At 40.0% G+C, this 72089-nt stretch overlaps 1 protein-coding gene across 1 annotated transcript; it reads right to left on the bottom strand.

Moving 5' to 3' along the window:
• Positions 1–17036: 17036 nt before the first annotated feature.
• LOC144720768 (netrin receptor UNC5C-like) lies at positions 17037–65103 on the bottom strand. Its single transcript, XM_078597793.1, has 16 exons — positions 65091–65103; positions 64445–64672; positions 59307–59450; positions 58519–58622; positions 54738–54918; positions 45980–46147; positions 44498–44662; positions 38780–38974; positions 37524–38159; positions 37068–37155; positions 35360–35528; positions 34037–34273; positions 30756–30905; positions 29706–29870; positions 22582–22760; positions 17037–17833 (listed from the first exon to the last, which is right to left on the bottom strand). Exons 1-16 carry the CDS (start codon positions 65101–65103, stop codon positions 17674–17676), a joined length of 2982 nt encoding a protein of 993 aa, XP_078453919.1. The 3' UTR covers positions 17037–17673.
• Between the last annotated feature and the right edge of the window lie 6986 nt (positions 65104–72089).

Here is a 72089-nt window from a genome sequence, read left to right as displayed (position 1 = left end):
ACATGGAAGGTGACATTTTTCATGTTTAAATACATGTAAAAAAATTAAAAATATTCTGCATTAAACAATAACTTCGATTTAAATGGCAATAACTAGTCACAATACATCATAATGTTCTCCGTTTCGTTTGGATAAAAATAATTGTAGTATTGTTTCAATTTAAGAGGGGGGTGTGGGAGGGGGGTGACCTCAGCATCACCCCGATGACGCTAGTTGTAATTACTGGTGAAACGTCGTACTCAGATTGTAAATGTTGTGGCTTGGCTCTCCAACACATCGGTGTGCTGTACTAGTGACGAATTGGAGGTTCTGTTTACGTAACAACCCTTACTAGTTGGCCGTGTCGGTTGGTGGCGGGTTTTAACGACACATTTATATATTTACGTGATCCAACCCAAAAAACTCTTATGGATGACATTGGTTGCAAAAGCATACGTGTTAAACTGAAATTAAATGAGTAATGATAATTAGGACATGATTATATGTTGTTATTGTGGAGCGTGCATTGTATAATAGATTGTAGTATCTCCATGTCATGCCTAGCCTAACTTATAAACGTTAATTTATTCCAAAATACCTGTAACACCAGGTAAAGAGCCCACTTTACCCTACAGTCACATTTTTTCAAGGGAGACAATCACTGCCTACACTTAGAACATTTGTAACATCAATTATAATGCTAAAGTTCGTACTTTCTTGAATAATATGCCCCATTCTACACATTAACCAAATTAAAAACACATGTTCCATAAGGTCATGTGGAATGTTGATAGGAGGCACACATTATAAACATTTGACATTTCTAGTTATCGATCAATATCAGACTATACTAATTTTTTCCATACCCCTACCCATACCAAGATTAGACATTTTTGGCTTTGACATTTAGCACTCAGAACCAAAATGAGTAACGGCCACAGGTTGTGTCCTGTATTAAATGTCAGTTCGTCTGTCTGGTGAATCAAACAAACATTTAAATCTAGGTTTTTATTCACACACCTCAATCGAAAAAAAATGCATGCAGCATAAAATACTACATCGAATTTGGTAAATAGGAGGATTGTGATTGTTTTCCTCTGCATGCAAATGATCCAACTCTCACTGTGGCACATTGGACATGAGAGAACTGTGTGACTCATACTTGCTTTTAATAATTATTAATGGCTTGTGTAATTTGACACCTTTTTTACTCAAAGCTTAAACTTTCAAAGAGCTTACCCCTGATGTTATAGATTTCACAAAATCTCCAATTCCCCCTCTTCACAGCCATTTGTGGCCAACAAAAATCTATACTCAAGTCTACAAGTGCCCTGAAGCTCCAGAATTCAACAATTGGATAAATTGCCTACTTTGACACGAATAATTGGAGGCCCTCAGGAGTGAAATTAATGGCAACCGAATAAACCACAACCTCAAGCATGACCCCTTTTAAAAAGCCCTCCAAGACAAGGGCATTGGGGGTATCTCGACAGGATGGAGTCACCTGTGGCCTGTGCCTTTGAAAACTATGCAGTTTACTGTAAGCCTTACACGAGCTTCACAAACTTGTTTGTATATGTTGTGTCTCTGTGTGTCTGTGTTGTATCTCTCTGCTTGTGTGTCTGTCTGTGTGTCTCGTCTCTCTCTCAAATTTAGTTCTACCTGATGACGACTGCTTGTGTTGCAATCGAAACGTCTCATTCTATTACTTGATTAATTTTCTTTCTACGTGACTTTACCGAAAGAACCAAAGAGAGCTTCACGACTTTTAAAAATTATTGAATAACATGTTTTGTACAAATATTTTACATTTTCTAATAGTGAGAAAGATTGTATGTATTCATATTTTTCTCGGCACGTAATATAGATCTGCACTAAAATAATTTGTAGAAACATTGCTATTATTAAGCTCTAAAATATAATGTTATGATTTGGTAATTCTTTCTTGTAAAAGGGATGTTTAAAAAGTAGACATCCATGCTAATGTTAATTAAATTTGGTCATGACCAGTGTGTATTTACTTTAAAGACAATAATTTACGGGACACTTTAAATTTTGTTATATTTAATATGTATATATATTTTTTCAAACAGATAAAAAAATATCAAATTTTAAATGGCAGACCGTTCAAGCTATTATGTATTGCCCTTTACAGACAGTGAAAATCCCTGAAGAATGCAAAATTCAGACATCTAGCCCACATCAAAATGTATTTCACTGATAATGATCTATTGCTGTCAAGCAAAAAAAGGACAAAAAGATGCCCTTTATCAATTCCCCCATGGTTAAAAATCACTTTGAGAGATTGCCGTAAAAAGCAACAGTGGGAATACGGAGGCTACTTGAATTAATCATGTTTGGTCTTTTATTCCAGCCATAGTGCACTTGAGAATGTGGGTGATAATGGCCCACTGCACCGCAGGCAACTTGCCCGAGGAAATGTAGAGAGATACAAAGTTATCAAACCAATGTTTCGCCACATGGAGTGGTACTTTTGCATTACTTTTCTGTCCATAGGCAGGCAGTTTATTTGCATTGGTGAAGCACTTCCTACGAAACATGGTTAACCACAGAATTGGATAAAGCAAACTTCCTGGGAAGGCAATTTTTTTTTAAATGGCAATGTTAAATGGTTTATTTTAATATTAAAACACATCATTAATCCGTACCTATGCAATGATCTTTGTGACAATTACAACGCCAGAGAAAATCAATCCCAGTGCTACTTTACTGTGCAGTATGGCCGAGTCGAAAGCGGGATATTCTACTCATAACCTATTTGTTAACTAGCCTCGCGTTGGCTAGGCCTCACTAGTTTTCATTTCCCATGGTAATGCACAAACTTACAACCTTCGCGATGGATAGCTTGAAGCTGATGAGGATCCTCCCCCTCTCTTTAAACATTATCCAACATCTTGGCAAATCGATCTATTAGGATCAGAGACTACAGAGTAATGTGGCATACAGGGACTCAAAAATTCACCCAAAGGGTGTTTTAAACCAGGATATTGAATGTTAAATTGACTTAAAACTTTCGTGACTGCAGGAATTCATATTCTTTGGTTCTTTCGGTAAAATCACGTGGACAAAAATAAATAAATGTGACGACCGCTTTGTTGCGATCGAAACGTCGTGATATTTATTATTCACTTTTTTCTTTTTTATCTACGTGACTTTACCGAAAGAACCAAAGAATATTGAATGTTATTGTTTTCAAAACATAAGAAATAAAAAAAACAATCCCGCCTCACCGCTTTCTAAATATAAAAAACGAGTCTGATATTGTCTTCATTAGTTCTCATTATTAACAATCCAAAAACCTCTGCTCAACTATCCCTCCCTAGACCAACATACAATAATAGGATTTCATGGATATACCCCCTGCTCCTGAATCTGACGGAGGTCCTAACACAGCCACCGTTAGCTATATTAGTAAATGGCGGCCTGCCATCCTTGTCCACCTCCATGTGGCGATGCTCTTGCCGAGCTCTCTCCGAGCTTACATTTACAAGCAAATTTCTTACATTGACATGCTAATCTCTCACAATACAATGGCCACCCCACAGCTTAATTTGTCAAGATTTACCCGATCTTACATTTACATGAACATTTCATCTCTAGCCCCTTCCACTGTCCCTTGGACTACAGCCATTCTAAACCTTTTTAACGCCTTACCTTAGCAGCGCTCCCACCATATATTCTCAGCAGCTCTCCCGTTATATTTCTCACCTCATGACGAATGCTTGTGTTATGATCGAAACATCGTGATATTGTTTTTATTTTTATTATTTGGTATTATTTGATCTATCTACGTGACTTTAACGGAAGACCCAAATAATGTGTAGTCCTTTAGACCTTACCTGATTACAGGTGGAAATGCCATGTTTAAGATGGTTGATGGTAGTGTGGTGACATCGCGGATGTTACTGTAATGCCGGCTCTTGAGAGGCACGGCGTGTGATATATTGATATCACGTGCACCACATATATGTGGGTGCAGTACCGGCCCTAAAAGGGGCTCGTGAGCACTGATTCACAGTGCTGGAAGGCACCACGCTCTGCGTGCAGTGCCGACCCCTACAGGATAGGGTGTGAGAGTGCTAGCCATGGGAATGGGGTTGCGAAGGGCCATGGCACTCTGGTTGACCGAAAGACACGTGACTGGTAACGTCTACACCAGGGCCCCCAGGTTGGGACAAGGGGTGGTCACGTGTCAGGGTCGAGATCCTGCTCGAGGGTTCTCAAAGGTGGTCGTGGCTAAGGGCGGGGCTAGCGGCACACGGAAGATATAAGCCGGGTCCCCAAGAGGGACCGGCTGCTGTTATCCTGAAGATTCACGTTCTACGTTCTACGTCCAAGAAGAGTCACCAACACGTGGACCTGAACCCAGGCTGGGGTCCTGTCCGTTGTAGCTACTCCCAGTGTAATTAATGTAGTTAGCCTGGTGGTCCACCACCATAGGTTGTTATCTGGTGAAGGGGCAGTTACCCCATGTGTTGGTATCAATAAATGTGTTGCCTCCAAAGAGTACATCTGCAACTCAGTTAAATCTCTGCAGTAGACACAAGGGTATCAAAATTTACTGGGTAATTTGCCTTCCACGTTCCATCCTCAACATGCATCTCATGTAAGGTGATGACGATGTTATTTTCCCATTGGTTTCTGGCCAGGAAGTTATATAGGTCTTGAGAGACCCTTCACTGTTCACCTCGATGGTATAAGTTGTGTTAATGGCGACCTGAAAACCCCTAAAAATGTGGGTCAGAAGAAGACGACAGTCTCCCTCCCTGTACGAAATTACTTGATGGAATTCCCGTACCCACGATAGATTCGAAATGCTCTACAATGGTGAAAGAGAATAGACTCACATCTGATGAGAACAATATAATTAAAAAATTAGGTCACTTTATAATCTATAATTAATCAGTCAATCCAATTGACCGATGATCATTATCTGGCCCGATTAAAAAAATTGGATCAAATTAGATGTTAAGCTAAATATTAAACTTGGTGAAGATGCACGTGTGAATTGCATAATTATGATATGCTGTAAAAATTCTGCATTATTCAATAGATTAAGGACACTTTGTATTAATTACACTACATGCATACCCCGTTAAGTGCTACCCGGTTAAGCGTGGATTCATGAGAGCTGTTTGTTTTCGTGCAAACTTGTATTAAAAAGTATATATATACAATATGAAACATGAATACAGTACATACGTAACGTACAGTAAACAAAAACAATAAGGATGAAAAGCCATACTTGAGTTAGCACGCTGCAAGATCTCATCCAACTGCTGTTAGGTATTCATGCCCTTTTACGCTCTCCGTCCTCAGCCAATGAGCGAGTACTTTCATACTCGAGTTGGCGCAGCGTTCGTTCTCCGCCAATGAGCACTTTCCTCTTCTGTTCCGTAAGAGTGGCGTTCGCAAGGTGTTTTGTTTACCCCTCCCGTAGCCTCTCTTACTGCCACTTTCCTGTTTTGGTGAACAATTTTCACCCATAATTTAACCAGCGCTCTCGTTCCCAAGCACGCATCACCTGCGCTAAAATGGGGTATGTGTGTAGTTTCTAAGGTTAACGTATCCTGGCCAGGTAACTCGGCAGTAGAGCGAGCGGGTTGCAGTTGGTAGCTTGCGAGTTAAAAGCATGGTTGGGGTTGACTCAGCCCCTCGTCTCTCTGGGCTCGATGAAACGAGTTCAACAATGGTTGTCCCTTCCTATTAGTTGGAATTTCCACGATTGGCTCAGGGCTGTGAACAAGGAGAGGAGCACCTCCACATATGCTAATTCGGGTAGGAAATACACTTGATTTCGTTGCATACAACCCCTCAAAACACAACAACTTCACTCTTTCTCTTTTTTCTGCTCCCATCACTGGTAACAGGAATAGCAGTATAAATGTGTGTATGTGTATATATAACAAATATCTCTTGCATGAAAGAGACGTGCTTGCTAATGTGACCTCTCGCACAATCAGCTCTAAGACACGTGTAATAAAACTGCTTTTGACGAAATCTAATGACTTCTCAATGCCTCAGGATTAATCTTTTGAACTGTGGATCACGCGTCAGCTGACATCATTCCCACCCCAGCGTGTTAGCACTAGGTGTGCTGGGGTGGAAAATGAAATCATTACATTGAGGCAACAGAGCAGACGTTAGGTTTGCATCATCGGACAGTTGGATCAGAAGATCCAATTTTCCAGGTTGTGGGGGGAGGGGGAAACTCATAAATGCTGCGAGATTTCTTATGTGATTACAAAAATATAAAATATGCAATCTTCCAAATCTCATTAAATGAAAATAATACGTGAACTTGTTTACATATAATACTCGCATGCAATCAGGATTCAATAAGTAGAGCCCATTTGAAAAAAAAATACAATTGTAGATATGAGCTGCAGATTGTGTATGAATTTTATCATTGCTCCTGGAGACGAAGGTACACGTTCACCAAATAAAATAGAGCAATTATGTTCAGGGATACATAATTCACAACTGTCAGTCTATTCTGTATTCAATACACAATGTATACACAGCATGTTTTAATACATTGAAAATGAAAGTCAGTCTGACGCTGGAAACACAAATTTGCCGTTCTAGGGATTGTATAAATGTATTATGCTTAAAGCCTGACCGAGTCTCAGGACTCGTTTTCAGGAAACACCCGTCACGTTTTCACAGTGGAGGTTGATAATTTGTAATATATAGCCCAATTGAGTAATTGGAGGGTCATTTTTCAAATTTGAAAAATGTGGTCCATGACACCAGCACACAATGGCCTACTCTTGCAAATGATATAATCAGATCTTTAACATTACACTGTGAAGCAGAGCACATGTATTTTTACGACAAACACCAGCAGTAATAACCAGGGCAAGCCGCTGGATTTCGAACCGTTAACTTCTACAACAAGTGATGAACGTGCCACATCACCATCCCAAAGTGAGAAGATTTTTTATTTTATTTTACAGCCTGATGCAAGGCAAAACTAGTAAATCAATTAGTAAATTAGTAAATCAACATTTCAAGTATGCATTGCAGTGAAATCTGAACCATGCACCTTTCAGTTTGTGATTAAAAGTCCATAACATTTCCAAATCAAAAAAAGCAAACGTAATGATTGACATATATATATAAAGTTTAACTATGAGTGTATGATTTATTAGCCTGCCCTGGTATAATGGTTTGCACACAAGGCTTGCAATTCTTTGGTTTGGATCTCCCAGCGCGGTTTTTTAAACAACGGGACAAGTTTATTCAATGTCCCCCCCCCCCCAATCGGCCCAACTCAGTTGATCAGCAGACTGCATGTGGTAGGGTGAAGTGTGGGTTCTCCAACCTTTTCCAAGACGTCTGGCCATCGTGGAAGAGTAGGCCAAATAATTTCTATGGGGGGGGGCTCTGTAAGTATCCGTCTAGAACAGACCTTCCACCAGCAGTATACCGGATGGCATCGCTATCTTTACTTTCAGTGTTAAGAATTAATAAACCCATTTAAAATGGCTCTTTTCTGATAAGATGAGCAATTACACACAATGTATAAAATGCTCTAAAGTGTCCCTTGAATATATATTCGCCACCCCTTTCAATTATACATTTTATTTTTTTATTTTAATCCTATTCCCTTTGACCGAGAGTGTGGCCTTAATATCTGTACACTTAGTCATGCAGTGTCAGGGGATATGGATACGCTGGTTGGTCGGCTGCATTTCTGCATTTTATTTCAGCCTCGGAGTCCGGATTTTTTTTATTAGGTCAGCTCAGCCTGAAATGAATATCCGGCACTTACAATTCCATGAAAGAATCAAACAAAGGTAGCCAGGTGTGGTGTTGCTTACCACTGGGCAATCTCGTATGCCAGGGCCTAGAAGTACACAAACAAACAGGTCCATTCCTTGCAAAACACAATTGCATCAGCAGTTCTTCAGGATTAACAAACGCAAGGCTCCTTTTGCCCCCTTTTGTTGCAGTCACTGTTGCTGGGTTAAGCCCCATTGCACTCGCATCCATACCAGGCGTACAAATCAGATTATGGTACTTTGCTCACAATGCACGCGGAGGAACAGGCGCGAACAAACTGCTGGCTGCTGCTGCAAGCGCAGCAGCGACTTGCTGCCACATTTGTCAGAGCTTTGACGCAGTGCTGACGGGACCTCTCAAGGCTGGGCTCGCAGCACGCGGCCGATCAATAATAGAACGTGCTAGACGCCGGCCCCCCCTCTGCGAGAGACACCGGGCGAGGTGCTGGGGATGTGGCGAGCGCCCTGTGCAGCTGCTGATCAGGTTGCAGATTAACCCGGTTGCCATGGAACTATTTTGTCACAGCTCTGAATCGGTATGAACATCACAGCCGACTTCCACGGCGTACTGGTGTCTGCGAGAATGCTAAGAGGTGACATGCCGATGTTCGTGCACGGTAGGGTCAAATGGACTTCTGAAACATATGCCGGCAACGGACGCCGTTCGAGTCCATTTGGGGGTTATTTGGCCATACTTCACCAGGTTGGTCAACACGGGTTGCTGAAGTTGGGGAGCAGACGTGGGAGCGTAAAATTGCATTGCAAGTATGGATGTTTACTGCACTGCTGGCATCCGCTGCCCATAACGCCTGATTGTATATGGAAGTCACTCACCCAAGCTCGATACAGATTCTGGACTGCTTAGCTTCAGATGAAGTCACGAAATACCAAGTAAAGCATAACATTACATCAGGCTAACACGACTGATCTAACAAAGGCTCCGTTTTAATAGCTAATCCCAATTATTAGTAAGAGCTATAAAACGAGACGGGCATGTTTTTTAAAGATCCCGTTAACCAACTAAACAAATGACCCTGCAATCCTCTGATCATTTAAATTGTGTTACAATCACCTTCGGTGAATACATGCTCGTTAAACTATGAACTATTTAAAATAAAATTGTATTTTACCAGGTAAAGCCCACCAAGCTAGAAAGCTTTTTAAGAAGAGACCTGGCCATACATGAAAGCTAAACTTAGTGGCTTGTTTCGTGGGAATTTCTAGCAGCCAAATACTCTAAACGCATGTTTACAAGTGTAGAGGGAAAAACCGGAGGATCCTGAGAAAAATCCACGCGACCACGGGGAGAGACATGCAAACTCCAAATCTTCAGAGGTCGGGGTCAGGATTGAACCCACGACCTCCTGCATACCTGGCAAGGGATGTAACATCTCACAACCGCTCACAAAGCATGAAATGCTTGTATAGGTATATCCCCAAAAGTGCACTCGGTTCTGAAAGATGATTGTGGCAGAGACTGCCTAAAAATTACATATTTTAATGAAAACTCTGCGTCTGCCTTCGTCATCTATTGCTGCATAAAATATGCAACCGTTAATATGCACCAAGACAGCATCAATATTACAGTCACACCATATGTCAAATTAAGCAAATTATTCACTTTATAATCTTACTGCTCTGGACATGAATCTACTGCATTATGTACATTGCAGGGGGGAAATACGGAAATGTTAAGCATTCACATTTCCTGCAGCTCTAAAATGTAGGTCTTAATACGAAGTAAAACAGATGGTGTTGTGGAGGGCATCAAGGCCTTGCGTCTCAGGAACGGGTATACGTAAGAATATCCTGTTGCGAGAGCATTTGAACAAAAGCCTTCGCATAGGCTGCTGCATACCGTCCCCAGGCAAATCTGCACCATCCTGTAAAAGTTCATACAACCTGTACAGGGCATATGCTGCATATGCATAGTTCGCGTTCAATCTAAAATCTGCAAATAATTTATGTTGTCGTACAACAACAAAAATGATTAAACGCAGGTTAAGAAACTGAAATAACTTGACAAACAAAATGAGCAGAAATGATAATTGCTGGTTCTGGTTTATATTCCTGAGCTAAATGGTAAAAATGCATAAAATTGCAAGCATAGACGAATGGACAAATAAGCACTTATTGCTTGCCGTTCAGACTAGAATTAAAAGCCATGATGTTGAACCGATGAAAAACAAAACGTCTCACCGCTTTGCAGCAATCCCTTGTGTCCATAACGCTTGAGCTCTGCATTGCCCTCCACATTGCTCTAACTTCAAATGTCTTCTCACACTCGATGCTGCCGGCCAATCATAGGCCATCACTTACCAAGTCACGTTGCATTAATAGCGAAAGGTGCTCTGCCTGTGGCACACCCACAATCCAATTGGTGATGATTGTTTGCGACTCCTCACTCAACCTTGATTAAACAATCAGGTCAATTTCATTGTTCCCAGCAGACGAGCATTTAACCTTTACTTCCCCCAATTCAACAGACGCATGCAACCCTAACATATTAATTCACACAAATATTTATCTTCACAGCACAATACCGTAAAGCCACTATTTCGGCGTCTTCAAACTACAATGAATTAACCATAATAATTTACAGCCGATGTTAATCCACTCCTTCCTCATGCCAGGTCGGTCATGAGGGTGGTTGAACCGCACTTGATCACAATGATCTGTGCATGTCTGTGAAGGGGTTCACAGGACAAGTTCAGATATCACTTCACAACTGATATTAGCCGTGTCCAGACAATGAACGTGGGTCACAGGATTTATAACAGAGTGCAATAACCAATGCGTCATCACTCTTCGCTGGATTATAACACAATACTTGATTAAAATGCACCAATACTGAAACTAGTCTATATAAACATATACATGATTACATTGTTTCATATAAATACATCATATGAATGTTAACAAATATAAAAAGTTAGCTTTATTTAACACAGCAGCAGCAACAACAGCAATAACAACGTCAACGTAAATGCCTCCATCTTTTAATACATCGAAAACATTTACAAATATAATTTATTCTTTAGAAAATAACTATACATTGCAGATTAGTTCAAGAAAACAATGTGAATTCAATTGTCTTGAAGATCATTTTAAACTGCCAAAAAGTAGGACTATTTTGTACTACAGTATTTACAAAAGATCAATTTATTTAGAAAAATATCAAACCAAAACATCTAAACTTTAGGACATTGGTCCAAAAATGAATAAACAAGATCTACATCTTATTTTAAATATATATCATAACCTGCAATCTTTTTTTATGTAAAGGAATGCAATTGTCATCATTAGTTCATAATATATCGGTACTGAACAAGGGCAAGGCTGGACATAGACATAAAAAAAGAATTATCGCTCCCAGGTATTCAGTGTCAATATTGAACTCAATTTCACATGTAATTACGGAGTTAATTTATACATCTTCCCTGGAATGTGTGGCCTTCATTGTGTATATGCGTGTATGCTTTTCGATGAGCGCTTTTTGCACGCAGTATATTTTGTGTTCGAGTGAAATATATGCAAGGCATAAATTAGTTGCTTGTGCAAAGTGCATGTACGTTTAAAAGCTCTCTTCTGCCACAAATTAAATCCACTTCAGGTAAATGCATATTTTAGCAATATTGATCTTTGCACGGCCTTTAGTCAATATACAGTACATGAACAATATTAAATCCCCAGTATATGATGCAATGCCCTTTCTAACTTGGTGGCAATAAAATGTACATAGCGCTTTGTACCATTAAATAACTAACACCAATGTATGAGCACCAGTGTAAGTAATGATTACAGGCAAGAACCATCAGTCTAATGCCAAAAACAACATATGCAACTGCAGGACAAATCACAATCAAATACATACCTGTTAATAATGCTGCACAAATGACCCAATACACTGTTCTGCGCGTGGATTTTATCGTTGCACAGCACCAAATCGTACAAGCCAAAAATCGACTTGTTTCTGCAACATTGTTATCTTCAATTTAATTTTGATGTGATAATACAAATTACGTGCTGTACTTATTTGTCAAGGTGGGACGGAGGGCTTTTAGATTAGCAAAGCTTTCCATTGCTCTTTTGTTGTAGTCATGTAAACGTAATGTGACTCATGATACATTTCAAATACAATAATGTACGTCAAAAGTATTTGTAAAAATCCGTGGTAAAAAATTAAGAGATCAAACTGGTGAAAATTAATACGTTAAATGAAAACTCTATATTTTCTTACAATAAACACAAAACACGTTTTTTCATGCTCTACACCAAGGTGTCCCAAACTCCAGTCGGCGTGGCCCGCCACACTCTATCTTTCCGCGTTGATCAATTTTACTCCCCATTCAAATACCGTGCCGATTACGCCCATCCACGCTGCACGCGCCTGATAACTGTCAAACACGTGTCACGCGGCGCGCTAACCAATTAACGCTGCCTGAATCACGTGTGCACACACAATCACGAGATCTCAAGCGTCGCTTGAATCAGCTCTCGATTAACGCAGACGATGTTAATTGCTTAGTGTGACACATGGGACGCGTTTAACAATCATGGGGCGGCGATGCAGCTTTGAAGGACTTAATTAGTGCTGTGTATGAATGGGAGTAAATTGGTAAACACGGAGAGACGGAAAGTGGCGGTTTGCGTCGACTGGAGTTTTGAAAAGCCGCCTCAACACAATATTACTGTCATGTATGTGGAAGATAAGTTTATGCTGGCAGCATAATGCTTATTTTTTTACAGGGTTAAAGTGTACACAATACAGGTTTACGAATTACAACGCAGTACAGCTGTACAGGGTTTTTTCCCCCCTTAAGAATACACTGCATATGAAGAAAAAAAATACACTGAAGTAATTGACTGATATTGTTCCTTTAGTAATGGGTAGTGGTTCATATTTATTACAGACTATGTTTACATGTTTCATGCAGATGTGACAAATCATGATTACGTGGCTGAAGCAGCATTTGTTTGTTAAATGTTCTGACAATTCCATGATAAATCATATGAATCTACAAATGTACAACTTTGAAATCAAACCATTACCATAATACGTCAATATCTTAAATATAACTCAATTCAGTAACGTGGCATTATTACAATAAAACAATGAGACAATACTATGACAACTAATTTTAGAAAATATCCACCACATGACTGAATCATTCATGATACCACTTACATTCATCACATGTTCAGATGTTTGAATACATGCTGCATTACAGTTTGTAAAATGTTGACTCTGGAACAACAAACAATTCACTAAGTATCAATATAGAAAAATAGCAGTGTTGATAAGCAGTGCTTGACACAAAGTTCTCCGATAGACACGAATGTCTAGCAAGGTTTTATGGCGATAAATGGCAAAATTACATGTTTGAATGTGAATGATGCAAAAAGTAACAATGTGGAAAATTGGCTTTGTTATCACCATACAATAGGGTTGCTGTATATGAATATTATATTTGCTATGGAGTATGGACTGCTTGCTTGAATGTTTATCAAGTATCCACATTGCATTTAACAATATCTTGATTTTAGAAAGTCAACTCCTGTACTTATTCCATGAAACACACTCCACCTACTTTGTCGAGCCAACGTTTCTCTTGAAAGCAGTGGTGGTGATTCGCAACAATGTATCCAAATAATTGCTGGGAGAAGATTAATAGTGATTCATGTGCTCATGATAATTATTTGGACATGATGAGATGCAGAAAAAATATAACATTAGGGATAAAGCAGTGACAATTCTGGTGCACATGTTGATCTGTTTGAACAATATAATACAATAGAAAAAAACACTTTCAAAAGAGGTGTAATTTGTGGTTTGGAAGCTTGATGGCAAGCTTTTATTAGGCAAAAGTGTGAAGCTGTTCGCAGGAAAAGTTGTTTTTTAATTATTATTTTGAATGTTTTTTGTTAATGCTTTGTCATTGGTCTGAGTGATTTTGTTCTTTTCAGTTACACACTAAAATGTGTTTATCCCCAATTATCATTACAGTATATACTTAATAAAACACACTGACTTATCCGTTTCCTCACAAATCAGCCAGGTTAAATTAAATGCACAACTGTATAAGCAGCATTTAATGGTTCATAAATGTATGCAGGTGTCACAACTTCAATACAATTAGATCTTCCTTTTGAAATGCACAATTTGAATAAGAGTCATACTTTACTCGACACACATCGTTGTCTTTCGGGTCAGTTTAAAGAAAGCATTCTCCACGAATAACCATCAAATTCCCATGAAGCAATGCGAGTAGCTGAGACAAGGGGCTTTGCAATCAGAGCAAACACTTCATTGTTTTAACATTGATTGTGATTTATACTGTCCGTGTATGATGACTTTTTGAAAACATCAAAATTTATGTCAAATTGTTAAACTCGCCTGAAGAATATGTCACACTGATAGTTGTTGAGAGTGGCAGCAGAGTGTAATTCAAGACTGGTTATCATTGCGATCTTCAACAGTGAATGCTGATGGGACTCAAACTGAGCCCCTAAACCATCCCTGCCAGCAAACAAGGCACTGGCCTTTGGAACATTCACTCTCTCAAATCAGTCTCGCGTTTCATTATCCATTGATACTCTGCTCTCTCAATCGAAGGATAAAAGCCCCTTCAATCCAGCAACGTTTTTGCACATGCCACACATATACAGCTCCAGACACTGCTGTTTTTATTTTATTATGGAATATACCATTTGCATAGTTTATAATTGAAAAGAATGTGTCTTCTACGTAAAGCTACTCTTAAGTTTAATCAAAACATGTTTTCTTGATCATGTATTTTTTTTATTTAAAATGTTTAAATTAATTAAGTTTAACAAAACCACATATGCCTGACAAGTTTAATGTCGCCATTATTTATGCTGTCTAATCAATAACATTGTAAAACCTTTCATCAATTTAAGATGAATATTAAAAAATGCATCAAATGCATTAAAACTGTATTCAACAACAAACATTTACATTTTAACACGTAGGCTTTTGCGACCAGTATTATTAATAATCAAGATTTTTGGGTTAGATCGTGATCTAACCCAAAAACCTTTATTATGAATATTTACATTACAAGTCTGGCTTAAAAGGATTTGAGTATCATACGGAGTGGTTGATATTCATGTATCTGATAATATCAGCACAGATGGTAGGGACCTATTCCTTTATGTACACAGGGTAGAACAGCATTTTAAAAGCGCATCGTGTTTTACATATATATAAATGTACAGTATATACATAATTATAGTTTATATATATCACATAATGAAAGCCACTTTTAAATATTTTCCCAGTACAGCATTGCAGAGTGGTTGCACTGCACCACATGAAGGGGCGTAAAAAAGAATGTAGGATGGATGCCAATTCACTAAACTTTGCTCTCAAATGCCAGCAGATGTACAGAGCAGTCATGTGGATGAAGTTGCATGTCATGCTGAGCTAAGAGGCTAGAGGGCCTCCACTACATGGTACAATGGCCAGAGGATATAACTCTGCGCAATGTTTTGAAGTTACATGGCGCACACGTTGAACGCTATAAAATATCAGTGGTGAGAATGGCTAAAATAACCGTACCATTATGTGCTATGATTAATTCTTGATGAATTAGACAAGCCTTAGCTGTGCATCAAATAGTGTGTGGCACAAAGTGCAGCTGAATACTGCATTAACAAGCAATTCCACTGCACTTGTCACAACAGCAAGAAAGTGCTCTTATCTCTGAAATAGTTTAGCTTGGAACGGAATATACTGTCATCCTGTCCACTAACAAGTATACATTTAATGCTACCTCTGCTTTATTTTTGTTCTATAGTACTGACAACTGGTGTGTCACAAAGAAGAGTTTATAAAACGCTAATGTATGTTGCACATTATAAATGAAGACTTGTACAAAATTGTGGTACATTTGTATCGGTCTGAAAAATTCTGCTTGGGTTTTCATATATATAGAAATACTGCAGTGTATGCATACACAGAAATGGACTGGCTGGCCCACTGAGCAAGCAGACATTGGCTTGGTAAACTGGTCCTGGAGTGAAGCGCTTACATACTCGGCTAAACTAAAAATTCAGCTTCAATCAGCACAAAAAATGGGATGAGTGTATGGAGGCCTAACTTACAACCTTGCTCTAACAGGCAAGTTCCCAAGTTGTCTTGTGACCCTGTATATGCAAACAATATATAATACATGCTAAAAAGCCATTTTGATATTCTGTAATTTCCACACTGCTCAAGACACATAGCAGTATTTAAAAAAAATGTCATCATGACATAGAGTTGGTGGGGAAAGTAATAGTTTTTATCTTATGAGTGCAAACTTGTATAATTTTCATTTGGTAGATTTTATTACTGACACACTATTTTAAAGAAAACAAACAAACTGATGTTTGGTGCTCTTATTTATATATATACACAAACACCATATAGAGGCATATCATAATGCTACCTGTTAAAATTGTGTACGTGCATGTTAAAATTCGCAATGACAATAGGCATATAGGCATGTTCACCTACACCTGTGATTGAAAATTATATGGCTCTCAAAAGTTGTGAAATCAAGCACATGGTTTTCCACATGTTTCTCAAGGTGTACACCAATGTCACAGCAAGTCTCAGTGCCCATCGCATTTTTGCACAGAACTATTAAAAGGTGCAGGTCACAGTTTCAGGTTGGAGTTTCACTATGGGTAGATTGAATACAAATTAACGGATCGGTTCCTTTGATTACTCTTCTGCAATTGTAAAGAGAAGCTACGTAAAATGTATGTACATAGTGAGACTTGATATTACAAATATATTGGATGTTCATTGAGTATCGATGCATTAAAATGCTAGCTATATTTACGCAGAATGTTCACCTGGATGCAAAACATGGAAAACTGAATTAAATTACACTGAAAAATAAAAATAGTTCATGGCATACACATACAATAATAAACAACATCGAAACATACAGAAATAAATCACAATGCCATTTTGTGTAAGAACACAACTCATGTAGTATAGTCACACTAAATATTTACATCAACGACTGCTGATCTGAACAAGCTTCAAGAAATATATAATTAATGGGTTCTGGAACCTTCCAGTACCAAGTTGAGCACAAAAAATATTGAGTTTCCCATTTTCAAAAGTTTTGTTATGAAGCAAACAGTAGCACGATATTAAGGAGTGTTTATAACAATGACCAGAGACCACTTTTAACACCTGTGTTATAAAGTAAAGCACACAGGGGAAGAAAACATTGTCACGGTATGAACTTTAATCCATTTTTGAGACTGGTACATCACTGAAACATTTGGGTTATTTTTAAATTCCAAGTCAATATTTTTTTTTTAAATGTATAATACTATTCCTAACAAACAGAAAAGCAGTTCTGAGTGTAGATATATGGATAAATGGTTCCAGGTTTAAGGACATATGTGGCAGTTCTTTGCAGTATGAGATTTAAACTTCACAACCAAAAATATATCAAAACAGATGAGAGAGATTTTAGAGACGTCACTATTTTCAGTTTAGTTTTTTCAAGCTCTTAAGTGCAGAGTAGCCCATAGTGTGACTGCGTGCACCGATCTCAAACCATGGCCCACGTAATAACGCCACTGCCCGCTTAAATTATTTTCTGGCAACATTACAGATATTCACCATGAGGCTACTCCTGAAGCCATCCACTGGCTCACTCAACAACCGCGACATGACCTTATAAAGTTGCTGATCAACTCCCTGCCATATGAATGCAGAATAAAAACTGCATCCTTTCTGGACTTCATAGTTGCTGCTTTTATGCTCACCATCGATAATTTACAGTAGATGTCTAAATCGCTGTCGAGGCCTCTGTTTGAGGTGGTCTGCAGTTCATCTGCTTGACCATCACAGGGTTCAAGCATGGGCCAGGGCAGGGTGTGGGGCCTCCCGGCGGCCCATCTCCTCCAGTACGCTGGCCAGTGAGTCCAGATCCCCATCTTCCTCGTGCTGGGCCTCCCACAGGTCCAGCACCACCCCCGTGGGGCTCCCTCTCATCTCGAAATACTCCAGGCAGCTGCACCGCACACACAAACACACATGGGCAACAAACACACGTTCAGAACTGAATCTCTGTATTTATGTGCTAACTATATAGTGGAATAGAGGCACGGAAGTGCTGTCCTTAACCCTGACCCCATCGGCAGTGGGAAGCCCAGCGGTCAGTCACGCATTCCCTTTAAGCCACACGACTGGCCATGACTACTGCTCCCAGTAACCTCATGGGAGGGGTCCTCAGTTCTCGGTTGGTAGTCCAGAGTCAGCAGTGGGAATTACAATTCCACATGGCAGGTGACACTCTGATTGGGCCATCGGTGGCATTCATTCTAACGATCCTGGGAGGATGGTTATGGGGCCAAAGCCACCACCTACAAGCCGATCAGCCATAAAAAGTTCAGCATACGCCAGTTATCTTGGGTAATTAAACATTTTGTTAAGTATATCTATCGTGTTTAAAGTTAATAAATAAGTAATTATTCGTTTACAAGTTTGCCGTGGTGTCATCGCTTCGATCTCCTGGCACTGCGGTTGCCACAATGAGCAAGTTTAATACATCTCATCCACCTCTACACCCAGGAGTATAAATGGGTACAACCACAGCCGTTCGGCATGTCACGTGCGGTGGGGTAACGTGTGGGTCCTTCCATCTCTTGTAAAACGTCTAGTGGGATGTGTACAGTTGGCTAGGTATGGTGCAAAAGAGGGCCCACATACATACAAAGAGTAGGCAAAATACCCTCTAAAGGAGCTCTCAAAAACTTCCTCTATTGAAGGTCCTTCTGTCAGCACTGGCATGAGCAAGAATTTCAGTGCTGCACCTTTACCTTTTGTTTTCGTTAATTTTTATAGCTCTTTACTATTGTTGCTTCCCCTCGAGTAGAATGATGCAATCGGATGTTTCTCTTATAAAGGTACACCTTATACTGCATATGTGAATTAATTTTAGTTTCATAGTTCTCCACATTTCATTTCTCAGACTCCTCTGCCTCAGGAATGTAAGGCAGTTAAATGCATTTTATTCAAATTACAAATTGGGCCCAGAAATGCACCGCTAAGTAGATTACGCCTTATTCTCACAGGAGCAAACATTCCCACAATCCAGTGTCATTAACATCTTACAATTTGATTTTTAAATATAAACGAGTTTATTTAGTACAACTCTATTTTATTATATATGGACTTGTCTGTTACTCAATAATTATATATATTTAAAAAAAAACTCTTCATCAGAAAAATATTCTTAAAATGTAATTCTCATCAGGCCCCCATTGTGTAAAGTGCAGTCTTCAACCATTATTAACTATCTCTCTGGCCTGTTAATGCAAAGAACGATCTTCACCTGAAATGCTCTATATTGTATGGTATTCCTTCTAAGGCTGTGCTATTGACAAATGTTTATATTTGTTTTTGGAATTGTCAATGGAAGCTCCTAAAAATGAAGCTTGGAATGCCTGATTGAATTGTGGATGTACGAATAGAACGAACTGGTTACATGGCAACACTGCAATGCAGTTACTGGAGTCATTAGCCCAACAGTACCCATTAAATGTAGTACGTAAGAATATCAACATTCCATGGCAAATGTGAGAAAGCCTATTGACATTGATATTCTAATTATGGTTTTTCACATTTGTACAAAATAACTTCACTTAAATATACACAGCATGCTTTTAATTTATAGATATCAGCACACTTCTCATATTCTGATATCTTGTTCTTAGCTGTAACTACAAATGGGATAAGCATGTCTTTGTTCTATGAAATAAAACTTCATGTAATTGCTAAAACCTTGTTTTACACAAAGGTTTGTCTCGTGGCGCTTTATTTAATTATTTCATAAGGGAAACTAGGGCATTGGCTTGGTAATGACTTGCTACAGGATGTGACAATGCCCATAAAGGATGGTGTGCTCAGTCATGCTGTTTACATCATTGGTGATTGACTTAATGCTGCATATTTTACAATATTCTCTATCTTGGCCCATGAGTAATTGTTTATTGTAATAGAAATATTAAAATGTATAAATTAGGCTCGTAAAATGTATAGCATATATACCATATGTTGCACGACCTATGTAAACACATGATTACGAATTGGACGAAAGAAAATAACTAAGGATTTTTTATGCGTGCAGACATAAGCAATATTTAATTAATATGACGCCTCCTCAGAATGTATTGTTTTTATAAGGGACTATGATAATTGTTGTTCTTCATTTAGACAATTTTGTAATTATATGAGATTTTTTTTTACAACTCTCGGTGTATTTTTTTAGCTTACCATCGTATTAAGTATTTTTTCAATTCATTAGTAATTTTTCAAAGGCAATATTTTTGCAATGTATTCATTTTTACTTGATTATGCATTTTTGGTGCTTTGGAAACACATTCAATTAAATTGAGTAAAAAAAAATCCTCAATGTTCCTACAGCCATAAGATTTAATTAGTGAACATCATTGACAATGCTCATGCTAAAGCAATTACAATTACATTACTGTATTTTCCCATGTAAGATTTAAGTTGTATATTATCCAACACATTCAAATGCCTGGTTCACTGAATCTCCAATGCACTCTAAAATGCTATACAAAATACAATCTGTCTCAAATAACCTGGAAAAGAGGCAAGAAAATGTGTGGATAAAGCGAGCTTACTTGTTGACAAAGACAAAGATCCCCTTCATAGCATTAACAGACTGTTGGGGAAAGTGCTGTTAGCGAGCACCTATGAAGGCCGGCCCAGCACACGTGGGGGTGGGTGGCCAGCACCACGCCCGATCGCCTTTGTCTCCCCAGTGGCGATGTTTTACTCACATCACCATTTGAGACTGAGTCGACCTAGGGGAGGCCCAGGACCGTTTCGAATAATCGTCACCGGTTTTTAGCCATGAGCGGTAATTGAACTCGGGTTGCCAGATGAGTAGCACAGTGCCCTAACCACTTCGCCACCGCTCCCCACTGACTTGTTGGCACACACATTTACACATGCTCCTAATTCACAAATATGAACTCATGCACACACGCACGCACACGTGCGCATGGTCACACACCCATGCTTTCGATTTTATATGCGATTAAATATCGCCATCCCTACACAATCATGTGCGACGAAAATTCTATCTTACATTTCAGGCATCCACTTATAATTATATCTGAAAGCACAATCACAAGCGAAATGAAAATTAGGTTTAGAATTCAGAGAAATGTGGGAGAGAGGAAATTACACGTAGCATGACCTCCATCATTATCTTTATCAACCATGATATATCCACTGCTGGAGGAGCAAGTTTCTAAAAACCTCCCCGCCTCTGTCCACCCAGGCAGTAAACATGGGTATGCCACAGCTAATTGATTGACAAGTCGCATGCAGTGGGGTGAAGTTTGGGTACCTCCACTGCTTCCGAGATATCTGGCCACCTTGAAAGAGGACTCGAAAATACCCTTCAGAGGGGCTCTGCAGAGCTCCCTCTAGTGGATGCCCTTCTGCCAGTAGTGGCATGAGCAACCAATTGCAGGGCTGCACCTTTATAAGTAAAATTTAGTACAATGTAATTTTCACGTTATTTTTACCCTCATAACAGTGTGCTTGAGCAAAACACGTACATAAATACTCTAACATTACTCATATAAATCAAATATTGCAAAGCCACTTGTCTGCGCTCGATTGATATTTGACAGATGTGACTGGAATTGTGAATAGAGTTTTGCTTAACACATTGAGATTGCTTTTTCTATACAATTATTGGGCCTTCATAGTGGGACTAGACTGCTGCCAGATATGTGTATTGTATTGCTGATAAAACTAACCTGGCTTACTATATCAGCATCAACCCACATGGTGTTGGGAAGCCTTCGTCCGTTGAGGGATTGAGATTGGCTTGAATGTATTGTGTTTTAAATGTATTTTTCTTTTTAATAAAGAAGAAAATTTTAATTAATAAAAACATGCCATTCATTACAATAAGACATTTATAGAGTTAAAAGAGAAAAGGGTGAATAAAAATATCAAATTCAGAAAATATATGTAAAGATAGCATGGATAAGTATATTAATACACAGATTCAGTATAAACTAGTAAATAGTGGTCTGATTTGCATAGATTATACCATTGACTGCCTTATTCCATCGTGACATAATATTCCTTGATATTTTTTGATGGCTAAATTCACGTGATTCAGCCATGCAGAACAGTATTTTACAAAGTAATTCAGTGGTTTACTCTTAACAAGATGAACAGGAGGTGATGCAGATTGGTACTGACAATGTGTCTAGCCCTTAAAGGCATAGGTTATAAAGGCTGTGATGCAGGGTACAGAATTGCACCAAATTGACTCAGGGAATTAAAAATCAATGCCAGGGTAAAAGACATAACCCATTTAGGACTCTCTGTCTACCCACACCTGTTGATTTCCAGACTATTATATGACTAGTATTAACCCCATATAGGGCGCTGTGTCCATGGATACCTACTGATGTCCAGTCTATAACATTATTATCAATATTATTGCCAAATCGACCTCTCTCACTGTCCACCCATACCTGTTGATGACCAGTCAATTCTAATTAACCTCATACAAGAAACCGTCCACTCTTAGATGTCGATGCCCATTTTATTCATATTATGGGAGTCTATGGTCTATCCATTCGTACCTGCTGTGTTCAGTCTATTCTTAACATCCACATATAGGAGTCTCTGTCCACCCGTACCTGTTGATACCCAGTCTATTCTTAATATCCCCATATAGGATTCTCTGTCCACCCGTACCTGTTGACACCCAGCCTGTGCGCCAGGAGCCTCCAGTCGTTGCCGCGGGGGTTGGGGGAGTCCAGGCTGCTGCACAGCTTCTGGCGGATGGAGTAGGGCAGCTTGAAAGCCTGGGGACCCACGAGGGCCGAGCCAGCAGAGGCAGCCTCCGTGGGGGAATCATCAGTGGCACTTGGAGCCTGCAAGACACAACAGCAACAACATCAGCAACCACTTCTTTTTCACAGGGCTGATGTTGATGTAGAGCAACAACTATGATTTTACATTGCAATGGTTGAGCAAACGTATTACATCACGAGTAGCAGAATGGTGCATCGCTGTGATCCTACCTTCGTATTTGCAAATCTGGCACCGAGTCATTCTATGTCCCATGGTCTATTCTGAGTGACCACAGTCGGGCACCGGATAGTTTTACAATTCCCATTTGTGCATCAAGTATCCAATTTGGCCACTGACTAAATATAAAATTATCACCATAATGTAATTACCCGAGTAGTAGCTGTTTGGAAGCTATATCATTGAGAGTGCTAACGTATTATATGCATCACAATTGGCAGCAGATTTTTCTCTCTAGAAGAAGTCACAATTGCTGGATTCACAATTGGCTCTCTCTTTCATCTTTGGGAGTAGCCAGACTGAAATGTATACATTCAAAATAATGATGTGAATTACTGAAAATTATATAATGTTAAGAAATGTAACTTAGATTATAATATGAATTAAGCATATGATATTTAGAAAGGTGGCATGATGCATAGGTACTGAAATAAATGTACACAGGAAGTGTATTTGTACCATACAAAGGTCTAGAATTTAGAATATTTATATCGGTCATTTATTTAAGGTGAACTTTCCTGAGCGAGATAGTAACTATACACGTTAAATTCCTTCTAACGACCTATTTCCTTTGTTGTTTTAAGAATGTTGCTAAGAAGTATTTTATGAAGCATAGCACTGGGCTACATCACATTTCAATTACCTATATAGCAAAATGTTGAGTAACTCTATTTTTCTACATGAAGCCATCACTCTGTTAGAGTGGTGTATCCTTTCATGTTCGTTTCTCCATCTAAGCTTCGTGTCCTACTCTTGACTCATTAAAACAATTAAATTTAAACTCTGCAAAGTAGAAGAGAGGGAATCTTTTTGGAGGTTGCCAAGGTGAACTTTCCTGAGCAAGATAGTAACTATACACGTAAAATTCCTTTAAACTACCTATTTCCTTTGTTGTTTTAAGAATGTTGCTAAGAAGTATTGTATGAAGCATAGCACTGGGCTACATCACATTTCAATTACCTATATAGCAAAATGTTGAACAACTCAATTTTTCTACATGAAGCCATCACTCTGTTAGAGTGGTGTATCCTTTCATGTTCGTTTCTCCATCTAAGCTTCGTGTCCTATTCTTGACTTGATACAGCTGTCGTGGCTGTGACGGTTCCACCTGAAGACGGAGGCTTGTGTTGCTTCCGAAACGTCGTGATTTTTATTTTTATTTTGTTTTATTTTACTTTTATTAATTTAAATGTTTTACCTACGTGACTTTACCGAAAAAACCTAAGAATACTCATTAAAACAATTAAATTTAAACTCTGCAAAGTAGAAGAGAGGGAATCTTTTTGGAGGTTGCCATGGTGAGCAGTCAGAGATGAAGCGGCAGTTCATTTTGAAACACATTTTGCATTTTTCTCTGAAGCCTTGGTACAACATTAAAATTTAGTCTTTCTCCACCACTGCCAGGACATGCCAATTAACGAACAAGAGACATCAAGCAGAGCCACTGCTTTTTTTCAGAGCTCTTAGGGAAATTACTAATTAAGTTCAATTTCAAGACAGTATTATTGGCTGTCTTCGCAGACACAATTCATGAACCCATTACATCAAACTATTGACGATACTCTCACAGCTGTGTATGTTCACGTTCAAATGAAGTGGAAATTGTATTTATTTAGATGTTTATTATTCTGGATATTATTTACATATGTCAATTAATAGCTGTTGACATTACACGACTTTGCCTAAATAATAACTTAACCTATCGACCGATCATTAAGCTGGGCAATACTGTCGTATGTCAATTGACAGATTTTACTGGTAGGAACCTCCTGGTTGCACCAGCCCACAGAGGATTATTGTGTCCGTCCGTCGTGCATCCAAAAATGGGAGGGGTGGGGCTGGGTGGAGAGGGGAGGGTGGGGCTGGGTGGGGGTGGGTGGGTGGGTGGGGAGGGGGTGGGTGGGGAGGGTGGGGCTGGATGAGGACAGGAGGGTGGGGAGGGGCTGGGTGGGGAGGGTGGGGCTGGGTGGGGAGGGGAGGGTGGGGAGGGGCTGGGTGGGGAGGGTGGGCAGAAGCTGGGTGGTGAGGGTGGGGAGGGGCTGGGTGGGGAGGGTGGGGAGGGTAGGGAGGGGCTGGCTGGGGGGTGGGAGGGGTGGGGCTGGGTGGGGAGGGGCTGGTCACCCGTGGTGCCTTTATACAACTCAACGTTTAACCTACTCACGCCGGCTTGTGCCCGCCCTCACAGTCGGGCATATTTGCGGAATACACCACGCCCCCGTTGACCCTGGCCATTGACCGAGCAACCCAACGTTCCTACCAGCTCCCTCCACAGGAATGTGTTAGTGCGGTAGAATGTGGGCAGCACCATTCAGCATTAAAATGCAGGTCAACATCCGCTTGACATGGGGACTCTATCTGCCCACAGTGCAATGACGTCGGCATTAGGCACTGTTGACATTCCCCTTTGATCAATGTTCTAGAGACCAAGCGAATTCACATTGCGATCCTAGAATCCTGTTTCGCAGTCTTAGCGCCAGATGTATATGTTCACAAACCATGTTAAATGCATTCAGGTGGCAATTTGCATCATTCTTGTTCTTGGAGATAGTGGCCTGTTTTTGCCCAAAAAAAATATAAATTCGTCAACAGATTAAACATGTCAAGATGAACAACACTGGACTACCTATGTAATCTCTGAGAGAGGAGGTCCACATTGTAAGCTGACTTGCTTGTTCATGCTTGATTTATAACCGCTGTTGCATCAAGACCAGATGGAACAAAAAAACATAGGATCGCCATCTGTCTAGGTAAAGGCACTTGTAACTAGGCAATGGACAACTTCAACTCATAAAAGTATACATTGAGTTCATGCGAAATGAAATGTGTCATGCATGTATACAAAAGACATGTGTACAGATGCCATGCAAATGGCATACGTTTAAGGTGACTGCAAAACTGGGTACGAGGCAGTGGTGGACATTCCACATTCATGTAGTGGGGACAAGTCTATCCAAGGAGCATGAACCATCACCCTCTAAGTGGCTTTTGGCTAAGCATCAACCAAAGACAGTCACTACATCACACGCTTTCAGATGTGATTCTGTGCCCCTCTAGAATGCTCTTCCTTCTGATATTAGAAAGTGACTGCTGAAGCTAAGCATTTGAAATCTAGATTGAAAACTCATTTCTTTTGAACTGCTTTTTGTATGAAGTTTGTTGTCCTTGCCCGGCACCTCCAGTTAACACAAGTGTGTGTGTCATCTCCTGCAGACATCGGTTTACTACTTGGGTCACATCGTCGGCGAGTCCAGGATAGCAACGGACCCCGACAAAACTGTGTGCGTGCGCACATGGCCAATCCCCATGTCGATGGGTGAAGTTCGCAGTTTTGTCGGGTTCGCATCGTTTTACCGCCGCTTTGTGCCCAAGTTTGCATCATCGCAAAACTGCTCCACGCTCTCACTGCGAAAAGTCAAGAATTTCGGTGGGGGGAGGAGGAGGAGGCCGCGTTTGTCGCGCTGCGCGACGGCCTCGTTAACGTGCCTCCCCTTGGGTACCCCGATTTTTCTTTACCATTTGTGCTGGATACAGACGCCAGTGACACCGGAATCGGCGCTGTACTATTACAGGTGGTAAACGGGGTAGAGAGGGTCGTTTTTTACGGGAGCCGTGTACTGTCCCCCGCAGAGCAGCGTTATTGTGTGATGCGCCGCAAATTATTGGCCATTGTAAATTTCGTACAACAGTACCATTCGTACCTTTACGGTAGGCTGGTTGGAAATTTTACAGGATTATTTATTTACGGTCACCTACAAGAAAGGTACACGCCACTGTAATGCGGACGCGCTGTTGTGATTTCCGCCAAAGGGCCAATGTGCGTGTTTGTTGGGTGCCGGCCATTGTAAACCTGCGGTTGCAGGATTGCCGGGCACCGTCGTGGTGTCAGTTGACGTTTTACCACCCGCATCAGCCGATTTCGCGATAACACGATTGGTCTCATGCACGCGGAATGGGGACGCCTCCAAGTGGAGGATGCCTCCCTGATAAAATTGTGGTGTCGCGTCGGAGCGAAGGGTGGTAGACAGGGACCAGCGGGTATGTCCTTCATGATCCTCCGTGATGGGTTGCTGATGAGGTGGGATGTGGAGGTGCAGCGTTACTGCATCGTTGTGCCAACTGCTCTGCGGGGCAGAGTGATGTGGGCTGTCCATGAGAGGTTGATGCACCTTGGGGTGAGGAAAACCTTATCAACCCTGAAGCGCGATTTATTTTGGGCCGGAATGTCAGAGGATGTCCACAACATGCTTAAGGGTTGTGTTGAGTGCACTTGCCGAAAGCTCCCGTCTTAACGAGCTCGTTGCTCTCAACATCCTCGGGCCATTTCCCGCCACCCCGAGGGGAAACAAATTTTTGCTCGTAGGGGTGGAGTACCTGTACCAGTGGCCGGTGGCATGGCCTTTGCCGGATCTGTCAGCTGCGTCCATCACGGACGCATTCTTGCACGGCTATGTTTTAGCTAAGGGAGCCCCGGAATGTCTCCTTACAGACCAAGGTCGAAACTTTCTTCAAAATTATTTAAGGTGGTGTGCAACTCCCTGAGCACTAAAAAGATCTGGATGTCACCCTACCATCCCCAGACTGACGGGATGGTAGAGCGCTTGCATAGGACTCTCACGTCCATGCTGTGCCAACAGGTCAACGAGGCGCAGTCCGATTGGGATTTGCACATTCCGAGTGTTCTCACCGCGTACAGAATAGCCCCTCACGCCTCAACTGGGTTCTCCCCCTTTTTCCTCATGTACGGGAGGGAATACGATCCCCCCATGGCGGCTCAGTTAAGCATGGATCCGGGCAAAAAGAGGGCCGTTGTGCCCATGCCCATGCTCCTTACCCTCAATCGACTGGCGGAAGCACGGGAGGCGTCTCGGGGTAATTCGGCCAAACGTCAAGCCGCCAATAAGAAGCTTGTGGGACTCCGCGTATCCGGAAACCCATGGAACCCTGGGGACAAGGCGTGACTGCATTGCCCCCAGGTGACCCTTGAGCACGTACTCTAAATTGCACCGGCCATGGCAGGGCCCAGTTGAGGTGATTGAGGTCAGGAGGCCACAGTACGTACGTATCCAGATTGGTCGCAGGTGCTAGTTTGTGCACCCGTCACGGCTGAAACCCTATTTTCCATCTTGTGATGTCGCTTCATCTACACTACCTGACGGCCAGGTGTCTGATGTGTCCGATGAGCCCGGGTGTACAGTTACGGAGGGTACGCCTCAGCGGGATTCTGTTTTTTTCTGCCTACAGGATCCCAGCGTCTGATACCCACGGTACCACCGGCGGCGCCATCCGCAGGCGAGCCAGGAGGGACAAAACGACCGCCAACCGCCTCATCTTCTCCTTCATCTTCTTCCCGGGAGGGGCCGCACCCATTAGGCCATTTACAAGGTTCCCAGGAAACCCATTTTTGTCCCACCTGGGGGCCCGGCGACGAGGACCCATTCCAAAACTGTCCGGTTAAAATCATCCGTTCCTTCCCGTTATTCTATTCATTTCAACGCCGTCTGGTGGGTAGTTGTAGACGCGAGCTGGGCTGTGGCTGTCGGTTGACCTGAGGTCCTTCCCTTGTTCACGGGCTGTGGCATGCTGATGGTCGTTGGGGGTTGTCGTGTCCCTGGGGGCCGGGTTTATCGCCGTGTGTTCACGATTGTTGTCTATTCCGGTAATTTATTGTTCTCGTTAATTCGATTCGCGGGCGGGATATTTATTGTTGTGTTGTTGTCCTGCTATGCGGGGTATGGAGGTCAACCGGGATGGCTGTTTTTTTTCACAGGGGGGGGGTGATGTAGTGACATCATAGTAACCCATTCCATGTAGTGACACGACATGGAATGGGTCACTATGGCGCGTAGCGCTGGTTGCTGGCAGAAGGAGATCTGCTGTTGTAGCAGCCGTGTCTGCCAGCGGGTCATGTGATAAGCCGGAGAGAGGGAAGTGGCACAAAGGTGACAGGGGGCATGTGGGGTGAGCCGAGAACCTTCAGGTAGGTCCTGGAAGGGGGGTGTGGCCGAGGGCAGAGCGAGGCCACGCTGGGTGGATAAAAGGGGGACCCCAAGCAAGGTTTGCGGCTGTTGTTTGGAGTGGAACTCGTCGTGCTACAGGAGTCTTCTTCACCGTCTTAACCTCCTCGGCGTCGTTGGTCAGGCAGCCTGTTAACTGTCCTGACCAGAGTGTAGTTATTCCCTGTGTCAGTGAAGGCTATAATAAATAGAGTGCCTCCTACTATTAGTGTCTCTGAGTGCCTCACTACACAACCACTGATTTACATTATGAAAATTTTTAAACATGAATATACAAGGTAGCTCAGTGGCTCAGGAGTCAACACACTGAACAGCACTGCTGAGATTCCGGATTCGATATCTGAACAGGCACCCATGATAAAAAAAATGAGTGGTCTAAGTGAATCACCAATGGCCCCACAAAAATATCTAGTTTACAGCTCTGAGAATCAATAATGTTTGACTGCCATGCAATGAACATCCCAAACAATTAAATGTTTAAAACATTGGGAAAGTGTGGGTAAGAGGCAACTTCACGAACTCTCCCAAGCAGTTTTGTGATATCACCTCGTGTGGGCTGTTCTCTATGAGAATCGCGAATGGCTAATTCTTGATATTAATACATGATGCAATTAATGCGTTGCCCCCCCCCCCACTCCCACAAAGAAAATGCAAACAAAAGGAGAGCCAAAGCTGCACTGACGCTAGGTAGACGAGACCCTCACATTGGCACTCGTGTTCAGATGCGGTGTGCGGAGAAGGCGAGGTCCCTGGAGATGAGGGGGATGGACTCACGTTGAGCAGGGTGGAGCGCAGCTGCAGCACCTGGCCCTCGCCCTCCAGCTGCTGCACACAGAGCTTGCAGGAGAACTCGGTGCTGCTCAGGCCGGCCCTCTCCAGGGTGAAGGTGCAGTGCAGCAGGCGCTGGCAGCCCGGCCACACGTGCCAGAAGGGGATCTCCTGCACGGCGGCGGTGCAACAAACAAAGGGTCAAAGCGCCGTGAGCCAGCGTTCAAAATTTCCCTGTCTCATGACCGGGACATTATCGACTTCACAAAAAGCTAAATGTAAAGGTGCAGCCCTGCAATTCCTTGCTCATGCCGCTGCTGGTGAAAGGGATTCCAAATAGAATTAGCTCTCTATATATGTATATATACATACAAAATGCATTGAGTGGAGTTTAACCGTTAGATATGTTACTTAATAATGAGATTGTGTGCATCTCCAGCTTTTCAAATATCTGGGACAATGGACTAAGTGTGCACTTTTACCGTTTTCAATCTCCCAGTTACACGAACAATGTAAATGATTTACACAGACTTGTCCAAAATTATTTGAAAGGCATCAGTAAAGCATAAAGTGGGTGTGTTGTGGGTGTTCAAAAGTTGAACACATTAGTCTTGCTTATGTACAACTAATGTTTGAGCAGTGCAACAAAAATAAATTCTAAGGTTGTTTGACATTTGTACATTTATAACAGGAATCCTAAATGCATGGCAAATCCATTAAGTTTCTGTTATCTTCATAACCACGAATAGAATTCACTGCTCAAATTATATTTGAACATGTTCATATAAATTGACACAACCGTGTGCATCTTACTGCAATCCTAAAGTGACAACGCAGAAACATTTTTCAATGTTAAATCAAGTTAGGAATACGCGTATTTTTTTATTCATTTGAAATTCATTTCCTCGTGAGTTTCATATTACACGCGTGGCAATGGTCCATGATCGAATGCAGTGAATCATCAAACACGCCTCTAATCAAACACAATGTGCTCTGTCATCATGCGGGACGGCGCAAATGGAAAACAAAACAAACACTAATAGGTTCATTCACAACCTGGAACGTGTTGAGCAGCTTGTTAGTCCAGAGGACGTCTGGGATGGCGTGGATCGAGAGCCTCAGGTTGCCTGAGTTGGCTTTGAAGTGCAGGGTCGTGGGTTCCTCCAGCAGACGGCCTCCCAGCTGCTTCTCCAGCTCCACTACCTCCTGCATGTCCCGTACGCATCCACACACACGCGTTCACCCACGTGCAAGAGTGCACACAAATGAATCCAAATACAACTATCTTCTGTACAGCCTCAACAGACAATTGGGGCCAGTGCTCTTCACCCGTATTTATAGGCTGGCATGGTACACGAAAGTGTGGTGTCGCTAGCAACCAGATCTAAGTACACGTAGCCTGGCACAAGCGCCATGACGTCACCGCCACTTCGTGGAGAATGGCGGCTGTTGCTGTTGTTGCTTGAAATCATGCCTGCCCGCCTTTGTCTCCCCAGTGCTGGTGTTTACACACTGCACCAGGTACTTGTTTAAGGCTGAGTTGACCTAGGAGAAGGCCAGGACTGGTTTGGATGTTCGTCACCAATGTTGGCCATGAGCGGGAATCAAACTCAGGTCGCAAGTGTTGTATCGTAGTACGTGAGCCAAAATACTACCACTCCCACACACGGGCACACATGCATGCATGCATTTTCAATCGTGCACATACATGCACAGACACAAATAAAAGCACACATACACACATGTGCGAATGCATATCTTAATGCATGCAGATGTAAGCATGCCTATGCATGACGAATTATATTGAACTGGTCATGGGTTGCCCTCTCACCAAACTGCACTGATTAGTATGATAAAGTATGGTCAACCAACCCTCATGACCAACACAGCATGAGTAGGCCTACAACGAGCAGTGAATATATTTTTTAAAAATAAATGTTGCATATATATGCATATGCACGTACCATAAATACCAGGTTGGCATACAGTTCTCTCATATTCATGATATTAGTCATTATCATTGCTGGAGGCAATCATTTCAAATTATGTAAAGTGCAGCCAAGTAGTGTGGATGGGCCAGGTAGCAAACGATGCATTGAATTTAATTTAAGCTCTATAATTGGATAAAGCGCATGTCACTGCAAAACATATAAATTCTAACAAAACACGACAGAAACATAATAGTTCAACACATTATCAAGCGTATAGAAAGTAAATATCTACCAATTCATGTAAGGAACCAAATTATACAATCAATTTCGAATGTTTTCAGTTGCCAATTTCATTTTACGAAGACAAGACAATCTATGTAAATTAAAACATTCACAATGTCAAATCACTAAATAGGTGTTAAGATGTTAAAACACCAAACTGAAACCTTTTACAAGGAATCATGTCTGCATTAACCACTATACTTGAGGTCAGAATGCAAACAAAAAACATACTCTGATAATATATGCATTGTCTTTGAAACTGATTGGTCCACACCAGAGACAGCTTTCTTATCAGAGTATGTTTTTGTTTGCATTCTGACCACAAGTATTGTGGTTAATGCAGACATGATTCCTTGTAAAAGGTTTTAGTTTGGTGTTTTAACATCTTAACACCTGTTTTGTTGCCAGAAAAAAAGGAAAAACCTATTCTCAGATTTTGGTACTGGAAAAGGAGGTCCCATGATGTAGATGCTCACCCCGAGCTCTCATTACTCTGATAGTGCATTGTTTTTGTGCTGTACGCCTTTTGGCGTCCTCTGGTCTAACACTGTTTGAGACTAGGCTCAAAATAAAGCTGTCTCTGGTGTGGACCAATCAGTTTCAAAGACAATGCATATATTATCAAAGTATGTTTTTGTTTGCATTCTGACCACAAGTATTGTGGTTAATGCAGACATGATTCTTTGTAAAAGGTTTCAGTTTGGTGTTTTAACATTTTAACACCTGTTTTGTTGCCAGATAATAGGGGAAACCTATTCACGTTGTATTTAGTTCATATCCCATTTAGGAGCAATTAGTAAAATGCACAAAAGTTAAACAGTGGTTTTGCAAACAAATCTCTTTCTGTAATAGCTACATTTTTAGAGTAAATAAATTAGCATGCTGCAAAACATTAACTAATGATTTGGGTGGTCATGTCGCATGCCAATCTTTGCAAACTTCATTTATTATCCTTAATAAGATACTATAAGGGCAGCAAGTAAAACACTTTTACGTGACTCTGAAATACCCAAATGGGCTACCCCACGGGGGAATCAACATACAAATGTCAGCAATGAACATAATGTAATTTGCAGTGATGCATATAAACTTGATTACGTCAAAAATCCTAAAACACTGTCCCACATTTATATGTTGATGTAACCCCGTGTATACACCACATTTTATGGTGTGATTTTTGTATGTTTAAATACCAAAAATAATGCTTTTTTAAAGATATATTTTCACTTTGCAATAATAGAAAATACTCGAAAAATACGAATCACAGGAAACACTTTAAATTCTAATAGTTTGAAAAGGTAGTAAATGCGAATGCCAAAATACAATTATATGCAATATTGCCTTGAAAACAATCCTATTTTTGGAGCAACTTAACATCATGACTTATACAAAGTTAATCATACAATCATTTATCATAACATCAAAAAGAGCATTTGTTATTGGAATTATATCTCACAAAGGTAAAGATGTTGTATTGACATAGAGGCCACTTTTATATTTAAAGTTATTGTAACAATGAAACGCTGTGTTTGTGTTCACTGAGCTTTAAATTACAATTCACAGGTGTGACATTACCATTTGAATTGTTGTCACGAAACCAAGTCCATCCTGCTCAAACTGTGCTATAAGATGAGTGGAGAACATAGTAGCCTGCCCCCACGCAGCAATAACCAGAATATAATTAACACAGTATGCAGCCGGGAGGCAGGTGTGGCACGTGTGGTTAGAAGGTGTGACTCGCAATTGGAAGGCCGTGACTTCAAATTACAGTCAGAGATTTGTTCCATCCATCTTAGCTAAATCAATTGGTTCACAGGCCCACAGTATGGTTGCAACATATCCTGGTTTTCCCAGGTTGTCCTCTTTTTGAGGTAGCTGACATGGGGAATATTCCCAAGATATTAGTCTTACCAGGATATAAAACAAACTTAGTTTTTCAGTTACGTAACAATATACCCCTTAAAACAATGCATTCACACGTCGTTCTCCCTGCGATATTGTGAGACATTCTTCCTTGCTTGCTGGTTTTTTATGCATCTCAAGGAGATGGCAACGGTAATTCACAGACAAGATGAGCAGCAGTGCTGGTGGTGGGCGTAATCCTCGGAAGGGAGCGGCTCTCACCGTGAGGGACTCGGTGTCGTCGTTGAGGCAGTAGAGGCGCAGGCTGTACTCCAGGGAGGGGCACACGCTGGGCGCGAACGCCGCCAGCCTCAGCCGCTTGACAGCCGCCGGGCCGAGCGCCTCCCCCAGCACGGCGTACGTGCCCGGTGTCTCTGTGAGCACGTGGCACACCCGCTCCTCCAGCTGCCAGTGGCAGCACGGCGGCCGTGCAGGCTCCTCGCCCAGCCTCAGCACCTCCTGCAATGCCCATGCACGGTCATCTAGCACGTTATCCGATCAAGTCTGGTCAGGTTTCAAAGCCAAATACTTGGTTCACCAATAACCTTTGAAGATGTTTTTTCCTTCATTCCAAACGGTGCCCTCCTCATTCTCTACCCATCCCTTATATCCCCTTACTTCTATTCTTCCCTCATCTTCCCTTCCCCATATAAAAATCCATGCTACCCCGCTCAAGGTCTCCACCTGGGTGGGCAGTGAGGACCCGATTTTTGTCCTCCCCTAAACCCAAGGGTAATTGAGTTTAGGACTCTTGTCCATGTGAGTTTCTGTGCCCCCTCGCTTTGTTAGAGTTTATGCTCTGTACCAGGCTCATGTTGGAATTACAATTTTAAAAAAACTATTTAAAAAATCAATCCAGGAGGGGAGAATTAAGAAAGGCAAATAATGCCTCTACTTTATTGGGTTTATCTGGTGAAGATGAATTGCATTTTTCATAAGCATTGTTACCAGCTGGGCATTTTAAGAATAATTCGCATGCATTGAGAAATAAAGTGTTTGTAAGCTGGAAGAAAACGTGCTGAGATCTAAATGCTATCAATATATAAAAAAAAATATTTACAAACGTTGCTTAGCCACTTGTAAAAAAAAATCTCAAGTAGAAAATTATTAGACTTTATTTTTTAACCTTACTTTCAACTATTCTGCCTTAATTATTTGGGCCGAAACATGTCCAAGGGGTTTATCTAAATTATTGTAGCCACAGTGAACAAACACCATTGAATATGTCACCATGACAGGCATCATTTCTAACTAAACAAAATACATACAACACATGGCTGCAATTACAACCATGCCATTTTCACAGAGAACCCAAGTTAGTAATCTGAGATGTACAAAACAAACCTATTACTCCTGCACAAAGACTGACCCTACTGTACCAACACCACTATCTGCAAGACCTCAGTGCCCTGGTAGCCTAGCTACAGCCGTGAATCAACCAATAGCGACGTTTCTCTGTGCGACTCAAAAAAAACCCGTAGTAATGTGCACTGACGCGTGTATAATTTGCATGCGTAATATCAGCATGGGGCTGTGAGCTGTCACCTCCCAGGGGCCCGAGGCGAGCTGCCGCTTGAGGCTGAGGGCCCAGTCCTCCGGGCTGAGCTCTGCGCAGTGGCGGAGGGAGAGGATGACAGGGGAGAGAAGGGGGACGCTGGGGGCCCCGCATGACACCACAGGGCTCAGCAGGGTCTGGCTGTTCTCAAGCACTGGCCTGTGAACACATACACACAAACACTCCCTGTTGACTGATATAACGACACACTGCTAAGTGTTTTATTTTTTCATCAATTGCTTCAAATCTTACTATGTGGCACTTATGATCCCATATTGATATTTCCTGTCATCAAATAAAAAGGTGCAGTCCTACAATGCACTGATGGTGTACTGCTGGAGGAAGGGCCTCTCTTCAAGATGCAGCTTCAGAGAGCCCATCTTATCAAATACATCATATACATTTCCTGGATAAAAATAGATATATATACCCAAAAGTGTTCTGTGAAACAATGACAAGAAATCATATTCGAAATATCCTGAGCCAAACGGCACATCAGTTTTGGTGAGTAGTTATCAAACGTAACTGGGTGTGGCAGTGAAGAATATTTTTTCTTAAAGCAAGTAGAATATTTACAGGTACTGACTAGTCTTAGGTATGGTCGATGCTACATTTACTATGTCATGCATCCAATCTATTATTTTTATTGAATGTGAACAATATGTGCTTTGGCATGCCACGTAATCGTAATTTTGTGAATTTCGCCAAGACATTGTGATGAGGAAACAGTGGCTCCAGCTGTGGGCAGTTTAAATTAGATAAAGGCCACAGCTGTGTAGACAACTTGCCAACATTGTCTGCTTACAGTTTTTTTGTTATTTAAACTGCAGTTTTTTTGGTTATTTTAGATAGGTTAAAAGAAAATAACAAAAAACTGTAGTTTTTTTGTTATAAAACTGTAGTTTTTTTGTTATTTTCTTTGAACCTATCTACACGATTTTACCAAAAGACCCAAAGAATATGAATTCCTGCAGTCATGAAAGCTTTAGGTCAATATTTAAGATTATCTGTTACTATAGTTTCTAACATATCTCACCATGACATCTCGTGCCATCAGTGGTGAGGATCAAGCCACATGCCTTTATTTAGCAAAGGCTTCTTGGATTGGATTTCACTGCCATTTAACAATGTGGCAATGGTTTTTTTCTTCATCTGGATGTTTAACAAAACCACGCATTGTAATTTTATTCGTAGGAATTATAATTTGCATTGTGTCACTTATAAGTTATAATAAATCTAATTATTAGATTCGTTATGTCAATTGTTACTGCAACTAATTGCAGGACAAAGAATCATGTTTTAGTCGTAAATATGTACATTTTGTTTACTTAAACAAATAATAAATGTATTTGCTTTTTGTAATGTTAAATAGTTGTGCTTTCAAAGGCTATTTCCAGGTGATTAAAATAAATATAATCTAACATCCACTATTTAGCTATGACCTATTTCTGTTATTCTCTAATTATTTACATTGGCATATTTTTCTTGTAATTTTCCTGAAGGTCAAAAATATAAATGTACATTTGGTAAATATATTTGCTTTAAGTAGCAAAAAATATACGTATAGATTTTTAGAAGAGAAATATATGAACATGCAGTTTCGACATTCGAACATCTCTCAGGCATGTGATACTAAAAGCAACGCTAAGTGGATTGCTCTTGAAATACTGCACAAAGAAGTCAGTATTGGCATCTTGCCTTTTCTCCTTTTCTCTGTGGATGGTGATGTACATCTGGTAGAACTGGCCTGGTGGAATAGCCCCTGGTGGTACTAACAAACTCACTCCTGAGAAAAAGAACACATACACGGGATAAATGACAATCATAGTTCAAAAGTTTGAAGGACAGATCCATACAAGAAAATATAGAATATGAAAACTAGACCATGCTTTAAAACAGCTTAATACCTATGTTTTACCTTATATTATAAAGGATTAAATGGAATAATAAAAAAGGTAGAAACTATAACAAGATACATCTCATTTGGTCAATGAATTATTCGCAAACATTAATGCATTGCTTTATTCCTTTCTCAAACAGAAACATGTGAAACGTACTACATCAATTAAAGGGACACAACTTTTATATGTAAATCCGCAGCTACATGCAGTTGATTATTTATAAACAAAATATGATGAAAGAAAAGTACTTTACCAGAGTGTGCGATGGTCAGACGTCCACCAAGACAGCAGAATGTCCCAAATACAGTCGTGTCCGGCCCAACTTGGTGCATCTCGTTATTGTCAAGACACGTTTCTGTTGGTGCCAAATCCAAAGTGTGATGTTGGATCATTTTATTGGGTTGCCTTGCTCCATGCATGCGAGACAAGCTGTCCAAATGTGCTTCGGAGCTTACTCCTTGACGCAAGGTCCTTTTAGGAGAGGTACTTGTACTGAAATCGGTAAGGCTTCCAGAGTCAGCTTCAGGGGCCTGCGTTTCCAGCGAACTCTTCGTGGAATGGTGAGTCCCCAAGCTGGATAAGTCAACGTGAAGGTGCGTTCTTCTAGGCGATTGCATTGTGCCAAATCCTGTCAGCGTGGCAGAGCATTTTTGTAATCCTGACCTTTTTGGTGATGGTCCAACACTTTCATCGCCTTCGTTGTCAGTGGAGGCGAGCACGGAGGAGCTGCAAACCTTTATCTTGTGGCCAGGCAATGGCTCCAGTAATGGAGAGTGAGTCATTTGTATTTTATGGGTGGCATTGTGCACAGGATAAACGGGCTGAGGAAACGTCCCAACCGAGGCTGTGAGGTCAGGCTGAATGGCAGTCCTCAGTAAATGAGAATCATCTGCTTAGAAGAATGTAAACAAAAACATTATTTTGTAATGTGCATTCAGTCCTCCAACAGATTAGATCGCAAAATGCTAGTACAGTGAAATAATTACAAGGCAATTCTTTAATTACAAGGGAATTACAAGGCAATTATTTAATATTCAATAATTATAATTATATTTAATTATAATAATTACAAGGCAATTATTTGGCCAGAATGGTTTAATGTGGCCTCAACAAGAATTGGCAAAAGATTAATCAGCTGTACCAATTAATAATTTGAGCTATAATTAAGCACCCATTGAAGTTTGATATGAAATAATTAAGAGCATTACTTTCATTTGAAGAAGCCTTGTTAACTTTGTGGTGTAGCTAATTAAATCAGGAAGCAGAAAACTACATATCTACATTAATTAAGAGGCAAGAAAGATCCATTTATTATTTACAAAATGTTATGAAACGAATTAACATACTATTTGTTGATTTATATTGGTTACAATTTTCTTTTTACATTTTCTAAAGCTATTAATGCGTTTAAGCATTTTTAAATTAGACAAAATAAATGAAAGCAAATAATAAAAAGCAACGGAATACAAGAATAGATCTTGAGAAAAATAAACCATCACAGAAGCTCACCGTTTCTACCAGCTTTTTGATTGACGGGACGGAATCCACCGGTTAGGGCCGAGGCTGAGTCGATGATGTCAGAGCCATATTCTTGACGACGTCGTCGATACAGAACAAAGGACGCAACCAACACCACCCCGACAGATATCACGAGGGCTACAGCCACACCGGCATACAAGGCGACCTCATCTCCAGCCTCTGAAGCTGCCACACACAGGGAATATAAAAGAGGAATAAACGGTCATAATAACGATGACAATCCAGTGCACACTCTCTTTGCAATACACGCCAGGGAATGGCAATAACACAACAATAAGGCAATAATGGGTAATTTGTGTTATTTATTTAGTATGGCTGGAGAAGTGTATATTAACAAGGGAACTGTGAAAACAGTGCTGTGAAATGAGGCAGACAGCATTTGGTTCACCCCTGCAGTGGCCTTGTGTTGACGAGAGTTCGAGTTGACTCTCAGTTTGTCAAGTTTTAACATTTCTAGGAACATTTTGAAAAGCACATTTATTTGTGTCTGTATGTATGTATGTTGTAGCCGACCATGCTAATCGGAGGTGTGAGTTCTGAGCAGTGTGGTGTAAATGTGGCGCTCAATGAGTTTACGGCTGGTTCGCAGCGGGTCTGGTTTGCAGTAAACAGCAAATTGTGATGTTGTACCTTTGTGAAACATGCGCACAGCCAAACGTGCGCAAAGTCATTTCAATAATGCCTTTGCAGGAACAAGCATGAACATATTTCCAAACAAGTAATGTCAGTTACTTGTTCTATTAAGTCATCCATGGAAGCAGCAAATAAAAAAATACATGCTTTGCAATATTAATGTCTAAAACTTACGATACCGAAAATGCTGAAGGGTCTATAGATTATAATGATATTCAGCTCCTGCTCATCTCCAAATGAACAACACCCTGTTACCGGAAATTCATCAAGTTAGCGGTCCATCCAAAAAATCCCCTTGGGGCCAAGAGGAAAGGGTGGGCAATTGTAAAGGTAGACCTTATTTTAGGATGTGGAGGGGAAGTGAGAGGGCAATTATGAAACTACGATTATGCAATCTGCTGTCTGTATGCAAGCCAGGGCTGGATTATCAGTGGCCATGACGCACGTTTCTTTCTCTTGTGAAAACGATTGCAGCAACAGCCAACCTTAACACATCTATAGGGATGAGGCTTGACTGCAGTGGTGGAAGTGAGAGGTGACTGGATCAAGAGGAGGATGTAATTTTGCCAACTGGTAGTGGGGACATCTGCACACCCAATTCCCACTAGACCACAATCTCTTTATCTGACGAGTTGTTCTTGGCCAACAATGCCACTTATTAATGTTTGTTGCAGGCAAATATAAATTAATAAACGAAGCAAGTAAAAGCATCACATATTTTGTGACCATTACGTGCTTGACAGCATCAGATAAGCAGGCAGACTCTTTGGTAGAATAGAAAACATATCGTATTCATATGAAATATATATATAATGTGGCAGGTGCATTTATACATTAAATAGTGTGAACAATAGACACTATATTGTTTTTAGATTACTATAGTATACTATTCTTACATCATAATCAAATCATAATCAACATTATTGTTAGATTTGCTCATATAAGATATAATTTTATGGTGAACAGCCTCCCAGCTGGGTGAGTCAATTGTTTAATCAATTTACCAACAAGCCCTGGATTCTCTAACAAGGATATTAAAAAACATTTGACTTAATCTTCTATAACAGAAGGCCATTCTTCATTGCTGTCAAAATCCATTATTGTAAAATTGTCTATTATAACCAGAAATACTTGACAACAAAATAATTCATCCATTATCTATTTGGCAAAAAAGAAACACTCACAAAGCACATGATATTTTTTTTTATCCCAACAAAGACCATAATGGTCTGGTGACATACTAATATGCAAGTCAATAAATAAACACATAAAACAATGAATGAGGCAAGTAATAATATTAATAAGCCACTGTACCTTCATAAAAAATGCTTTGTGACTATTACTGGGGGTTGACAACTTCTCCGGGGATTTTGTGACATTGTGCGATACTATCGTGGTAACGGGGCAAAGTAGCTTGTCATGAAGATGCCACTGCAGCTCTGAGAACCTATGGCTTGTGTTGGCAAAATGTTTATGAAAGCTTTAAGTCAAATTGTTTAACCTTAGTACAGCAAAATGTCTTGCTTTTCGGCATGTAATACATTCACAAAGATGGCCACAAGATATGCTCTTGCACGTATTTAGGGACTTTATCACCGTCGCATGAAATATGCATATGTTCATCCATCATATTGCACACAAAGTACAATATTTGGAAATCCAGGGTATACGTTTCAATGCACAGTGGAAACAACTATTATACTGAGCATTACAATGCTTCAATGCATCCAAAAAGCAGCCATTGGTATCAAGAAGTCACGTTATGAGCATCAATATTCTTGCATGTGAAGCACACGTAAACAATTATTTTATGTTATACCAGGTAAAGGCCACCGGTACATGGCAGTTGCAATGACGGCCATTATAAAGCCATTCAATTGCGTGCCTCGAGCTACAATTGACGGTTTTATTTTGCACAATTTTATACCAGTGCCACTTTACTTTGAATAACAATTTATATTATTTTAAAAACCACTATACTTAAAATCTTTACTTGTGCGTTTCAGATAGTATTGAGAATTCAATTGCATATAAAATTCGGAATTGCATGATTTATGCATTCAAATGTTATTCATGTATAGGAAACTGATATTCCGATATGGATCAATATTAGTGTGCACATGCAATTCGTAACATGTCACCAATGCTCATTTATGTAGCACGAGATTAAAGTTGCCTTTAACGAGTTGTACAATGCTTGCAAACAGCTTCATATTGCGATTGAATTACGGAATACAGCCCTGGATCACAATTGCAATTTGAAAATAACTCAAAAGAAAACATTAGTGGGTTGTGGTGGCCTAAATAGATGACCTCAATACTTTAAAGCCAGTTACTGTAGTGGATGTGAAAAGATGGACAATTGAGGATTGAGGAATTACACTTTAAGGAATGAGGACAATTGCCATAGCACTTATGTAATTATCACGAAAGCCATTACATCAACTGGAACTTGCATTCTAATCCTTGTTAGAAACCTACATTATTGTGTTTAACGATCTCTACTGTGGCCACCACTCTGCTAATCCTAAAGTGAAAACACTTAATTTCATGGCTTAATTGGCAAAACAGTGTAACAAAAATAACTTTTTTCATGCATTTTTTTTAAAGTAAGCAGGATTTTTTAACAGCTTCCACTGAATAAATTTTACATTATAATTTTCACTAAGGTGTGTCACATGCTTGCAATCCAGGGATTTGGACTCAAGGGTTGAAGGATCATGCGCACTTTTAAGTTTAAGTTTATTTTATTTGTTGCACGGATGATGATCCCGATTATCCAGTTTCCAAGCTATTCTACAAGGAGGATCCGTGGTGTGTGAGCACAGCAATAGCAAAACAAAGACAATTACATCAATTTTGCAGAGAACGAGTGCAGGGTCCTCAAGGAATATTGCACAATAAACAGGTGAGGTATTTCGATTTAAAGCTTTCATGACTGCAGGGATTCATCTTCTTGGTTCTTTCGGTAAAGTCACGTAGAATGGAAATAATAAAATAATAAAAATAAAACATAATAAAATAATTCTCACGACGTTTCGGCCACAACGCAAGCAGCCGTCCTCAGGTGGAGAGCAGGTCTGTCGAGTAGACATTCAGACTCTGTCTTATTTACGCATTATTTTCGTATTATTGACACATAGTGCAGCTAAGTTATACGGTCTTTCATAAAACACTTTTCTCATAGAATGTGCCATGCAATGCGTTCTAGTTTTTAGAGGCTGAACTTTTTCATAAATGCCTCAGTGGATAGAGGAGCAAAGTGGTGCTGAGTGCATATTCACTTGACCCAACACACATGATGTTGAGTGACCAACAATATAAGATACCTGGACTATTGTATACAATTTATATCGAGTAGCACTAAGCAAACATTTTAGGAAAGATACTGCTGCCTCTACAAATATTGAACTCAAACTAAAGAACAGACTTTAATGGAAGCCCAGGACAAGTTTCATTATGTCATCCCCACATTACATAATTCTTCATTGTCATCAGATTATTTGAAAAACAAAAACAATACATGTTTTGATTAGTTTTGTCATGTTATTTTTTAAATGTCACCTGTGATTTTAGTGCATTCACTCTGGAAACTCTGTGGAGTTTAGTGCATTAACATATAACAGGAATCATTTTCTCATAATTATGAATAAAATGCTCAGTCGTGGAACTTTCTCTAAAAAATATCCTCTACTGTGCTAATGATAGAAACATATTTCATGAAGGTGTGAATTACAAACACAGGCAAATTTGTATTATGCTGCACTCATCATGTTAGCCATCAAATTAATAATTCGAAATGTGTTTATGTAAACATCAATCTACTGAATGCTTGATGGATAATTTTAAATATACCATTACGCAACCGTGACGGGTATAAAAAAAACCTCATGAAGTTGCTTGATAAATCATCCATTATACTGGCAAATAATTTTTGCCCATGTAAAAATATACAATCAATGTTCAACAGAATGCGTTTATAAAATTATGTTTCTTGTACTTTTTTTTATTTCAATGAAAATGTTACAAAGCATTACCAGTGAAAAATTATAATTTGCTCTGCTGGAACGTACGCATGCCGGATCGTGGGTGAGCCGTACGGATGCTGCTATATGAACACCTCAAGAGCATTTCGCATTTCCATAGACTTCAATGATTAATGCAGAATCCATTCTGTCATTCTATCAATCTCATATGCTGCCGAAGTTGAGCTGATAACATGGGTGTGATTGCATAGACAATCAAGAGTGGGAATATTAGCATCTGCTTAAAGTGTGGTGCGTAAAGATAACTGCGGATCAGATGGACGATTTAATACATGAGCACATTTAGCAGTAGATTTATCAGCATCCCACAATCAGAGGTAATACACTCTCTAGACTAATAAATGCATGCAATAACAATTTAATGCATACAACTATTTTGGCTCCCCCTTGTGTAATCAGGATACCCACATAATCATGCTTAATTGCAGTTCACAGCTATTTTATTTTATATGCACTTGCCACTAATTGGCAATATAAATTATGGCAAGATTTGATCTATTTTCGGCGAATGCATTAAAAAACTGTTTCATTATTGACAACATGTCATTGATTTGGTTTGTTATGTCACGATTAATTAAAAACTGATATAATGCAGGACTGCTTATTTATAAATAAAAGGTAAATGTGCAGAGCCCAGCCATTGTTCACTCACACCACTGCTGTCAGAAGGGCCTCGACTAGAGGGGGGCTCTAGAGAGCTCTAGAGAGCCCCCCCTCTCTAGAAGGCTCTCGAAAGCCCCCCTGGAAGGTATTTTGTATTTGGTCTCATCTTCCACACTGACCAGACGTTTAACAAAACATATGAGTACCCATTTTTACCCTAATACACACAAGCTGCTGATCGACTAACTGTGTTGTACCCATGTACACTGCTGGCGTTCACAGCCATTACACCATGGCAGAGTCTGCCATTTGTAAATAATGTCCCCCATATATATAAAAAAACAAGAGTTGCAAATGCACCTGTAACTTTGATTATTGCAAAAATGTATTAATATGATTGTCTCACTTTGTATGCAGAGCGCGTCAGAGCAGTTCTGGGACTGCAGTGGAGAGCCGTGGCAATCCTTGCCTCCGTTGACGGGGGCCGGGTTGGAGCACTCCCGGCTCCTCCAGTGGGTGCAGTCGGGACCACAGGTCGACCACTTGCTCCACTCCACCCAGCCGCCATCCACTGCCACGGCACGCAGCACAGCAGACGGGACGACGACACGGCACGCGGAACACAGCACAGAATGGCGTTATGACTTGTGCAAATGGGTGCATAGAGGAAAATCCATTTCCTATACAGCACAGGATCACTGCGCCAACATTGGCAATATGTAAACAGAGAGAACCCAGCTTCAAAAGGTATATATTGTCGTAATAATCACTGTAATGTTAATCTTGCAAGTTCACAGAACATTTACTTAAAATTTACATTTTGCATCTCATAAAATATACATATCTGTGCAAGTCATATATTATACACAGATCCCCTCTATAGCCAATGCAGACTGTTGGGGCAAGTGGTGTAAGCGAGCACCTATGAAGGCCAGCACAGCACACGAGGGTGTGGGTGGCCAGCATCACTCCTGACAGCCTTTGTCTCCCTAGTGGTGATGTTTACACCATGTACTTATTTGAGGTTGAATCGGTATAGGGGAGGACCAAGACTGGTTCAGATAATCATCGCTCGTGTTGGTTGTGAGAGGAAATCGAACTAAAGTTGCTAACCGCAACACTACCGCTCTTCACACACACCCACACAAAATTGAATATCTCAAAACCACCATGACCATGACAACCCTTTCAGGCAGAATTTACGAAAAGTATGTAAATTAGTATAATCATTTCTAGAAATTAATTAACCTCTGATTCAAAACAGCATTTCAATTAGCATCATAAATTCCTATCATTAAATGTATTGGAGCAAAATTGTGAATTCAGATGAGAGAATCAAAATAACAGTAGCAATGCCGCATGGTGGTTAACAATCCCAGTAGAATTATTCAGTTATGCAACTTCCAAAAGCTGTTTGAATTCACCTTGAAGCTGATTACTCATTTCAGTATTTCAAACTCACCAAATCTTCCCTTGAAGCTATTGGTACTTAGGCCATGAAGAGGTTATGGGAATTTTCCATAACCTGCTTTTACACTCAGTCTTGTTTTCTCCCTTTCATTTGCATTGCATTATGTGTGCTGTCAGGATTGTTGCTGTGTATGCATAAAAAAATCACAACAAACCAGTCTATTTATTTTAAAATGAGTAAATAGATAGCAGGTATCTCAGTTGGTGGCTCTGATGCAGTGGAGGAAATTCAACATTTCAATGGAAGAGGCTAAATTATCTATAATTGCCATGGCTATTTCTTTCCTTGAAATGAAAGGCTGAATCGATGGCATTTAAACTCATATGTTTATGATTGTGAGTCAGGTACTCTAAACCACACTGCCACCCAGCCGTGTCAGGCCAGAATGATATCATCACAAAAACCATGAAAGTATACCTGGACAAATGGTGGAGCAGGAGATCTTTTGAGTACCCTGCCCATTGCACACAGCCCCTCCGTTGAGAGGGGCTGGATTGGTGCAGCTCCTGGTTCTCTTCTGGGTGCCACGGCCACACTTGCTGTTACAGGGCGACCACTCTGTCCACAGGGACCACCCCCCATTCACTGCAGAGAGAAGCCATATTCAACTTAAGGTAAAGATTGCAGAATAGATGCAGCCTCCCATCACTCCATTAGGCGGAACTCTAGACAGCCCCTCTACGCGATGTGGCCTGCTCTTCAATGCTAGCCAGACATATTGGACAGAGATATGAGTACCCACACTTTACCCCACCACATGCAACCTGCCAATCAACTGTGGTGTACCCGTTTGGGCTGCTGGATGAACAGAGCCAAGGGGATTGTTTCTGTCACCTCTGGGAGGTCAAATCCATTCGGCAGCCTGTGGATTGCAAGTGCGGTGTGGTAACCATTACCCCAGGGCATGAAAATTTAACTGAAATAAACTGGTATAGTTCAATAAAAAATTAAATGACAACACAGTGATACTAGGACACAATTATCATGACCGTACAATTAGCTGTCCTTTTCCATATGCCAAATAATTAACACATGCAACTTGAAGTACCTAATTAAAGTCACAATTATTATTTTATTTATACATTAATTTACAAGTATTGCAGTGCATGCGTGTGCTTTTTGAAGGCTAGAGCAAGAACACCGAAAACAGATAACGGTAAATTAAAGTAATCTTTAAAGACAAATTGGAAGAGCAACCAAAATCAGGTTCATTAGCAGATATAACAAGCTCCAACTTAATATTGCAAGACCATTTTCAGGTGTGGCCAAAATAATACATTTACTTTGCAAGTGGACAATTACATTAGCAAATATTAATTAATTAATTACACCTTGTTGGAGACTGTTGAAAATTATTTTATTATGTAAAAAAAAGTACTTGGCATTAAGTTCAAAAGTCTGTCTACATGAGCCAAGTCAAATGTAAACATTCATAGTACATTTCTATATGCCAGATATTCTACCCTTAACCATACCTGTCATAGTTAAAATTCGAAATACTATATGGTATGGTTAAACAAATTGCAGAGTACTGCTTATAAGTGTATAAAACGTACTCGTGTATAGGCTCACTGTTTAGAACAAATAAGAATGCCCATGACAGTATATCCATTCACCAGTTCAGCCATGCTAAAATTAGCATTTCTAATGATTGCCGTTTGTTTTTGGTAGATATTAACTTCAATAACATGGAACGTTTGCTCTACACCGTATTGGTAATATGGTAGTTATGCGTCCATATTTCACCACGCTGGTCAGTGCAGGTTGGTCGAAGATCAGTTTACATATTCCATGTCACTGATGTTGGGAATAAAACTCAGGTTGCCAGGTTCATAATGCAGTGTGTGAACCAGTGCACCACTACACATAAAGCGCCTTCCATATACATGTACCGTGCCAGTAATATTTGCAGTTAACTAATTTAATATTTATAATAACAGTATTATTACTGAATGTCTATACACTGCAAATGGTTATATAAAGGTGGTTGCTTACACCTCCTATAATTTTCAGGAACTAATAAATAAAGCCATCTGTAAAGTAAATATCAAATGTGCACGATGCATTATGGAATCGTTCATGAAATCTACATATGTGGGTATTGCATACAATTATCCATTCATTTCAATTTGACAATCATTCCTGGAACTGCCATGTGGCATTGACATGCTTAACCTAAATGCTAGCTCAATGTGCTCAATAAAAAAAAACAGCACTGCAATGCTTTGTCGAGTAGTTTCAATTAATGCATTTCCATTTTAATAGCCAAACACATGCCATTACATTGCTTTTAAATTATTAAAGTCAGAGCCATGAGAGTCACAATTTTTAAATAGTTTTTTCATCAAGTTTGCAACATGTTCTCTCATTAGACTGATGCAATGTGTGCGCCTGTATTTTTTGTTTCATGTGGGGAGCGATGGCATGCAGATCGGTGCACTGCGCTGCAGACCCTCTAACTGGAGTTCATCTCCAAGCCGCAACCTTTCCCTGGTCGCCTAAACTTTAATGAGCACCTGCTGCAATGTGCAAAACATGAGAACTGAGGAGACAAAGGTGATCGGATGTGTTGATGGCAACTCCACCACCTAGTGTACTGTGTTGGCCTCAATAGATGCTCACTAACAGCACCTGCACGAACATACTGACACAGGCAATATGGGAGATCTTTGTCTATTTTGTATTTGTTTACTTGCATGAAAAGCAGACATGCCTTTACACAGTGCACTCATCAGATACATTTGCCTACCCTATCTTATCAGTCTGATCAGACAGGTTGGAAGACACAACAAACACATCAACCTTTCCACAATGTTTCCATATGCAACTAATATATATTTATATATATATTTCGCCTGTGCATATCCAATAAGTGTCTTGATGTATGATGGCTATGATATAAAAAGCAGAATGTATTTAATCACTGTATACAATCATATCCATACTATCGTGAAAATAAACAACCCCTTTGGGTGTAAACCTGCAGTTTACATACACAAGTAATTAACATCAACTTCACTTACTATTATGCATTGTTAAGATCCCTGGGGCCTTCAGTATAACATTAAGGTTATGTCTCCATACCGCTTCACAATTGCATTTGTGAATCTAGTTTTCTATCCATTAACTATAACACATACTGTGATAATAGTAAAACGATTGCATTAGGTTACCAAGAGTCATGATTTTTTTTGTAAATTGACCACCAACACGTTCAGCTCTCTCTGTTTTAAGTGCCATCGTTCGCACAATGATTGCCGAAGCTATTCATAAATGGAACTCCACAAAGTGGCCCAAATGCTCACATAAGGAATTACAAAAAATATAAACGTATACTTACTAATATATAAATAAACATTTCGTGGTAAAAATAGAAAAGTCGTGCTTCACTTTGCTAAGTAGTATCACGCCTGGCATTAGCAGTGCATTTTATGAGACATCGTTCATAGAAATAGACAGAACCTTAAAATAACACATTCCTGCGGAGGGAGCTGGTAGGAACGTTGGGTTGCTCAGTCAATGGCCAGGGTCAACGGCGGTGTGGTGTATTCCGCAAATATGGCCGACTGTGAGGGCGAGCACAAGCCGGCGTGAGTAGGTTAAACGTTGAGTTTTATAAGGGCACCACGGGGTGACCAGCCCCTCCCCACCCAGCCCCTCCCCACCCTCCCCTCCCCACCCAGCCCCTCCCCACCCTCCCCTCGCCACCCAGCCCCACCCCTCCCATTTTTGGATGCACGACGGACGGACACAATAATCCCCTGTGGGCTGGTGGAACCAGGTGGTTCCTACCAGTAAAAACTGTCATGATTCAGGTTTTTTTCCATATACATTAATATATATATAATCTAATCAAAACATTTTTACTTTGCACTGAATATACTACAATATAAGTATCATACTGATCAACTAAATAAAAAAACATTTCTTTGTTATTTTCACATTCACATTATTCAGGCATATATACAACAATTTAAAGAGCAGTGAAAGTTTTGATACATGTGCAAACAGAGGGCACGAGATTCACAGGCCATTGAAGGTGGAATATTAACAAAGTAGTCACCTTCGTATCAGCCAAAGTTTGCTAGCATGTTTATGTCAGGGCAAGGTTTAAACGTGCAAAAAAACACACTTGAGTGGTGAACAATAAAAAAGAGCAACCACTCATGCATCTTAAGAAGCACGCTTTCTAGATTCAACCAAATATAAGGTTTTCACATGGTACTATGTGTATGTAGCACATATGGTGTGTATCAATGTGTAATAATAGAGGTGAGCGATTCCTGCAGGAATCTAATTAAATTCCTACAATTTCACCCTGGACAATTCCTGCAGGAACTGTGATTTTTATATGGTTTATTCCCATGGTACAATTTCCATTCATTTTAATGGGAATTTGGAAGATTCGTGCAATATAATTGTACTCTTTTGCCATTTTATTGCAAATCTAGTTTAGCTAACATTCATCTATGCTCACTTAAAATTCAGCTACGCCTAGCCAAGCATTGCTGATTCCAGTTGGCCAGAATGCCAATTCTGGTTAATTCCAGGCTGCTAAAATCATAATTGAATTTCAATGTCGATGCCCAGCATGGACAATTGGCCTGATTCCTCCCCAGTTCTGGAATGGCGTTCAGGTAACTTGGGAGGCAAAAGAAGCCTGGCTGGCATAGTGGCCAATGTCTATATGCAGCATTGGTGATTTTGGTTACAACAGATGGCTGGAATCAAATTTGATTCCAACTTTGATTCCAGCTCCCTCGTATGAACCAGGCATTCGCCTGCTTATCATTAGAGATTCAATTTGGCCGACCTGGCCACAGAGACCTTTATGAATTCCATGTCTGGCTCAGGAAAGCCTGACCAGGCCACAGAGCCCCCCATGAATACCATGACTGACTCAGTAAAGCCCGACCAGTCCACAAAGGCCCTCATGAATGCCATGCCTGGCTCAGGAAAGCCCGACCAGTCCACAAAGGCCCTCATGAATACCATGTCTGGCTCAGTCAAGCCCCCCCCCACCTCCCCAACAATTCCATTCCTGTAATCCAACAATCCCATTAGGAATCCTTTTAGATTCTAAGAATGTAATAATCATTCCAGGATAAAACCTGTGCGAATTACCCAGCTCTAATGTGCATGCACTTGGAATGAGATGTCAACTACCTTGCCTTGTATACAGGAAGTCGTAGGTTCGATTCTTCCCCTCATGCCTGCTATATATTTGGAGTTTGCATGTTCTCCTTGTGGTCGTGTGCATTTTTCTCTGGGTCCTTCGGCTTTTCCCTCCATGTTTAGAATCAACATGCATTTTAGAGTACAGTATTTGGCTGCTATAAATATCCACGTGATAAGCCACTTCGTTGAGCTATCATTTGTGGCCAGGTTGCTTCTGAAAAAGAGCTATACAGCTCAGGGGGCCTTGCCTGGTAAAATAAACATAGTCTAGTTTTAGTTTAGTAGTTACTGTATTTGTGGATGTAACATTGTTTAGGGTTCAGCTGGTCAAATATCATCTAATAATATTGCAAAACTTTATTAGAGCACACTCTCTGCCCCAAAACAAAGCACATTATTTGGAAAAGTAAAACACTGTTTGGAATCGATATTCATCGTATTTTGAAATAACTTACAATAAATTACTACATTGTGAGATACAAAAAACAATATCTCTTCTGTGCATATCATTCATTGGCTAGTTTATTTATCCTGCTATTTGAATGCCTCCCAAAAATATTAACATCCATCTCGGTCCAGCAATTAAATCGCCATCTCTCTCCTATCCCTGAGTTGGTCTCATGAATCCACATTTGCAGTGGTCATCCTTTAGAGCACAATCCCTCCTTTTGCTGCCATGTTGTCATCGGTCTCGTAATGCTGCTATCATTTATTTTAGCCACAGGTCCTGCCACAGTCCACTTACCTTGCTTAACAGTCAATATGCTGCTGCTAACGTGTGCTTCCAGGAAGTAATAAAGCCCTGTGCTAGCCTAGCGGAGTTTCCTATTGCTCCAACTCACACAGGTTAGCATTAACCCTTTACATGTTCTGTGGGCAAATAACTACCAAATGCACCATTGCAAAGTCTAATCCTTTGCTTTTTTTCTGCAAACATTTATATCATTAACATTGAATACTATTGACCATTTCCATAGATTGAAAAGTAAACATCAACCTTATATGTTTACGTGCCTCTATCTTGTCAACCATATCGAGTTGTATTTTTCTCTTCTCTTGATCTACATGTTTCCTCAAATTGTCGGTACCAACGACGAATGCTCTTTGACATTGGCGGATCAATGCCAAAACGCCATTGAAACGCACGCTGCACCGCAATTACGGATTCAGTCTTGCTGAACTGCAGAACGCAAAACGCCTTGTGTTGCGGGGTCACCATCTTGCGAATGACTCAGGCTAGGGGCTGTGTGTGTGCTGGCAGAGGCATGTAGCGGTAATCATTTGAAACTTTATGCCCCGCCATTTCAAGTGGTAAGAGTTTCATTCATGGGCGGTTCGTGATTGCAGAGATATAGCGATTTCAAATTGGGTCGATGCTTTTGAAACACCCTATATAATCGAGGTTTTTGGGTTAGATTGCGTAAATATATAAATGTGTGGTTAAAACCCGCCACCACCCGACATGCCAAATTGGCATGTTCTGTTTACATGACAACCCTTACTAGTTAGCCGTGTCGGGTGTTGGCGGGTTTTAATGACACATTTATATATTTACGCGATCTAACCCCAGAACCGCTATTATGGATGATTTTGGTCGCGAAAGCCTAAGTTTTAAACTTACCTTGATCTATCATTCCTCTCATGACTCTTTTTTTGAAGTGTTTTGTCAACACCGCCTGGGAGACCTTACCATCGTGTGTCCAAATGCTTCTGCGATCCTTTCCATCTCCAAACATCTTGTGTCATTCAAAATCCCACCCTGCCACTGCTTGCATCTGTTTTTGGCAGTACTAATCCAAATGTCTGCATATCTGCTCTTTACAATCTGTCTGCCGTGATTACTTGTCCATCCAACTCTCAAACCCAGAGCTTCATATATATATTCCCAGCACAGCCAATGCATTGAACATCAGATTCAGAATTTAACATGTATAGCCAAGTACAAGAGACAACACTTGCATACCCAATACAGCATTTGCTATTCAAGGCAATACAATTCTAAATCAAATTCCAATTTGGTATTCTGATTTCAATTCAGTTGTGATTTACCATCTGCTTGTGCAATGATGGCCTCTAAATACACACAAATCATGAAGGATATTACAGTATATTAATTTCCTAAATACAGTAATCTCCGAGATAAGTCATTATCAGTCTCTTGTGTCCAGGAGCCACCACATTTCCTTTGGCTACATCTATCAACAAGCACATGGTTATAATGTGAAGTACGCAATTTACATATGAATGTACAGTTATTTTATTTGGAATTCTAATTAAATACATTCCTTGGAGATTGTCTACCTGGTAAATCAGGTAGACAATCTCTACGTGCATTTCACTTTGTATGGGGAGTGGTGGCACAGTAGTTAAACCCACTGTGCTTCCAACTTAGCAACCCAAGTTCAAATCTCACCCATAGCTAACGTAAGTGGCAAGTGATATCTGAGCCAGTCCTAAGCTACCCTTAGTTAGACTCAGCCTTAAATGACAGTGTCTAAGCATCGGCACAGAGGAGGCAAATGTGGCTATGTGTGGTGTTCGACATGCCATCCTGGCCTAAATAATATCCCGCTAATGGCACTTGTCCTAACAGTTTGTTGAAGGCTATATGGGGGATCTTTGGTTTTGTTTCAGCGTGTGAGAGGTAATAAAATGACAAAATGTAGAACGTCGTTATTGAACTGAATACGGTAGGAGTGTGCCTGATTATGTAAAACAGTACAAATGTGTAGCTAAACTGAGTGTGTGTTTGCACTTGGCTGAACCTAAAAACAAAACAAGGCATGATGCGTCAGCACCCGGACTGGGTTAAAGATGTTGACCAGACATGCGACTGCTCTCTCCAGCAAATTTTGTTCTCTGCCGGTTGTAAAAAATGTGTTTGCTGACATAAATCAGCCATTTGTATATGTATTTGGGATCTTTATCTTTTTATATGTGATCATCTTTGTACTCGTGTGTACAGAAGTCTGTTTATACCTCCTTGTTTGTGTCAGTGTGTACTTGCATCCACTGGCGAAGCCAGTGGTGGGGGTGGCACGTGACCCCCAATGATCTAATCGAAATCCCTAATTTCGATTGGATCATTGGGGTTTATTAGTAATAAATCGGAATTTTGCGACCCCCCACTGCCACTGGGTAGCATATTATTAAGTGCCAAGGACTCTATGAGATGATAGGACAATATTCTGAGTCCATAATTGGCAATAAGTAACGGCAAAACAGTTATAAGTGACTCACAGAATTGTGCGCAGTTGCGTATACAGTACACGACTTCCCTGAAGGCATTCACTTTCAGCGAGCGCTATGCCGATCACCCACGGTTCGAATTCGACCCTTGATCGATGGCTGCGCCATCGTCGCACACGCGTCGAATAAAAATCAAGGGACAAGTCCTTACTTGCTAACAACTCCAATCATTTTGCATTGCTGGAGGGGTTGACCCCCCATCTGAAAATCTTGGCTCCGCCATTGCTTGCATCTGCATTAATGGGGCATGCTGCTGCTGTACTGATTCACACACATAAATATACAACTCCGGTAACCTGGGTATATTTCCTAGCCATGCAAAAGACCGACAACAATTGGTGTCTGAATGTGACTCAGAGAGCCCCCCCCCCCGCCACCGCCCCTCACCTGATCTACCGAACCTAAAATAATTACACTACATGGTGACAAAGGGGAGACAAAAGTATCAGGGTGTGAACTGGACTGGCCTCATTACCCCCTCCCTTGTACCATGCCAGCCTTAATAATTGCTCACTAACAGCACTTGCCCGAGCAGTTCCGTACGGCTAAACAGGAGTGTGTGTGTGCGAGTGCATGTATTTGTATGGCGTTGCACCTAGCATGGCACGCGTGCCATGGTGCTTGTGTAAGGAACCAGAGCAAAAATTTCAAAGGTGCACCTAGCGTGGCACAAGCACCATGGTGATGTCACCGCCACTTAGTGGTGAACGGCGGTTGTTGTCTTTGTTGTTGTTGCACCACCACTCACCGTACACGGTGACAGTGGCGGTGGAGCTCCGGCGCTTGGCCACGAGGTTCTTGGCCACGCACGTGTAGTTGGCGCTGTCCGACAGTCGTGCCTGCTTAATGATCAGGTTGTGGTCCACCGTGATGTAGAAGTTTGAGTCCTCCTCCGGGTCGATGAGTTCCTTGTCTTTCATCCACTCCACCTGGAACGAGATGTTTATTCATTCATCTTCACGACCATTCTTCATGCTCAAGACCAAAGGTTTACTTTCAACATGTAACCAAACTGTAGTCTCCGTCGACATGTAGAACAAAAAAAGTCAACATAAAGGTATTGCAAATGACAATAACAAAATATTGAATTTTGAATGTAATACCCTAAGTTAACGTAATGTGTTACCTGTGCTTAAACCAGGCCTGTATGCAGGAGGCTGAAACATTTTACTTTTGACTTGAGAAGGATCCCACCCCAAAAATATTTAATATATTTAACGTGTTTCTCTTTATGGTAACCACTCTCTCCTTCAACCATGACAGTACATGTCAGGGACATTTTATTCGCAGAATCAGCAAAAAAAATCCTATATCTTAAACCAATGCTACGACATATGAACAAGCCAGTGTCGAAGTAGAATGTAACTTAACAGGAAATGTACAATACAACTACATTTTATCTTTCGGATATAGTACCTGTTTGTGAGGTTAACATATGTAATGGGCAGTCAACATTTTTCTATTGAAATACTCATAACTGCGTTATGTCATTCAGCATGATGTCCACCGTTTCACTCCACAATTGGTTGGGGGCTTCCTCAGTAGCACAATCACAAGAGCCTGCCTATAGTAATAGGTTTTTACCCTTTCAACTGGTACAAAAACTGACACCTTTATACAAGGCATCATGTTTGCAATAACCACAACACAAGCAGTCAAAATGCAAACAAAAAGAAACAACTTTGATGATGATAATGATATGCACTGTCCTTGAAGTTGATTGGTCCACATCCGAGACAGCTTTTTTTAGAGCCTAGTCTCCATTGGTGTTGGACCAGATGACGCCAAAAGGCGTACAACTCAAAGACAGCACACTATCAGAGTATTGAGAGCTCGGGGTAAGCATTTACACTATAAGAGCCTACCTAGTACTATGACTCTTGCATCTACCTACTGTTGATAGTACCTACTGGAGCATCTTGACATGCAATATTTTGCTATCTAAGCGTGTTGGATCCAAGAAAACGTGGATTGAGTTTGGTCTGCTTGATAGGATATTTTTGATCATGATTCAATGTCATTCTAGTTCGACCAGATCCAAATCGTGCACCTCTATTTGCAACATAAGCATAGGTGCAACAATGAGCCTGATGCAAGCTTTGTGCAAAATGTCAATGCCTAATGAGGTGAAAATGAATGTTTCAGGAGGCTGCATAGCATCTGCACATGTGGCATAGTATTGACTGGTGTAAACAACCAGCGCACCATCTTTAGTCAGCACACATTCTCAAACCACCTTCTGTGCACTTACGGTAACCTGCAGTAACCTGGCAACCGACGGTATATATATTAAGTTAATACGTGTCACACCCCCTATGCATATGTATGTGCAAAGATGTATACCTTCATGAGATTGCCATGGTACAAACATTTTGCATACGTTAATGTAAATGCGTCCATGGTTTAAGATATAACGCTGGGAGTCTGCACTATAAGTGATGAATGTGCAATTTTCATATATTGCATGGGGGGAGAGGACAGTGGCACACTGCGCTACAAACCATGTGATCTAAATTCAACACCTGGTCACGGTTAACATTGGTGGTGAGGGATATACGAACTGGTTCTGCGCTCCCACTTCACCACCCGACACTGACCAGCATGGCCAAGTGCTGTACGGTCAAATCAGCTCTCAGGACAAAATGTTATGGGAAGGCCTCCGATTAGCATGGTTGGCTACGTATGGTGCGAAAGAAATTGAACATACATGCATCCAGCAATGGATTGGGCAAAGGACTGAAAATTAATAAATATATGCTTATATATACTAAGATACATTTTCTACAGAGAAAGTCAGATTGTATATTACATAACAGCACGCATAACCCTATTGCCGTACGATATCAGGCATTTTTTTTTACAAAAATGCAATATTATTTCTACTTTCATGTACAGAAATACATTTATAATTTACACGTGTATAACATGCAGGGCTAATTTATGTTCTTCTGGTGCACATTGAAGAATTCTGCATGTTTTGCATTGGGAATTATGCCATGCTGCCTTGTGCAAGCAGCTTATAGCCGTAAGCTGATGGATACAGCAGTTGTATTTGAATGAGAATGGTTGCTGAGACACACATCCAACGTAAGGTAAATGAAATAAACCAAAAAGTATTTGCATATTGATTTAAGTGTTTGCTGCATATTGATGGTGTGTGTGGACATGTAAGAAATAACGCTTTCATTATTATATATATTTTAGAGGAAACCTGTTAAAATAAATGTAATGTCCAAATTCTGTGGATGCATAATTCGCACACATAGCATGCTAAGCCCCAGTCTCAATCACCCAAAACCTGCCGCTCAAAAAACACGTTACTTGTGACTAAAATGTGAAACACAAGCAAATCTCTTGCCGGTGACAAAATTATCACTTCAAGCATTGGTTGACAGCCAAGCAGACCAAATTAAATAAATAAATTGAATACAAATATCCCTGCTGGATTCCACAAACTCATGCCAGAGAGCCCTGGGGTCTTCAGGATAATTTAATGTGCTTCGCCTCTACTTAACAACATCATCACAAATGACAGCTCCATGTTTTAGAATCATGGGCTTTTTATATTTAAAAAAATCAAGAGTTGTAAAAAATTCCTCACCACAAAGAGTACATGAACTTGACATTAGCTTGCATAAACAGAGAGTATCCACAGCTCACCAGTGGCAAATGTATGCACTCAATATGGCCACGTGAAATGCTATAAATATCCCTCGATGGCGAGATTGCTTTTAGGATACCACAAATAAGCAATCGTTAACATCACCCAAGGATCCTCGCAGTGGGTACGCGAATGAAGAGCTCAAAAGCTAAAAGTGATCATTGCTGAGAAGGCCTTCATGATGGTGTCACAATTCCTGGATCAAAAGTGGCTCAGCCAGGAGGTATCGAGCACAGGAGGGGGTGGGAGGGCATTTAAGCAGCATATGGCTTTTCCTCTTTTCGAGTGTTAAGTGATTAGATTCGGCCTGTGGGCCATGCAGACACAATGCACATGACATTGCTATAAATTACATGCGTCTATAAAACACTGCGTCGGTGCAACGATAAACAGTTATTACCGCAACACAGTTCACTGCATCTAACCATCGTTATGTTTAGTACAAGATGAATAGAGGTGACATAAGGAAGAATTCAGGCAGCAATGGCTTTCAGCTTGTAACCGGATGACTTAGTTTGTCTTTTTACATCCTAGGCAACCTGCTGATTACAATAATTGGGCAGAAAATTACAGGAATATATTAAGTTCACTGGAGCATCACAAATTTAATAGTCGTTAACCTACTTGCAACATGCAGAATAAAGGCAATTAAGCTGCACTGTAATATACAACTCGCTAATTTGCATTTGCTGCCGCTGCTTTGTTAATTGCTGCGAGGATATAAATAATACGCTTAACCGTCAACGCTAAGGCGTCTTTACAGGAAATCATTTTTGGTTCAAATTAATTGTCAGCAGATGCAGAGGGAATCACAGTTATATTTCAATCGCTGACGCTTCTCGGCCACTCATGTGATGCTGATTCTCACCTCGGCAGGTGGGATAGCTTCAGGAGGTCGGCAGTGCAACAGGACTTCATGATTTAGGGGAACATCTTTTCCCAAGGGCTCCTGTTCAAAGTTCTTTCGTAGATCTGCCAGAGAGATGAATAAAAAGACACAGGGTCATCTATTATTTTGGAGAAATATTTGGCTGTCTCACAAAGTGAATTAATTCGAACTGATGTATTTCAAGGGTTTCATTGTTTTTTTGTTTCCCATCATTTATTTCCCCCCCAACACGGGGATGACCTATGACCAGACACTGCAGCAACGAATATGAAAACGGAAATGTGTATTTATAATCTATATTAAATATGAACTCCAATACATTAGCTTTCCTGAGACATTCCCTTATTGCTCTAACAGAGGCAGTTACAGAATTCAGTGGCAGTAGATAATTGCTAATATTTGCAGTTAACATTTTTTTCAAACAAATACAATTATTCGAAAATAAATGTTATCTATAGGAAAAAATATATATGTTTCCCAATCAATCCTTTTTCATAAGAATGAGCATGAAAAACAGTTTCCACTCCAAACATTACCACAGCCAGCTTGTACTTTGCATGGCATGATGTTCTATTCATTACGCTCTTGTTTCAATACAATTGCACACTTAAACTTTACAAAGCAACAAATCAGATATTGTAGCACAAAGATTTAATTCGGTAATATTTAGAAATTTGAATACAATAATACACAACATGTAAAATGTAACTACTCAGTCGCCTGTAATAATGTATATTATATAATGCAGACTGAGCTGTGTCACTCACGTGCTACTTTGACAAAGGCCTTTCTGCTCTTGGTTGTCCCTGATGCACTCCAGGCAACACACTGACACCAGAAATCTTCGAGACGATAGGGATCTTCCACCTGCTGCCTTGACACATTCGTGTGGACCTCTCGCACTACCTGTCCTGCATGGTCATACAAGTGCATCACAAACAGCACAATGAAGGACAACACCCAATAATGCAACATTGTCTGTGCGATGACTGTCCGTGAAAATGTATGTGCTATATATCCGAGCTATTTACCTGCTATTTTTGGTTATTAAATGTTCATCATAAAATCTATGTTTTTATTTATACTTATTCATGATAAATAAATTGCTCTGATATGAACCCACTTGGGTATATACATATACAAGAATCAACAAATTGAAGTTCGCATATTTTATACGCACAAGGGTGTGCCTAACAATCTCATTAAAGCACATTCACCCACTAGGCTATGTTTTAATTTTTGTTCAAATGTTAATGACCTTAATCTAATGGCTATATTTTTAAGAGGCGTATCTCATTTCAAAACATTTTGGTAAAATTTAAAATAGGTCTGAATGTTCTTACACTTTTGGCAACCCTTGATCCTATAAAAATAGCATATTACGTTACACTTTACAACTAAAATGCATACTTGGCAAAGCAGAGGTGACATTGTACCACCCATATGAGTTGTATATTTTGAATGTCAGAGAATGGCTCCAGAAGATGATATCACAGAACTACAAATGCTTCATAAGTCTTTCAATATAACGCTCTTACCTAATACTCGATCACACTCCCCTTCAAAGAGGTGCACACCGCATGGCATAGATCTAATATATGTTGGGCTTCAGAGGTGGATTAGGTTAAGCAAAAAAAACAAATGCATTCATTCACTCATGACTGGGCTGAGAACATCAACTCAATGGATGTGAATCTGGTTTAATCACGAGTGGATGGCCATATTTAAAGAGGACTTTAGTGATACCTACTCTGTGCTCTGAAACAGACATCAAGCAGCTTAAGCCAACCAGCCACCTCATTGCAAGTGTTCTTTCTTCAGTATACCATTGATTTTCAGTCACAAGCAGTGTCTCGTTGCTATGTCTGTACGTGCTTCAGGAAAGTATTTATAAGAAAGCAAGAGTTTTTTTTGCGTGTGTTTTATAAGTCCTATGGCTTTCATCTATCCCCTCTCTCAAACAAAACATCACTGTACAGCACAAAGGCGTAGTTTATCACACAATTCCAAACAAGCCTCATTTTTGTGTGTGAAGGATCAATACAATCATAAAATATTATACATTACTAGCCTTTTGTTCGTCCAAGGACAGGTGTATTGCAGTAAATCTGAAACTTGCAAGCGAAAAGCAGACCGCGACGTGATATTCATTGCGTCAATGCGTGTGCAAATTGTAAGGGCGCGGTGACACAGACCTATTTCATTTTAAGGTTATAATCCCTTGTTCATCATGACGTCCTTTTTACTTTGATGTCTCAATAGCGTTACGGAGATCGCGTGACGTGAGGGTTCTGCCTTTGTAGTGAGGGTTGTGAGTTGACGCCGAGGAGGGGGGAGGAGGCGCCTCGCCCCCCCATGTGGAGTGACGTCAGCCTCTAATTATTATTAATGGTGGGGGGGGTGTCCATTTGGAGGATGTCACCTGTTCATGATTATTGAGGGGGGCTGTTCGATGTGGAGTGACATCACCTGTTCATGACTATTGAGGGGGGCTGTTCGATGTGGAGTGACATCACCTGTTCATGACTATTGAGGGGGGCTGTTCGATGTGGAGTGACGTCACCTGCTCATGATTATTAATGAGGGGGGTTCTCCATGCATGGTGAGGTCACCCGCTCATCATTATTAATGAGGGGGGCTGTTCGATGTGGAGTGCCGTCACTTGCTCATGATTATGAGTGAGGGGGGGAACTACTCCATATTGAGTGACATCACTCGCTCATGATTATGAATGAGGGGTGGGGGGGTGTCCATTTGGAGGACGTCACCTGCTCATGAATATTAATGAGAGGGGATGGTCGATGTGGAGTGACGTCATGAGCGTTAATTACATTCCTGGGTGATTATAGTCGTTATAACCGATTTGTTTTCAATCTTCTAGACAAATCATCGTATATATAATTTATTTACCTTAATATATTGATGCATCTCATAACCAATATGTGAGACTACATTATTTGTAAAAAAAAAAAATCGTAAATGCTACTTATATAACAAAATATAATGCAACATTAGCACAACAACATAGATGCAAATGACAATACCTGAAAAATACAAAATATACGTCATGGTTATACATTTAGAATATTATTTACTCACATTACTAGCTTCTGCATACTATACTGGCTTAGGGAAATGCTATAATGTTCTTGACTAGTTTTAAACAGTTACATTTCTACCACGGTGTACTAATATGGTTTAATAAGACTTCCTGGTGATCTTTTCATCGTAAAAATGCAAAAGCTACGTTGCCACATCCAATTCTAGAACGCCTTTGGAGAAATGAAGGTGAAAGAGCAAGTTATTATCTCCACTGGATATAACTGTGGGGTACATATATCTCTGCAAAGGTAGGGGCTAAGTTTTATTTAAAGGACAGTACCATGCCTGATCTTTGCTCTGCTTGGTGGGTCATTTCATCCTCTCATTTAATCAGCTTGTGGACACATAGCATAAGCCTGTTTCCTGGCCACCAGGTACCAGATAATAGAATCCCACAGAAGGTCATTGAGGGTCCGAGTGCTTTGAAAAGCTCTTGGGAAACTTCAACATAAGGATTAATGTCAGACAGTAAAAGAAAATGAATTCCCTTCCACTGCAAGTAATAAAGACATGATACTGCAGCATTAAAACTGCAATTTGAACTCACGGTTTGCAAAGAATTACATTGTAAATTTGTAACAATTATTGGCAATTACTCTTACAATTTGGATTGTATACTTTGCTACAAGATGTTGCACCTTTAACAGTGAAATGACATAGTCACATGTAATTTCTTCAGCACCTCAAATGATTCTTAAAGGGATTCATTGATAGGTATACTTATAATTATCTAATTTTATAAATAAAAAAGTATGACAAATAGTTATATGGAATATCCCAATCTCTTTTGCCATGGCCAATATATTAACATCCTTCTCCATAAAGCAATTGGTGTACTTGTCATTGACATGGCAGATTGCCTCTCTGCCAAGTGACATGCTTATGATTAAAGAGCTTTATTTATGGCAATGCTATGTTGGAGCCATCATTACTATGAATATCAGTAGGTCATTGTGTGCTGGGTCAAAACACAATTGTACTGAATATCGAAACTGTTACTTAATGCCAATATATATGTATAATTATACATATCATGTCTTTTTTCCTGGGTTAAAGCCTCACAAGCAGAAGTTACAATAAACTTTTAACTGCTGAACCAAAACTATCTAAACATGAATCACATATACCAGCTAGTGGAATTGTCAAGTTTGTGACACATAGTCCTTGACTTTCCTTAAAATAGTGCTGGTGGGTCCATAGCACCTGACAACCTGATCAACAATATGCTGAAAGTGGAAAATTCTGATTTAAAACGAGCAAAATTCCTAGGTGTGCTGAGACCATCTGGCACAAAAAGATGTATGCAGCTGTATGTTCTCTACAGAATATGAATTCTCGTAATAATATTTTTACAAAAAAAATACTTTTACATTTTCCTACACATGTTGACTCATATTCTTTAATTGAATGCCATACTAAATGCCCATAAGCCATTTTTTTTATACTGTAGTTGATTACCTATGTAGGTGGCAATGCGATATATATGTATTATCATGAAATGCGTGATGGAACTTCTGCTGAGATTCAGGTTATAAATATGACGAAGTTAAGGAAATGTAATTGGTCTTCTAAAAAGAAATGTGAAAACATACTATACATATTTGAATGAACAATGGCTTTTACAAGATATGGCTTGCCTAAAAGGCATCATATGAATCATTATCATTGTATGAAATAGACATAATTTTTCATGAATAGGGTGCGAGGTAGCATTTGCAAGTGACTACGACAGCAGGGAGCCATTATAAGAATGAAAGATTGAAATTATGCGAGGCCCACATTTGCCACGTTTTGGAGATTGGTGCACCCATTCAAGCAGTGTCCGTGGCCTTAGCTTGGAAATCATGAAATCAATATCGTTGGCATATTATTCACGAACCTTTTCATGTGTGTTAACATCATGAACAAGTAAATACTGAAAGTGTGAAAAAAGTTCCAATGGAATATGTGGTCCCTCTTGCCTGTGCGCACAAAAAAGAGAAAAAAATCTGGACTCAGGTTGTGTTCATCCTAATGCTGTTACTCTATGATCCACACAGCAGCCGCTGGGGAGTTAGAAATGTCACAGGAATGAGGACACACCAATATCATGTCCACCATGAGTGTTTGCCGTGGGCATCATCGGCTACTGCGGTGGTTTAGAGTCCGTAAGTAGAGCACTCAAAAAGATGGGCAACACACGCCCAGCCTTTGTGTAGTATTCAAAAAACCATCAGCAACTACTGACGAGCTGATACGTTGGCCTCTTGTCTTCACCATCAAAATAAATTTGACCGACTGACAAGCAGCAGCAGTTGTACTCGTTTTATTTACCCTGGAATGATAATGGACTCCGGCTGTCCTGTAAGCTTGTATTTATCGTGCTGGTTGTACCATGCTGATGCATGACCTTGCCATACGGAACTTGGCCATGTTTAGTTGTTTTTTATTGTTTTGTTCATGTTTTTTTTACTTTGCTGTAACGATATCTCTGTGGTGTAACCATCGACAATGCACATTTTATCCCCAATGGGTTTTACCTGCAGCAAATAAAACCGAAACCCATAAAGTAACTTTCTGCGAATAATAATGCAGTACCATAAAAATGTAATTTAACAAAAAAATGTATACTGAAATACAAATGCAACAAAATATCCAAAGCTCATTAAGGAACTGGACAAACATCAAAAAGTAGTACCCTCCTGAAAATGAGTCAAGAGACTCGAGGTTTTTTTCCTGGTTAATTAAGTGAATAATCGCAGCAGCAACACCACCATATAATTTCTCAAGCACATTCTCCTTTTTTTTATTCCATTCATTTTACCTGTGATCTCACTGAGGTGTTCTTGAGTGTAAAGGGCCTTCTGGTGGAGCCACTCCCCATTGCACTTGAAGTAGATTTGTGTGGCTGGGGAGGCTGAGCAGTCGAGCGTCACCGGCTTGTTCTGCACTATGAAGCCGTCATTGGGTTCTGTCAGAAAGATGGGCAGGGGCTCCGCCAGTGCAGAGGGACGGGAATATGCAGCCGCTGCTCTGTTCTCCAAACTGTCATCTGGAGGGAGAAGGGAAGAGAGGCCAAGAAATTGCACTACGATGTCTTGTCTACATCAGATCCTTGAGCCACTGGCCCAACAGTGATTCATCGGCACCATTCAAGAGTGGTAAATGCAAACAATGATTCCCTCAAGATCAGAAATGTGCATGACTGCAAGACCACAGCAAGGTTGCTTTTTATGAGATATTTTTTTATTTTGTTAAATAAGGGTGCTGTCGTATATTTGATAGACAATATTAATTTGAAGAAATTAGATATGCCAATGTAACGTGAAACATTTATGCATTATGAAAATGAATATTGGCTGTGTATATGCAACAGACAGTATGTATGTATGCTAAGACTTACGTCTATTGTGGAAACTGCCCATAGTAGATACTTGCAGCATTTGCCAGCCCAGGTGGTATTGACCAACCTCCTTTGCTCATGGACTATGGGAATTGTCTACAAAAGTTTTGTTTTTTAAGTAAGCCAACAGGAACTGCACGCGATAAAAAATGTGTTGTTTTCAACATATCTAAAATATGTAATTATTATTGTCAGTTTTGGATAGCTAAATCAAAATGAAACTCACAGTTCTTATACTCAATATTTCCTCAAATAGCCAACCTGCTGTGGCTAAGAGATAAAACATAACATCTATGGCACTTTCCCCAAATGGGATGTACGCCTTGTTACTTATGGGCAGTGTTAATAAAGCATGAACTCAAATTACATAGGATGATCTAATGATGGTACCATTGCTCAGAACATTAGGTTCTTATAATCTTTTATTTGAGATGAAAGATTTTATAACAATGTAAGCTTAAACCACTGCCAGTTGCATTGCACAGTCAATGCTCTCTTGGAAAATGTAATTATCAATTTTAAACAGCCAGAACTAACAGTTTATTGTAAAATAGATGTATTTTAAGCAAGTTTTTAGATTTGCTTACTGTGAGGTTTTGTCGAAACGTAATTTGCCATTTTGACTTGGGACAGGAGTAGAATTTCTCCCGTGAGATCCCGATTGTCCCTTGAAAATAAAACAAAATGTAATCCTCGCTATCTATATTCCTATACTGCAATGAGATTTAAAGTACACTATAAATCACAATGGCATAAGGTGGTTCTTATTGAAGTTAGTCTGTTTTCCCCAACACATCTGCTTTTACAGACTCCGGCCTGGTGTATATGGCAGGATTGCATATAGCATGAAAAAATGTACATGTGTCCAGTTATGTAAAGACACGATTTCACATGCAATTACTGAAATGGAAAACTGCATTCACGCATGGTAAATATATTTATAATGCATTAAATGTTTTAAAACATTTACAAACCAAAAAATGTGTACTTCACTCTTCATTTATTTCAAACTTTCGGGCATTTGCTCCAGAAAAACTAAATCTGAAAATGGAATTCGTACTTTTTTTCCTAATCTTTATTTAAAATGCTCACCACATGTCAGTATTCATTTGTATGCCACATGTTGTTATTTGGAAGGTATTATGGGTAGGGGAACATCTCATAATCTTAAAGAGGTTGAGTTCAAGCTGAGGGAATGAGCATTTCTCAATTACCATAAAACACCAGCCAGGCAATCACTTAAATAGCATAGAGCATATGGATGCTTTGAGCACGGACTGTTTTAAGAGGCACTGTTATCATTAAAATGGAAATAAATACATGTGGTAGCCAAGCCTGTTAAACTGTAGAAAATGTGAATGTATCTTCATTTAATCCAAAAGTCATTAAAAATATGTATCTGTACTCTGTGGTTGTTTCGGTAAAGTCACGTAGGTATAAAATAAAATAAAATACATTTTATGAATTTTATTTTATATACATTTTATGAATTTTATTTTATACCTGCAGTCACGAAAGCTTCAAATCAAGATAATATGTATCTGCATCAACTGGATAGGGGTCATGCTATCACACAAAAATACTATCAGCTGCAGTAGTTTAAATCAAAGTGCATTTTGAGTGTGCCAAGACTGTTTAATTTTTAATAACCACTTTTGTTTGCATTTTGCGACATTTGCATGATAGGCACAATTTAAAATTCTACTGATTAACAAACTGATTAATAAGCATTACACTGTGCACAAGTTACAGATAATTAACCATTTCAAAATGAACGTCTCTAATGTACTAAATGATAGGTAAAATAAACAATACTAAGGGTTGAAAGGTATTGGTGAGACTTCGTATTCTTGCAAAGTTGTTATTCACTAACCCTGAAGAAAATAATACATTTCTCTGCCATTGTATTTTTCTCAAGTCAAGTTGTATGACTGACATTAATTAGTCATATTGCGATAAAATTCCACACAAGGCACTTATGTGCATTTTTATTCACTCGTGCATTTTTGGTTTAGCAGCAAACAATTATTTAGAGGGCATTGTTTTTTACAGAGATAATCACATCATTAAAACCACACCACAATGTTCCCGGAAGGGAAAAACACAATTAATACGATAAATAAAATTTAAAACCACTTGACCAAAACAAAACAAAAGGTGAGAAAATTTATGAAAGTGGAAAAACCTAAATTAAAAATTATAATGAAAGTGGGTTTACATGATATTGCTTTGAGTTATCATTGAGTACAAAAAAAAATCCTCAAGTTAATGTGGCAAATTATCCAGCAGTTTCAACAGGTCAACCCCTCTGTTTATATTGGACTACCCTGCAGAGCATTTTCAATTCATGTTTTCTCATTGTTTTTTTGCAGAATAGATACAACCCTAGATATCAATGAGTAACACTTTCACTGCTTTGCTGAAATATACCTTCAATAAACGTCTCAAGCTGCTCCCGTTCATCAGCTAACAATTGTTTTTTAGGAACTAGTCCAACGTCGCACATTAAATGTTTTCATAAAAGCAAACTATTAAGTTATTATATGAACATATGCATATATATTACCACCAAAGGGATGGAGTGTTAAAATCAGTTTGTGTGCAGTTGATAGGTGGATTGTTGCATCGCAGGTTTAGGAGAGGTGATAGCGGCCTGGGGAGGCCTTCATCCAACAGTGGCTGCTGATAATGATGATGCATTTCTACACAAGGCACTGCTGGTAAGATTAAAAGCAAATCCTGTGTAGGAGGATAATGATTCAAACAATGATTCATCATCATAGACATGAAGAAACATTTCTCAAATGTTATCCTTTTATATAACCCTTTGTCACGAGGTACCGCTAATGACGAGAGGTCATGACATCTTAGGCCTGTGCAGACATAAAAATAGACGATAAGTTATGATGACTTAACATTAGTGTGCAGATAAACGTGAGGCATTCTCAACAAGTCTATTCAAGAGGACAGCCTAGTCCAGAGCATAGTGCAGCTCTGTTCGTATCAACTCAGCCTGCTACCTTCACACTTTTGATATATCTGTCCAATCACCATCCTCCTCACCGTCTCAACATTGACATCATTTTGATAAGGAAATCATAATTCAGGAGCTGTAACTGACTTTATGGGAATTGAAGGCATAATCACAGTAATTACATAAAGGCACACATGTAATTCGGAAGTGTTATTTCTGGTGTTTCAGCATACATAGCACGAAGTTTGTACCAGTAAAATGGTTGATTTCAAGGATTTCCGTGACCCGTGATTAAACTGGGTTCTAAATTGCAGGGAGTTGATGGTCTTAGCTTAGTTGGCACACAAAATCCCTATGAAATTAACTTTCGTTTTTAACTTAATTCGGCAATAATCCTTCTCTGAGAATTGAAAGATGAACCGATTAAAATCAACATATGGTCAACACTCTTATCAGGGAGGGATATTGAAGTTGTTGTCCGCATGCTAGATAGAGACATAACTGACATCGCATGAGAAATTATGCTATGTCATCTTCGAGGGCCGATTTGTGACAAAAGGTAGGCCTCTATCACTGCAAGCTGTAAAAGTTTGAAATGGAAACTTTTTTTTGTATGCTACTATTCTGAAAGCACAATTGGAATGCAATTGTAGAGGGGGGGGGATATTTCTGTTTCCCAATCAGCCTTGAGAAGCAATCCCCAGTATCGTTTGGAATGTTCGCTGGTAGATAACAAATACCTTAGATTATATGCTTTAACCCTGCTCAGTAGTCCCCAGATTGCATAATAGGGTTATTTTAACACGGAAAAAGCTATTGTTATTTTGCACTTTACCATCTGGAATGCTCTACTAACCGGCATCTGTTATAGATGGCAAAACAAATCTTCCTTCAGGTATCCAAAAAAAATATTACGGAAGCTTCTGGATGCTGTCGAGTGGTGGCACTTGTGGCAGTCTGTAGATACAGTACTATATACTGTGCTGAGCTCACAGATCTTGAAAGATCTGGACAGTCCCATCAGTCAGCTCCTCCGGAAAGTAAGGCTAAGTTGGTTGAGTCATGTAGTGTGCATGCCCAAGCAGCTTCTGTTTTGGCCAAAAAGAAGGGGCTTAATGGGTAAGGCACGAACGAAAGAAGAGATGGACTGATGTGGTACAGAAAGATATGGAGCTGATGATTGGTACCAGCAGTATCAAGATTAGCCTCTGTGGAGGAGGTTCGTGAAGGACACTGTTGGGTAGTTTGAGGCAGTCCCCATCCAGCGACAACGAAGGGCAGAGGAGTGACGCTCACAACAACAAGCAGAGCGTCGGGCGGCTAAAAGGGACAGTTGGCACAGTTGGTCTATACACTTTGATAACTTCACGTGGCCTCAAGGTGAACCTAGCCAGGCACAAACTCTGTGGTGACGTCACAGAGTTGCTGTCTGTCAATACAGCAGACTTAAGATGGGCAGAGATAAAATCATAGAAATAAGAGGGGATACCAATCAGTGTAATTGGTTTATATTAATGCATGCTGTTATATTAATGCAAGCTGTTATAGTTACGAACATTTTCGATTTAAAGCTTTCGTGACTGCAGTGATTCATCTCCTTAGTTCTTTCGGTAAAGTCACGTAGAAGGGAAGTAATAAAATAATAAAATTAAAATAATAAATATATATTATATTATTATATTATTTTATTATGTTTTATTTTTATTATTTTATTACTTCCGTTCTACGTGACTTTACCGAAAGAACCAAGAAGAATAGTTACGAAAGCCAATTATAATTATAGTATGCAATAGTATATTGTATAATTTTAAATTAAAATTCGCTCTACATAGAACATGTGTTTTATTGAGGTATTTTTTTTCATCTACATTAAACATGTGGGCAATAAGTGGATGTCGTTTTCATTAATAATAATAATAATCAGAGTTCACCTTGAGAAGGTGATGTGCTATGGCCATTTCATCAAGATGTGAATTCAGCCACTAAAATTTTAAACACATTTGTAGTGCATTCGTCGTCCATTAAACTTAGCAATTCTGTGGCTACCTTCATTTGTTCACATATTTTAAATTTAAAAGTCAAGTAATAACTTGAATTTATAATGGATGTATCGAGACACTTTTACAAGCTGAAATTGCAGACACATTTGGTGCCAAACTACATAGTTTTAGATAAAAGCAAACCTGTTCTGCACAAAGTTAATTCATGTAAGACACACGAACTTTTCAAACTTGTATATTGACTCTAGCATGCTCCGTCAGCTTAACGTACGTGCAATAATCGGAAGCCTCAATCTAAAATATATATTACATTTGATGTGGAGGACAGTGGGACGTAATTATATTAGATTTTTCTTCAGTTTTTACCTTCCAGTGGAACTGTGAAGATCCCAAGAAGGTTATATTGTACAATGTGATTCCAAGAACTATAGAACATTCGGTATTTTATACCAAGAACACTGGATTCGAATGGTTTAAGGTCTCGGAGATTACAATTGACAATGATTTAAAATAGTATGATGGAACATAACACAATTTTTTCATCCCATATCATAGACACAAGTTATTTGTCGTAAAACGTGACATTATCATTTAACTTTGTCTTGCGATAATGCAATAGGCTTTTCAAATTCTCATTTAAAGCCAGTCATTTGTATCCACATTGCTTAGGCCCACTTTTCAACACACGACTATATAATCAATTATTTCACGTACTTTTGAAATCTACTTCAAATTTATTTTCCAATTTCAAAAAAATGTCCGAGCCTATTATCTGGTATAATAGGTATGTACAGTGAATCAAGCATGAAGGAATCAAGAGCCATTTTGGCCCATTATCTGTATAATAAATGGGAATTTTTAACTTTTACATTCACGGACATTCCTTGGATGCAAAACGTAACTGTAGATATGGGCAGGTGAAGTCTGGGGTCACTTGCAGAGTTGATAACTGTGGCTTTATTCAAGTGTTCCCAGTGGCCATCACCCTTGTCAAGTCTCTGCACACTTCAACACCACTGAAACTTCTATTTTCTGAAGAGTTTACAAGGTGGCTTCATGGACTGATGCAGTTAAATGGCTGTGAAACGTCAGTGCATGTAAGGGACAATAGCAGGACTGCCCATCACAGTTTGTGAACCATGCTTGTCTTGCAGAAAGTGAAGCATATACGCCAGTTGACCTGACATCAAGAATTGTTTAAGACCATAATTGTAAGCCATTGATAACCCACTGCTGGATGGAGGCCTTCCCAAGCAGTCACCATCTCTCACGATCCTGCAATGTAATCAAATCGACCCAGCACACAAGCTAAATGTAAAGCGTTGGTTGCTCTAAAATAAAGCATCGTTACAAAATATCCAAAACTACTGGTTGTTGATTTGGACAATTCTCACAATGTATATTATCTCAGGCTCAAATACAATTCCTATGGTAGTAATGGTGCATGCATGTACGTATGTTGAACCTCTTTCACACTGTACGTAGCCAACCATGCTCATCGGAGGTGCCATTATGTCATTCGGGAAAAGGGTACAGGGAGCCGAGTGGGGCATTCAGGCAGGAAGGGACGACCCTTGGGAAGCTGCCCAGCATCGTAGAATCACAACTTAACCAAATGACCAATGTCTACGTCATTAATTGATATGGTGATACTGCTGGTATCGGAGTCAATATCAACCAACCAGGATTTACCAGAATTGGGTGAAATTGATGCAATAGGCATCGGTTTCAATGGCAGTTTGGGTCGATACAGGCCAGATGGAATTGGCCATGATATCAAACAACTGTTCTCAACTCGACTCGCTATTCATATGGACAATGTGTAGTGAGACAAAATTGTAACATTTCAATCAAACACCATTGTGGCATTCAGGCAAAGAAGGTGGGCCTGTGCAGCCTTGCTGACGTAATGGAATTAGTATTTTAATAAATTCGAATTCTACTGGTTGATTCCTAATATCTAAAACAATCCCAACCATTGCAGATGAAAATTCCCAATCTCAGTCCAGGCCAATGGAATTCTATTGGACGGTCCTTTCTATGGCAGACACGCTGGTAGACTCATAAACATAGTATTGTAGTACTGTATTTG

The sequence above is a fragment of the Lampetra planeri genome, chromosome 9, assembly GCF_965212315.1.
Source record: "Lampetra planeri chromosome 9, kcLamPlan1.2.h2, whole genome shotgun sequence".
Lineage (NCBI taxonomy): Eukaryota > Metazoa > Chordata > Hyperoartia > Petromyzontiformes > Petromyzontidae > Lampetra > Lampetra planeri.
Note: the sequence above shows the minus strand (reverse complement) of the source record. Positions and strands in the feature narration are given on the sequence as shown.

Bases quoted from the DNA above. Each gene is read 5' to 3' on its own strand.
- LOC144720768 (XM_078597793.1), bottom strand. The intron at 58,623-59,306 runs GTGAGTGACACA...TCTCTCTGGCAG, and splicing joins GGCCTTTGTCAAAGTAGCAC to ATCTACGAAAGAACTTTGAA. The intron at 35,529-37,067 runs GCAAGATGCCAA...ATGTGTTCACAG, and splicing joins CACAGAGAAAAGGAGAAAAG to GCCAGTGCTTGAGAACAGCC.